The sequence below is a fragment of the Microcebus murinus genome, chromosome 10 (assembly GCF_040939455.1).
Source record: "Microcebus murinus isolate Inina chromosome 10, M.murinus_Inina_mat1.0, whole genome shotgun sequence".
NCBI classification, from domain to species: Eukaryota; Metazoa; Chordata; class Mammalia; order Primates; family Cheirogaleidae; genus Microcebus; species Microcebus murinus.
In genome coordinates, this window is record NC_134113.1 from 54,551,699 (window position 1) to 54,621,283 (window position 69,585).

General features: G+C 47.9%; 2 protein-coding genes across 4 annotated transcripts; both read right to left on the reverse strand.

The window, feature by feature from the left end:
• Positions 1–8,809: 8,809 nt before the first annotated feature.
• Positions 8,810–44,387, reverse strand: NCKAP5L (NCK associated protein 5 like). Of its 3 annotated transcripts, none has more exons than XM_012761821.3 (13): positions 44,232–44,386; positions 22,538–22,581; positions 20,003–20,131; positions 19,274–19,342; positions 19,119–19,157; positions 18,327–18,446; positions 15,354–15,470; positions 11,724–14,341; positions 10,765–10,927; positions 10,398–10,479; positions 9,793–10,101; positions 9,572–9,714; positions 8,810–9,184 (listed from the first exon to the last, which is right to left on the reverse strand). In XM_012761821.3, exons 3-13 carry the CDS (start codon positions 20,123–20,125, stop codon positions 8,972–8,974), a joined length of 3,996 nt encoding a protein of 1,331 aa, XP_012617275.1. In that variant the 5' UTR covers positions 20,126–20,131; positions 22,538–22,581; positions 44,232–44,386; the 3' UTR covers positions 8,810–8,971. The 3 variants fall into 3 exon arrangements, with proteins under 3 accessions (XP_012617275.1, XP_012617217.1, XP_012617211.1); XM_012761763.2 differs by having other exon boundaries at positions 22,520–22,581; XM_012761757.3 differs by lacking the exon at positions 22,538–22,581 and having other exon boundaries at positions 44,232–44,387.
• Positions 44,388–50,678: 6,291 nt separating this feature from the next.
• On the reverse strand, positions 50,679–58,014 carry BCDIN3D (BCDIN3 domain containing RNA methyltransferase). Its single transcript, XM_012761836.3, has 2 exons — positions 57,748–58,014; positions 50,679–53,877 (listed from the first exon to the last, which is right to left on the reverse strand). The coding sequence occupies exons 1-2, from the start codon at positions 57,982–57,984 to the stop codon at positions 53,233–53,235; spliced, it is 882 nt and encodes a 293-aa protein (XP_012617290.1). The 5' UTR covers positions 57,985–58,014; the 3' UTR covers positions 50,679–53,232.
• Between the last annotated feature and the right edge of the window lie 11,571 nt (positions 58,015–69,585).

A 69,585-nucleotide genomic window follows, 5' to 3' on the forward strand; every position in this document is an offset into this window, starting at 1 on the left:
TCTCAGGTGTACCACCCATGATGCCTCGTTCTTCCACTCTTCTCCCAACCCCTGGGCTACTTCCTCTCCCTTCTTGAGGCTATAGTTCCTACCTCACTTTCCTTCTCCCTGGTAGATTATTATCCACATAGATAAAGCCTCCCAACACCCTGGCCTCATCTCCAATGGCCTCTCATGGTCACATCCTGTTTCTTGCCGTTCCTAATAACTGCGACTCTGTGTTGGTTTCCTAGGGCTGCCATAACCAAGTCCCACAGACTGGTGGCTTAAACAACAGACATTTGTTGTCTCACAGTTCCGGAGACTGAAAGTCAGATCAAAGTGAGTCAGTGCCCGTTCCTACGGAGGGCTGTGAGGGACAACCTAGAATCTGTTCCTTGCCTCTCACCTCGCTTCTGGTGGAATTTTGCTGCAATATTTGACATTCCTTGGCTTGTGGATAAAGCACCCCAATCTCTGCCTTCATCTTCACCTGGTGTTCTCCCTGTGTGTGTGTCTGTGCCTGATTTCCTCCTTTTTATAAGGCTACCAGTCAAATAGGATTGGGGTCCACCCAAATGACCTCGTTTTAACCTGGTTACCTATGTAAAGACCCTATTTCCAGATAAGGTCACGTTCTGAGATATTGGGGGTTAGGACTTCAACATCTTTTGGGGAGACACAATTCAACCCATAACTGCCCCCCATACTCTCAGTGACACACATCCTATCCTCTGCCCACCACCTCATTTCTTCCCGACATCTTTCCAACTCATTCCAACTAATACTCTATCTCCAAAATTCCTTTGTTCCTACCAGGACCTATGATCCACTGGTCCTACCTCCTTCATGCCTCCCTTCTTTACTGTTCTCTCTTCCCTCTTTATCCAGTTTAAAGACCATAGTCAACGAATAGAATCACTCCCTTGAATGCACTTACCAACTCCCTTGCCTCTCCCTCTCCTTTGTTGCACTCGGTTGGTAAGTTGGCAGCTCTGGCTAATCCAACTCACTGCTATTCTGTGCCTAGCGTGGCTGGAGCAGAAAACCAACACATTCATGGTAGTAAGCCTCACTTTAAACTCCTAATCACCACAAGCAGACCCTTCATGTTACCTGATAAACCTACATTTCCTACTCTAGTCACTCTTTTGAGCTCCGAGATGACTACTCACACTTTCTCCTCTCCTCCCAAACCTTCAGCACCTCCTTTTCCCATGCTTCCTTTTAGCTGATGATCTTGACTATTTCCTTGAGAAAATAAGATTAATCAGAAGAGTACTTCTACAAGGAGACACCAGCACACACACCCAGCAGCCTGCTCTGTGCCTTCCTCCTTCCTGTACCTATGGATGCTATTTAAGGCCATTTGTGCACTAGAGCCTAACAATTCCCTCTTCTCTCTCCTGCATTAAATTTTCTCTATTTTATCATTCTCATGAGAACATGCTTTAATTTATTTCATGTTTATGAAACTCTCTCCTGGAGCCTGGGAGCAGCCACATTCCAGTAGCAATGAGGATAGCTAGCTTCCAGATCTTTGCATCTAAATATTCTCCACTAAAATAAACCAAGGCTCTTTGGAAAAATGCTTGATTACTGGGCTGGGATGGGGGGAAATCCAAGATGAATCTTGAGTATGTTATGCCAGAAAGTAAGTACTTCCTCAAAGAATGATGGCAGTCAGGCACTGTGGCTCACGCCTGTAATCCCAGCAATTTGGGAGGCTGAAGTGAGGCCTAGAGCTGGAGACCAGCCTGGGTAATATAGCAAGACCCTGTCTCTTTTAAAAAATATAAAAGGAATGATGGCAATTTGTCAAAAAGACACAGAAGCCACTTTGAGGGGGCTCCCACTGGCCAAAACAGGGACAATTTTAGCATCAAAGTAAATAATGGTAGAAATGGATTACAAACCAATTAATAAAATAGGAAACCATGATTCCATACTGATATAAGTATGTGAATAGAAAGTTTGATAAAAATTAAATATTTGCATAGTTTTACAGTACCTCCTTCCTTTATAATTAATGTTCTTATTAATTATAAAGGGAAAATAGTAAATGTATAAATGGAGAAATATAGCAGACACCAACTTAATCAAATAATGAAAGTGAGCATCCTTAATAATGACACAAATCAAAATCATAGCCTTCAAAAATGTCAAGGTCATGAAAGTCAAGGAAAGACTGAGAAATTGTTCTAGGTTGAAGGAGACTAAAGAAACATGACAACTAAACACAATGTGTGGTTTTGAACTGGCTATAAAGGACATAATTTGGACAATTGGTAAAAGTTGAATGTGGTCTGAGGAGATCAGTCTTGTATCAATATTAATTCCTGATTTTGACGGTGGTATTGGGGATAGATAGGAAAATGCTTTTGTTTGTAGGAAATAAACACTGACAAATTTGGGGGCAAGGATCCATCAAGTTGTCAACTTACTCTCAAACAGTTTAGGAAAAAAAAACATTCTTTGTACTGAACTTGAATTATTTGTGTATGAGGTAGTTTCAAAAATAAAACTTAAAAATGTCAGGCCAGGCTCGGTGGCTCATGCCTGTAATCCTACCACTCTGGGAACCCAAGGTGGGAGGATCACTTGAGGCCAGGAAGTTGAGGTTGCAGAGAGCTATGATTGTGCCACTGCACTCTAGCCAAGGCAACAGAGCAGAGACTCTGTCTCAAAAAAAAAAAAAAAAAGTGAAAACCTCATTTCCTGACCCCATCTCCCTCTCCTGCTCTCTTCTCCCCTACTTCTTAAGAGTTGTGCATAGTCCAACCCTTCCTTTCCCATTTGCTCTTGGCTCACTCCAAACAGCTTTCACTTCTATCATGGCTCCCAGTCAAGGTCACCTCCATACTGCTAAATCCAAAAGGCAATTTTCCATCCTCATTTTGCCAGACACATCAGCAAAATTGACAGCTGATTAATCTTTCTTAAAACATTTTCTTCACTTATATGCCAAGACCCCACATTCTTCCAGGACCACCCTTTCAGTCTCTTGCTGTTTCCTCCTCATTTCCTCTGACCTCTAAAGAATGGCGTATCCCAGGGGTCAGGGCTCAGACCTTTCCTCTTCTCACTCCTTTGGTGATCTCATCCAGCCCTCTGGCTTTAAATAACACACACATGCTGATTACTTACTCGTTTATATTTCCAGCCCAGGCCTCTTTTCTGAACTCTGGACTTCTGTAACCAACTGCTTACTACACATTTTCCCTTGGATGTTGTCCAATAGGCATCTCAAATTTAACACGACCAACGTGTAACTCCTCACCTTCCCTCTCCCATGTCTGCTCTACCCAGTTTTTCCCGTATCAGTTATGGGGAAGACTTCTACTTGCTCCAGAACCCTGGGAGCTATTCTTGACTCTCCTACTTTCTTCATATCAATTACTTAGCAAATCCTATAGTTTCCACTGCCTCCACCTGGTCCAGGTCACCAGCATCTCTCACTGGGGTTCCCGCAGAGGCCTCCTTCCTGGCCTCCTGCTTCTATACTTGTTCTCTACAGTCCATCCTCATCACTGTCCAGTGGTTTCCCATTTCACCCTGAGTGAAAGCCTAAGTCCTTATATTGGGTTGTAAGACCCTATATGATCTTTACCAAACTGGCTAAGAATAAGAAGTTTGATAATACTCAATGGTATGGAAGATATGGGAGACAGTTCCACTCATATATTATTGGTGGGAGTGTAATTTATTAATGTCTGTAAAAAATTTAAGTTAGGTATAATCTATGACCCAGCAATTCCATTTATAGGAATTTATCTTGTGGAAATAAACAGGTGACCCAAGATATATGTTCACTGCAGTGCTGTCTGTCATAGCAAACAAATAAATATGGTGTGTCACACAATGGTTTACCATGTACAACAGGGGAGATTCATGTTCTTTGGAAAGATCACCAAGATTATATTATTGAGTGCTAAAGTGAAGGAGCAGATCAGTAATTATAGGATAATCCCACTGTCTAATAAAAGGTAAAATATAAAACATGTTTGTGTGTGTGGCACTTACAGAATATCTGAAAGGATTACCAATAAACTCAGGTTGTCTGTGGAGTGAAGCTGCAAGGTCAGATAGAAGAATATTCTTCCTTTACCTTGTGTAACATTTAACCTCAATTACTTTTTTAAAAACCATGAACATATGCTTTTATAATTTGTATGTCTTCAATAATTTTAAAAAGTTGTGGGTGTTTTTTTCTTTTTTTTTTTTGATACAGAGTCTTGCTCTATTGCCCTGGCTAGAGCGCAGTGGTGTCATCATAGCTCACAGCAACCTCAAACTCCTGGGCTCAAGCAATCCTCTTGCCTCAGCTTCCAGAGTAGCTAGGACTATACGTGTGCACCACCATGCCTGGCTAATTTTTCTATTTTTATTAGAGACAGGGTCTCACTGTTGCTCAGACTGGTCTCGAACTCCTGACCTCAAGTAATCCTACTGCCTTGGCCTCCCAGAGTGCTAGGATTACAGGCATGAGCCCCCACGCCCACTCAATAATTTAAAAAAGTTTTTAAAAAATTCTTCCCCATCCTAAGATCATAGAAATGCTCATCTATATTTACTTAAAATTCACGTAGCTTTAAATAAATTATTTACATGCTTGAATTAACTCACATAAGTATTACAGAATGAGGGTATATATCTAGAGTTTCTTGCAGAGCATAATTACTTCTTTTTTGAAGAGTCTTGCTCTACTGCCCAGGCTGGAGTGCAATGGCACAATCAAAACTCACTGTAGCCTCCAACTCCTGGGCACAAGCAATCCTCCAACCTCAGCCTCCTGAGTAGCTGGGACTACAGGTCCACACCTGGCTAATTTTTATTTTTAAATTTTTTTTGTAGAGATAGGATCTTGCTATGTTGCCCAGGCTGGTCTCAAATTCCTCGCCTCAAGTGATACTCCTGCCTTGGCCTCCCAAAGTGTTCAGATCATTGGTGTGAGCCACCATGCCCAGTCCAAACTTTCTGATCAGGAAAACAAAACATATTATTTGTAGAAAATCTAGAAAAAGGTAAAGAAGGAAATAAAAAACACTAGCAACCCAGAGAAAACCTTAGTTAACATTTTTAGGACATTTTCTAAAAAAAGGCAGAGTATCCACTAAAGTGGAACCTGAATCCTTGTCATAGTCTTTTGCTAATGCCTTGATGCCATTTGGGAAGATGAGGTGAGGTGGTCTGGCAGTTTTGGCTTCTTCTGTTTGGGAAACCCAGAGGAAAGGGTCTTGCACAATGGGAAGGCAAACATTCGCTCATCGTCCTTGGAGAAAACAGTGAGGTCCCTTACTTAACTCTGTAAGCAGATATTACAAACTGACATAGGAAATGTTTTGCCCTAGTAAAGATCAAGTGGTCTGTTAGCCAAATGCCTCCTTTAAGTGCAAGAAGAAATCAGTTTCTTAGGAGTGTGTTTAAATTCACCTGCATGTCCCCCTCCACAGAATTATTTCAGATGGAATACTGGGTCTGCGTAGAGGGCACACAGAGGTAGCTGGGCTGTGGGGTGGCCAATCTGGGCCCAGCAACCCTTAGCAGCATCCTGGGGGAATTAGGAAGAAGAGCTTCCCACCTCGGAACAGTTGGTAGGGATGGGCTGCCTCCAGGCACCAGGTGTGACTAATGCTACCTGCCTTGCCCTGGTGTCCGACAATGGGACATTTCCTAAGGGCCACCTTGCATTTGCAAACACCAGAGAACAGAGACTGGCAGCAGACTGATCAGCCCCTGGTGATAAGAATGTGGATAGGCCCTTTGGTCTCAGCTAGAGGAAGGGAAGTCCAGAATCAAACTTACCATGCAAAACTTTCCCGTAAAGAAAATAGGAGAGATACCCTGCAGGCAAACAATTCCGTTCTAACTAGAAAATGAGGTAATCCATCAAGTTCAAGCAGAGAAGAGGCCTCGAAAAACCAAGAAATAAAAAGTTGGAAGGAGGTAGGCTCAAACTCAAATTCCTGGGCTCAAGGGATCCTCCCATCTCAGCCTGGTGGCACCACCATGCCTGCTTCAGTCTGGTTTTGAGCCCACCTGGCAAGAGGCAGAGATTTGCAGTTTCATATTCCCTTTAAACCCATAAAAGCAGAAGGGATAGTGGAACAGGAGCCTGGAAGTAGAAGATGGAGGTAAGAATATGAGATCCTAACTTTTAAACAAAACCAAAACATCTGACTTGACCCTCTCTAAGTCTTGTTAATTTCCTCAATGATGACATTAACCAAGGGAAACAGGAGGGAGAGAGGCAAGGTGGGGGAGGTTAGAAGAGCGGAATGCTAAGGAGAGTATCTGGCCAACATGACCAACTGGTCTGGCCTAACTTAAGTCCTTTTTTTTTTTTTTCCTGAGACAGGGTCTCATCTGTTGCCCAGGCTAGAGTGTCCTGGCATCACCATAGCTCACTGCAACTTCAAACTCCTGGGCTCAAGCGACCCTCTTCCCTTAGCCTCCAGAGTAGCTGGGACTGAGCACCACCATGTTCCCCTAATTTTTGTAGAGACAGGGTCTTGCTCTTGCTCAGGCTAGTCTCAAATTCTTGGCCTTAAGCAATCCTCCCACTTTGGCCTCCCAAATTGCTAGGATTACAGGTGTGCGCCACTGAGCCCAGCCCTAATCTTTATATGGGAAGAAAGCCAAAGTACAGAGATGGAATGAAACTTTCCTGACAAAACCAGACTGAAGCCAGGCATGGTGGTACACACCTGTATTCCCAGCTGAGGGAGCCTGAGGTGGAAGGATCACTTGAGCCCAGGAATTCGAGTTTAGCCTGAGCAACTAGTGAGATCTCTGTCTGAACACAAAACAAATTCCAGATTCGGTGGCTAAGACAAGTCTTGACTTTCAATCTAGTGTTCTCAAGCCCTGCCCATTAGGAATGATCCACAGGCCAAAAAGAAAGAAAGAGATGAAAGTGCAAGTAGAAGAAAACAAAGCTACTCAAAAAGGAACCACTCCTATCAGGCTCCATCACTTCTCCACCTTGAGCAATCGTCGATTTTTCTGAGCCTCAGAGATGCTGCTGCTTCCTAGGCAGGGTTATGGCAGGGGTTAGCGGTCTTGAGGCTGGTTAATACGATGACAAGTGTTGATTTTTTACTTATTCATTTTTTGAGGCAAGGTCTCATAGTGTTGCCCAGGCTGGAGTGCAGTGTTGTCATCATAGCTCACTTCAGCCTACAACTCCTGGCTTCAAGCTATCCTCCTGCCTTAGCCTCCCAAGGTGCTAGGATTACAGGCGTGAGCCCCCTCACCCAGCTGGTAGATGTTTATTTTAATGAGGAAGTTATTTCGCTGCTCTCAGTGCACTGGGGGCTGGAGAGACACTGCTAGAAGCCAGTATAAAGGGAGGTACTGACACCCTCCCCAGGTCCAACTCTCTTTGGTCTGGTCAGAGGAAAAACTGGTGTCCAGTGGAATAAATGAGTTTTGAGTGGACCCAGCAATAATTACTACCCAGGCATCCCTGACCCCTGGTTCAGCTAGTCTGTGGTGCCAACACAGAGGGGGACATGTTGTCCACATGTCTATTACAGAGCCTCTACCTCTCATTCATGAACTGTTCAGAGTCCCTGCCACAAGTCCAGGGGTTCCAAGCATGCGTGCTGCCTTAGGTAGCCTTCCGAGCTATATGTTGTGGGGAGGTGGCAAGCGTAGGCTGTGTCAGGTGGTGCTCTGGACAAGTCATGCTACACTTTGCAGCCTGGGCAAGAAGGAGGCCTCCCTAGGCCTGACCTGACTGGCCAATGTGAGATGGGCTGGAGGGCTGTGACCACCCCATGGCTTTCTTGTGCCATGGCAGAGAATCTGAAATAAGCCCTGGAGGCCTGGACCCTACCTTACAGCCTCATTTCTGCCCTGCCCTTCCTACACTGGGAGTTTCAGAGCCACAAGAACTTCTAGTTGAAATGTGAGGCAGAAATAGGGGCGAGAGGACTTGGGGGAAGCCTAGTGTTTGAAGAGAGGTTAGAAGGTGGCAACAGGGTGAGACCCAGTTGTGCCTTGCTTCGCTATGTGGCAACAGGAGGCCACAGTTAACTCCATCCAGCCCCAGTCCCTGAAGCTCGGAGTTTGCATGTCCCACCACTGGCCTGTGTGGGGCTTGAGTGCATGTCCACAGTAGCTGCCCTTTGCCCTGCCCAAGCCCAAATGCCACTCCAGAACTATGCAGGCCCCACTTCCCCAGCTCTGTCACCTTCTAGGGTGACTCTAGCCAGTTCCTCTGACAAGGGAGCCTGGGGTTCTTCAACCTGGCACCCATGTGATTTCTGCCCACCTGTCCACCCTTGAGTTCTCCCACACAACAGGCGGAGTCAGGGGCAGGGAGGGGCCTCCACATTTTATTAGGGGTACGGCAGAAGCAGAGGCAAGAAGCAGAGCAGCCGCGTTTTAAACGACAGATAAATTAACCGCAGTGTGGAGATTGGGGGTGGGGACTGGGCCAGGTGCTTTAATATAAAAAAAAACACAACAAAAAGGACAGACAAACAGACCCCAAAGAAATGGGGCAGGGGAGGGCAGCACCATCCAAACAGCAGGGAGGACCAGGGCAGAGAGAGAAGGCAACTTGTCCCTCGCACCCCAAACTCCACCAACACAGGGCCTCCAGGATGGCCCCCTGCGTGGGGCTTTGGGGCAGAGATGGCACAGCTGGCGGGCGGGAAGCCCAGCACCACGAGATGGCTCAGCCTGAAGTGGGAGCTGGCGGGCTGGGACACAGCAGCCTCAAGCCCCCATCAGAGAAAGAGCCTTAGTCTGGGTGAGAGAAGGGACCAAGGGTGGGGTCTCTCCCTGAGCTGAGCACGCCATCTCATCCACAGCAGCGGTGGGCAGTGGGGTGTGCCAGGGACCCCCTTTGCCTTCTTATCCACCTGCCTCCTTGGTCCCTTCAGGGAGGGGCCCCACTGGCTCCGAGGGGGTGGGGCATGAGGAGAGCCGGTCCAGTCTGTGGTCCTCAACTCCAGAGGGGGCTGTGGTATGGCGCAGCCCCTCAGCCCTGACTCCCACAGGAGGACAGCGAATCATACAGTGAGTCGCTGAGCGACTCTGAGGTCTCCAGCCCTGGAGGGCCCCCGCTGGCCACTCTGCCTTCTTCACCCATGTCCGACGTGCTGGGGGTGCGGCTACCTCCAAAAGCCGGGCCCTGGGGCGTAGGGGATGGGCGGCTGGGCTCCTGGCTCTGCTTCCGGTCCACGGGCAGGGCCTGGGGAAGGAGGGGCAGCTTGGGAGGAAGCTCCTCTCCACCTCTTAGCCCCGCTGAGGCACCCTGGGCCTGGGGGGCACTGCCCACTGACGGCGGGTGCTACGGGAGGCCTCCAGGGTAGGGCACACCTCAGAGGAAGTAGGCTGGAACAACTAAGCACAGTCCTACCATGGTCCTGGGGAGGGACAGGAACCCCTTCCCTAGGAGAGGTAGGTGTGTGAGCAGGGTGGGTGGGGGGGCTGCCTGAGGGGCGCCCAGGGGGGAGATCCCTCAGTCCCCGACTGCACAGCACTGGGCCAATGCTGTGCTCCGCTGGAGAAACTGGTCTCCCCGGACCACTCCCTCCTGTCCCCCACCCTGTTCCCTTTCCCCTTGTGCAATTCTCACCATGGGGGTCCTGGGCAGCCCCTCCAGTTGTCGGGGTGGGCATAGGAAAGGGTCCGAGGAGCTGCCAGCTGCCCTCGTGTTGGGGAAGGTCCAGTTCTTGGCCAGCTGGACAGGAGGGGTAGGGCCTGGATCTTCACAGGGATCTGTCCAGGGAACAGGGGAAGGTGGATGGAGCTGTCTAGGTCCCAGGGACGGTCCCACCCTCCCACCTGGACACTCACCATCAGGACAGGTCTGATGGCCCCGATGGCCCGGCGAGGCGGTGAGCAGCGCAGGGAAGGCCGGCATGCTGGGGTGCCGCCCGCTCACCAGCAGCTCCTCTATGCCCGGCACCTCCCGCTCCAGCGTGTGCGCGCGGCGGGGGACTTTGGTAAGGGGTGGGGGCCGAGCCGGGGGCACCCCAGGTGGGGGCTCTAGCCGTGGTGGCTTGGTTTTGGGAAGATTCTTGCTGGGGGTCCCACTGCTGCCATGGTCTGGGGGTGGGAAGGTCCCAATGCCACTGTCCAAGGTTCGAGTCAAGGAGCCGCAGGCTGGGGAGGGGAAGGCAAGTCAAGGGTGAGGCTGGGCTCAGCCCCTCCGCCCTCCTCCTGCAGCTGCCCACCCGACCAGGCTGTACCCGACTCAGGGCGCTCCTGGGCCAACAGGCCCATTCCACTAATCAGCCTAGGGGGGCGGAGCAAGCACCAAGGGATTTGTTTCTGTGCAGCTGCAGTGCCCTTGGCACCAAGATGGCACCCAGAACCTGGAACCTGCTGTAGTGACAGGAGGAGTGGAGTGGGCAGGGGGTGAGGGGCAGGCCCCATCCTCGGCTGCTGGCCCTGCTGACCTGTGAAGTGGGAGGTGGGCACTGGCTCGGCCAGGCTGTCCTCTGAGGGCATCTCTTCCCGCCTCCCCGGCTCGATGCTCGGCTGTGGGGAGTACAGGAGACCTCAGAGTCCAATCCCATCCTACCCCAACCCCTCCCCTTCCTCCGCGGAGTAGGAATATGGGTATGGGAATGTGGGGGTAGGAGCACTGGAGCCCCTGCAGTATGGGTCTGACAGTCCGCGCAGACTCCCCTCCCTAGTCCCCCCTTGGAGACCATGAATGCATCCAGCAGCTTCCAGGCCCCAGGGAAGGGGACCCCCTGGAGGATAAGAGACCTGGCAGGGCCAGAGAGCCAGACACCTCTACCCAATCCTGCAAGAACTTACCTTTCCAGGAGCTTTTCCACAGCCCTGAAGAGGGCCCACCAGGCCATTTCTGGGCCCACAGGCTGGCCAAGGGCTCTTGGGGTCAGAGGACACTGACTGGAAATCCCCATACTCAGGCTTGGGCTCCCGCCAGCTCTTGGGCGGCAGCTCCTTGCCATCCACCCTAGAGGCAATGGTGCAGATGAAGGTGAGGCAGGCCCGGGCCCGCCCGCACATCCCAGCCTTGTACCCTCCAATGGTGCTGGGCCTAGGGACACACTCACTGCCACCCTCCCCTGGGGAAGGGGATGTATTACTGCTGGTCATTACCACCAACATCACTGGTGTTTACAGGAACATCAGCAGACACGGTCATGCCCTGGTCCACATGCAACACACCCTGCTGCCCCAGCCGCACTGCTGCTGCGCATGCTCACTGTCCAAACCACACACCCGACCTGAGGCCTGATTCCTGTGGACTTCCTCTGCCTTATCTGGCCAGATAGAGCAACCCAAAGGATGGGTTCCCTTACTAAATGACAGCTCCCGTTGTGCAGGTGCCAAAGGGCAAGATGGGAAGGGGGCCCTCCTTGTCCCTTTCCTGAGAAGACCTTCATCACCTGATAGCTAGTATCTAGATTCACGTAACTATGGCTACCTCATATGACATGGAGATGACCCAGGAAGTTGTGGACTATTAACTCTTCTCAAATGAGACTGGGTCTCAGCAAGCCCGATGTCAGAGAGTAGTGAGGGGAGGAGCTGGGATGTAAATCCCTGACTTCTGATTCAAGCCCCGGCACCCTCCTCCAGGCCAGGTTACTAACCCTGAGCCACTTCAGTGGCATCCTTCCCCTTCTGACCTCTGAGAAGCCCAAGCTCCCAGGACAGGCAGGCTCAGCTGCAGACCCCGGTGTGCCCACAGAGGGAAAGGTGCCCCCACCCCAGCAAGTGCCTGCTGACTGGTCCCAGGCCCTCACCTATTGAGCAGCTGTTGCATGAAGGTGTCGGCACCCTGGTACACGCCGGCTAGCTGGCCCTGCACCTGCCCCAGCCCCGTGCTGGGCCCTGAGGCTGGGACCCCAGGCCGTGGCCGGGCCCTGCTGCTCAGGTAGGCCTTCTCCTCCTCCAGTGCCCGGCGCAGGTCCTCCGCCTTGGCCATCAGCTTGGAGATGTTCAGGCTCTCAGCCTCTAGCTTCCGGGCTTCCACCTTGACCTCCCTGCGGAGCGGGGAGCCCCCGCCAGCCCCTTCCTTGCTCTTGGTGGCCTCTGTGCGGCGGTTCAGTGCTGGCAGCTTGCTCTTCTTAAGGCCAAACCAGCTGGCGATGCTGCTGGTGTTGCGGTGCTTGGTCTCAGTGCCTGGGGCCCGTTCCTGGCCCTGAAGCCGCAGCACATTCTCCTCAATGCCCTTCATCACCTTCTCCTCGATGGCCGAGTGTGGGGCCAGCCCCTCGGGGCCGTGGCTTGGGTCTGCGGGGCCAGGTACTGGGGGTGTGGGCTGGGCAGTGGTGCCGCCACAGTCTGCCCATGGTGGGCCCCTCCCCTTGTCAGGCTTAGAGGGCTCCTTGGTGACTGGGGGGGCCCCAGGTCGGGGCACCACCTTGGTGGGTGACTTGGAAGGTAGCTTTGTAGGGCTGCTGTGAGGGCTCTTATTGTGCTTGCCCAGGCTGGGGGCTGAGGTTGGCACTTTGGCAGGGGTACGGGGTGCCTGAGGGCACAAGGCCCCTGCCAGCCGGCTCTTGGCCAGCTCTACTTTGGTGAGGCAGCTCCTTGGTGAGACAGGCTCCAGGTCCACCCGGGCCCCCATGGAGTGGGAAGAGTAGATTCGACCCCCAGGATCCCCGCTGAGTCCAGGTTCCTGCTGCTTCAGGCTGTTTGTGCCTAAGGCCACTGCCCCCCGTAGGGCCCCCTTAGTTTCTGGCTGCTCAGGGGGCCTGGGGGGCACCATGTCTCCAGCATTCTCCCCTGACCTCCCAGGTGCCCGGGCCTTCTCAGAGCCAGGCTTAGCTGGCACTCCGTTCTTCTCTGGGCCCAGGGGCCCCTCGGGACCTGTCTTCAGCTTCCCCAGGGCTACCAGTCTGTCCCGCAGAGGCGTGTTGCCAGGATCCCCAGGCCGTCGCCCTGACCCCTGGCTGGGCTTCTTGGATGAGTTGCCTGGGGTCCTGCGGCCAGGATGGGGAGACTCCGAGCCTGCCTTGTCCAAACTCTTCTCCTGGGGGTAGGAGTAGGACTCTGGGAGGCAGGGGCTGGGGGGGACTCCAGGGCTTCTGAGGGCCTCGGGGGCCTGTGGTACCTCCAGAGTCAGCTGTGGGTAGGTGGGCACCTGCAGTGGGGATGGAGGTGGCTCTGGGGAAGGGCCCCGAAAGGTGCTCCGGGAAAGGTCCAGGATGTTCTCATAGCAGGGAGATACCACCGGGCCTGGGGATAGCGTGGTAGACAAGGCTGGCGGGGGAGGTTTGAGCTGTGCAGAGTCCGGGGTTGCGGCGCAGGGTGACGGGCTGGGAGGCAGGCCCTGTGCGGCCTCTGGGGACAGCTCTCCTCCACCCAGACCCCTGCGGGCCAGGAGTGGGGAGGGGCTACCGTCTGAGCCACTGTTCCGACAGGGGATTCGGGAGTTCCGGGGCAGCTGGGGACTGAGCTGGGGGCCTCCTGGGCTGGGGACCTTCTCTGAGGCCGGAGGCAGCTTTAGGAACTTGAGACCTCTGGCTGGAGAGGGCAGAAGAGGTCCCTGGGCTTCCCCAGGAGAAGGGGGGCCAATTTGGAGCTTGCTTTTCACCTGAGATGAGGAGTGGGGGTGGCCAGGCCGCGGGCCCAGTGGGGCATCCCCTGTACCCATGAACATGCTGAGGAACGGGAGGGGCCCCTGGCCCTCTGAGGTAGCACCAAAGCCCGGCCTCTGGGCCTCTGGGGTACCCCCACCCCAAGCTGACTTGGGGAGGCCTTTGGACTTGGACAGCTGTGGGGGCCCCTGGTCTGGGGAGGATGGCTGCCTGGGACCCGGGTGGTCCCCGTTGAGTGGGCCTGCAGCCCCGGCCAGGAAGGCCTGTAGGTAAGACTCTGTGTCCTCAAGGAGCTGGCCCAGGTTCAACTGCTTGCGGGCCAGGGCACCAAGCAGGGTGTCAGGGCTGGGTGCCTCATTGGGGTCACCTGCCTCATCAGAAGAGGAGGAGGAGCTGCTGCCTGGGACACACTGTGGGCCAGAGCTGGTACCCTGGGCCTGGGGGGGTGCCCTGTTAGGGCCCCAAGGCTGCCCAGTACCCTCTTCCCCACCTGGGCCCCCCAGGAGGCGCTCCCAGTGCAGCAGGCCGCCCAGGCTACCAGGGCCCAGCAGCAAGTAGGGGGCCCAGGGTGAGGGCTCAGGCTGGGGTGGGCCACACAGCTCGCCGTTGATGGGCTCTGGGGAGCCAGGACCTTGGCCTGGAGGCCGCCAGGGGGTGGCAGGTGAGCACAGAAGCAAGGGGTCAGTCTCTTCCAGGGCTCTCAGCACCTCCAGAATCTGGGCTTTCTTCCGAAGGAACGGGGACAGGGCATCCAGCGCTGAGGGTGGGGCGGCTGGGGGACCTGGGCCTCCTGGCCTCAGCTGCTGCTCCCAACACACCTTGGGGGAGAGATGGCATGAGAAGGAGACCATGTGCAGCTGGGATCCTGTTCCAGGGCTAGGCTGGGCATAACTGGGTAAGCCAGGAACAGAGCTGGCCTGGTTGTATCTGTGTCCCCAAAACGAATTCACTGCAACTCAGATATGAAAGCTCAGCTTCCTCAAGGGTTGCTGAGCCCTGGTTACCCCAACTCTTCTTCCTGGCACACTTGTGGTCAGGTAAGCATTCCATATCCCTTTCTTGACTATCCCAGCCCCCTACTCCCCACAGCTGTTTGGATCAGCAGGGTTGACGGCCTGTAACTCTCACCGCTATGCTTGTCCCAGGGGAGGAAGGCCTGTCTTCCTATTTCTCAGGCTCCAGAAAGAACACGTAAGGAGAGGGTATGATGTGGCCAAGTCCTAAGTCAGTCACTGTGGGCAAGCCCAGTCCCTCTCAGGTCAGACAGCTGGCCCTGCTGACCGGATCCCCAGCAGGAGAGGGGATTGGGGGTGACTCCATGCAAATCCTTTCCTGCTGTTGCCTAACCCCTTCTTGTGTGTACTTAGTCTGGTACAGTGGTTAACTACATAGGCTCTGGGGTCAGACTGTGTAAGTTCAAGTCCCAGTTCTATCTAGCTACATGACCCTCTGCAAGTTATCTGACCTGTAAGTTACTTCATTGTGTCATCTGTAAAATGGGATAGTAATTACATTTAACTTCTTAAAATAAGACAACATCCAAGGTGTTCCACACAGTGCCTGGCATGGAGCAAGAGCTCATTAAGTGTTAACTATGACTCTCCGTGCATTACTAATGCATTTGTTCATAGTGCCAGTGGGTGGTGGTGGGGATCTGTTTTTCTTGGCATGAGGCCGACAGCTGGGGGCTCACACTTCCAGCCTGGACAAGACTGTGTACACTGGGAAATACCCCTTCCCTAGGGGCCCGTTAGGAAACAGCAGCGGCCGGCAGTGCTGACGAGGCCTCTAGCTGGTGAGGCCACAGACCACTGTGCCCAGCTCTCCTACCTCTCTCTGTCCGACGCAGTGCCCCAGAGGCAGTGAGGCGGCTGGTCCCTCAGTGGAACTTATTAAGGAGGGGGAGGCTGGTGGCTCTGATGGCGGCTGCAGCGGGGTGAGTGGGATCTGAAGACAGAGAGGCACAGTGAGCAAAGTAGCTATCTGGCCCTGGGTCCCTGCGCCCTCAGGAAGCCAGGTCTTCCCAGTCAAGTGTTCTTCAGGGTCTCTCCTGGCCAAGGTGCAGCTCTTGCTGCTGTCCCCACCCACTGGTAAGACGAGCCTCAGAACACAGCACAGGTAGATTTGAAGATGGTGCAAGCCGAGGTGCCAGGGAGTAGGACTGGTCAGAGGACTTTGGAGAAACAGGAATAACCCAGGCCCAGAAGGCAGTGGCAGGTTTAACCCAGGGCACCCACGCCAGCTCCAGGTCTGCTCTACTTTTCTGTGGGGCTCCTCCCCTATTACAAAGAGGGCTACTGCAAAGGTCCCTTCCAGCTCTGACTACCTGTCATCCAAGGATCGCAAGGATGGCTGAGACTAATGGTCTTAGATGTTCTTAGAAAAGAGATGGCAGGGAGCTATCATTTATGTCTTCCCCTACCTGGTCTCATGTGAACCATCTACTCTGAGGATTGCAAAAGTAAGATTTATTTATTTATTTATTTTTCTTTTCTTTCTTTCTTTTTATTTTAGTGTATTATGGGGTACAAGTGTTAAGGTTACGTATATTGCCCATGCCCCCCCTTCCCCCCCAAAATAAGATTTAATCATGGGCCCTTCTCTCTCAGTCCCTGAGAATGTGATTTCCTTCTCCCAGGCATCACAATTAGATATAAGTCAGATTTAACTTTTCCCTCTCCCTCGTTCTCTGCAGCCTTTAAACCCCGTCTCTACCTCCCCTCTGGCCAGCTGCAGCTGGCTCCTTTAGCCCAGATTTTTCCTCCCTGGCCTGGATGCCCTCAGCAATAATCAGTCTCCTTGACCTACTTTGATGGCCTTTCAATCTTCCATGTACAAGGCAGCCTAAAGCATCTTTTTCTTTTCTAAAGCATCTTTGTGCTCAAAAGCCTCCTGTGCCTGCCCCTTGCCCATGGAAACAAGTGTGAACTCCCCTGCAGGCATTCCGGGCCTGGCCTGCCAACTCCTCCCCGGTCACTGGTTCTTGCCCTGACGTTTTCTCCAGCTTTCTCTCCCTTGCTGTCCCTTCACATGTCCTCTGCTCCATCCAAGTTGAACAGCTTGCCACTCCCTAGGCCTCCCTGCCTGTGGATCTTTGCTTCTGCTGCTCTTTCCACAGGGAATCCCCTCTCCCCAGCCCCTATGCTACTCTTTTTAAATCTTCCACTCGTCAAGGCCTTGGTCTAATGTTATCTCCTTAAAGGAACCTTTCTCAGCCATTGTCTGAAGGCCTCTCCCTGCTGCCCCCTGGACTCCTGGACATTCTTTGTAGCTGCATCAGCTCCCAGCCGTCCCAGCCTTCCAAGGTCATGTTTGCCCTGTATAGGCCACAGCCCTTAGGTGGAGCCTGGTGATTCAGTCCAATTCCATACATGTTGGCAAAGGCCCCGCTCACAATAAGATCTTAATTTGCATTTGTGCAAAGGGGCTTTCATCCTAGCAAAGCACAACCTGGGAATCACATTAATGATAAATAGCTGCCACTTACTATCTACTACAGGCCAAGCACTACATAGTATCTCATTTAATCATCACAACTAACCTGCAACATGGGTATTTTTATGCCTGTTTACAAGGGAAAAACTGTAGTCTGTAAAGTTAAACAATTTGCCCAAGGTCATACAATTATTAAGAAAGTAGCTAAGTTAGGGATCCAACCCAAGTTCATCTGAGGCCAAGGATCACGCTCTTTCCATCATGTCACGTTACCTCTGGGAAAGATAAATCTATTGCCTAAAACTCCCAGAGTTCATTTAGGTAAAAAGTAAATGACTGAAGGGCTCTACTCTCTGTTATCAGCAATCACTGGCAAGTGTGTGGCGGGGGGCTTGGCTTGGCTGGTGTGGTTAGCCTCTGGGGATTCCAGGGTGAGCCCTGCGGCAGGGAGAACTGCAGTCACCACTGCTGAGTCAGTCTCTGCTCTGCACCTGCCTCGTGAGAAGGGGGCTCCAGAAAGGGCATGGTGACAAGGGGCTTCCTCTGCAAGGGGTCAGGCTTCCTAGTGAGTGGAAGGACTCCCTGCTCAAGCCTGGGGCCCACAGCTGCGTGGTTTGCATCAGAAAGACAGACACACACGTACACATAGAGAGTACTTTTCTTCTTGTCAAAGTGAGGGGAAGGGGCTGGTGACCTCAGAAACAACTGACTGTCCACCTCAGGCATCTGGAGCTGCTCCTGACCTTCTACCCCATGTCTTACCCCCTCTGTGGGGGATCCTGACAGAGTAACCTCAGGTGACACCTTCATTCAGCCCAGGACTCATTCCCAATAGCCTCCCGCTTCCCCTGGGGAAGGCAGGTGGCAGTGCTGGTAGCAGAAACCAGCGTCTGTGAACACGCGCCGTGTCAGTGTATGCAACTATCCCTGCACAAGTTATCAGGACTCAAGTGCCTTTCCTGACCTCTCTGTGACACTCAGCCCCACCCCTGCCCTTGGCCAAGAATGGGCCGTATCAGTGGCCAAGAGGCCTCTTGGAAGCTTGAAAGAACTGCGTTTGCAGCCTCCACCCATCCCCTCACACGGGGCAAGCGCAAGTGCAAACCTTCTCTGTCAACAAGAAGGGAAGCCATCCAGCTGGGAGAGGAGCACCTGGAGGTGGGGGACGGCCAAGCTTGAGGGGACTCAGGTAGTTTTCACCCCATCTAAGGTGCAAACCCATCAGGCCAGCAGGCCTTCCCCAGATGGCCACAGACCCCAGAACGGAGGGGGCTGGCTGATGGCCTGCTTCTCTAGTCGGATGTGGGAAGGAACAGTGATGCTGAAGATGGAGGCAGGGCTATGACAGGGAGAAGCCCATGTGCCCACCTGAGGGAGAGAGCCTGTTGTGAGCTGGAGTTTTTGCTGAAACAGGGCGCTCAGCATCTGGTTCTGCCGTTCCAGGTCAAACACCCTCTTCTTCAGCTTGATGCACTCCTCTCTCAGGTCCTGCCGCCGTCGGGGACCAGGCAGAGGAAGAGAAGGGGAGGGTGGTGGGGAGAGGGAGAGCGGTGTGAACACAGTTCTCTTCATCAGGGCAGTGGCACAGATCCTGCCTGGAGGCCCCAGGACACCTGCTGGGCAGGCCTTTCTCCTGCAGCCTCATTCTAAGAGGGATCAGAACCTGCCAATGTCTGTAGCTCTAGCATCTTCTGGGGATGCTAAATTCTCTAAAGTCTACCACCCATGGTGAGGGATAAGTCCCATTCTCTTTGTCACCTTTCCTGTGGCTGGAGCCAACCCCCTGCCTTTTAGAAACCACACATCAAAGAAGGGCCCATATAAGACAGAGGAAGACCTTGGGGTCAAAGTGGCCCATATGTGGAGAAGTTATCCACAGTGCATAAGTAAATATTTAGAAACCACTTATGCTCATATCATTGACTGCTGTAAGGGCCATCACAGAAACCAGCTGGGGCCAGGGTAAGGGAAAGATTTGAGCCCAAATCAGTTACCACAGCTCAGAGACTTGGCCTTACCTAGTCTCACCCCTGCCTCCAGAGCAGTATGGACCTGCCCCTAGTAAAAGCTTAGCTGAGCAGGCTTGGGGTCCCAGAAGGGCGTCTCCCGCTGTACCCAGGGTGTCTGGGTTCAAAGAGAACGTCTTCTGCCACTACTCACCTTCTGGTTCAGCAGTGCCTGCACCACGTGGTTGGCAACCTGGGGACAGAAAGTCCCAAGGCAATGCTGTCAGCTGACCCACCTTCTGCCTGAAGCAGACTAGCCATGCCCCCATTCTCCACCCCAGCGCCAGTCCCACGGCAGGCCCCACAGACCTCATCCAGACAGCGCTCATACGTCTCCCGCTGGTTTTCATTGGCCTGGGCAAGTGCTGAGTTCTCCGCCTGCAGGAGGGAGGGAGGAAGAGGCAAAAAGGAGGCTTTGGGGACTATTCTTGCCCCAGGGCACATTCCTTCTTGGGGAGGCCCCAAGGAGTCTGCTAGCTCCAGCTCTAGGCTGTGATCAGGTTCTCACAGGACGATCAGGTTTTCATAGGACAAGGCTGACACAGAGAAGCAAGAGCAGCAAAAGGGCAGAGTTGAGTGGGCTGAGGAGACCTTGAGCTGGGAGGTGGGCAGAGGAGGCTTCGGGTGCGGGCAGGTTAAGGTTGTGGCCAGGGGCCTGATTTGAGGATCTGCATTCTTGTCCCTTAACTCTTGAGCCTGGGTCAGCCAACTCCTTCCTCCTGTGGCTTGTGACCACTCCTTTTCCCCCAGAGCTAGCAGGGGATTAAAGTTGGGGAGAAGAGAGGTGAAGAAAAGAAGGGAGACGTTTGAGAGTTAGGACAGCACACCCTGCATGCTTCCTGTCCTTGAGCTGCCACCTGGGCTGGAGACCTAAGAGCAGGGAATGGGATTCTCAGAGGAGCTCTGTGAAAGAAAGGTCCAGCTCTCCTCCAGCCTGGTGAAACAGCTGGAGAAGAAGGCCCACCCACACCCAAAAGACATGTACTAAGCTAAGAGGAAGGGGCAGCTCTGCCACCCCCACCCTGCCCTGTGCCGCACCTCCAATTCCCGTAGTCGGTGCAGAAGCTCCTGGCAGGCACCCTGTTCCATGCTGCCATCACCACCCTCTCCTGGCCTCGGGTTTCCAGGACCCCCAGCTGGCTGGTCCATGGCCTCCGACATCACACCCTGGGAACAAGTGAGAGAAGCTCCAGCAGGCTACTCCAGGGCATGGGGGAGGAGAGTGGAGGAGGAGGACAAAGATGAAATTCTTCAGTATTCATGGAGTTTAGATCGGTGTGACCTATGTGCATGACAGTGTAACAACTCAGGATCAGGCTGGGAGGCTTCCAGTCATGGGGCAGACACATAGATACTCTTCCCGTCTTACAAACAGAGACCATTGTTTTAGAAACCCCTTTACTCCCACACACCCTATCATACACACACTGAGCAGGGAGCTGGGAAACCTGATTTCTCTGCTGGGATTAGCCTCAAACTGGAGAGTCATTCAGCCTCCCTGTGCCTCAATCTCCCCATTTATAAGTAACACCAACATCACCTAATCTCACTCAGTATTTACAAACAAGGGTTAGGTCTGCAAAAGAAATTTGAAGAAGTTAAAAAAAACCCTATTTAACCCTTATTCATAACTGTAACAATATTATTCATTCACTCATTCATTCACAGACATAGTCTCTTTCTGTAGCATGGGCTAGAGTGCCATGGCGTCAGCCTAGCTCACAGCAACCTCAAACTCCTGGGCTCAAGTGATCCTCCATCTTCAGCTTCCCAAATAGCTAGGACTACAGGCATGCATCACCATTCCTGGTTAATTTTTTCTATTTTTAGTAGAGACGGGTCTCGCTCTTTCTCAGCCTGGTCTCGAACTCCTGAGCTCAATCGACTCTCCCACCTCAGCCTCCCAGAATGCTAGGATTATGGGCCACTGTGCCTGGCAAATAATAATAATTTAAACTAATTTATTTATTTGTTTTGAGACAGAGTCTCACTCTGTTACCCCAGCTAGAGTGCCATGGCGTCAGCCTAGCTCACAGCAACCTCCAACTCCTGGGCTCAAGCAATCCTCCTGCCTCAGCCTCCCGAGTAGCTGGGACTACAGACATGCGCCACCATGCCCAGCTAATTTTTTCTATATATTTTTAGTTGGCCAATTAATTTGTTTCTATTTTTAGTAGAGACAGGGTCTCACTCTTGCTCAGGCTGGTTTTGAACTCCTGACCTCAAGCAATCTGCACGCCTCAGCCTCCCAGAGTGCTAGGATTACAGGTGTGTGAGCCACCACGCCCGGCCTAAACTAATTTAACAAGACAAAACAATTAAGATTTTGTCCTGATGATCAGTAGTCTCCTGCTTGGGACAGGGACATACTCTAGGTAGTGGAGACAATGGACAAAACCCTGGCTTTGTACCAAAAGGCTCAATCTGACTCTGCCCATTATAAGCTGGGCAAACACATGAAAACTTGCTTAGCTCATTCATTCACTTGGTCCACCAATTGGTCTTCCGTTTCTTAATTCTGAGAAATGGGCAGAAGAATTCTTCCTTTCTTATATGGTCATTGTGAGGATCAAATGTGACCACCTAGGGAAAGCACCCTGAGACCAGCTTACAAAGGTGCTGTCAACATGACTTGTACATTATTGGAGAACAGAGCTAGGCCCAGAGCCCTGAGTTCCAGTCCAGGCTACAGTGCTCACGTGCTGGGTTACCCAGGGTGAGGCCCCTCTCCCTGGGCCTCGGGCTGTTCTTGGACACAGTGGGAGGCACCCTGCATGCCTCCAAGGTTCTCCTTTCTAGCGCCAGCAGCACTGGCACTCACCGCCCTGGAGGAGCTAGGCCCTGGAGGACCTGCCTCTTTGTGCATGCTGGTCTCTCTCCTGGGGTCTCTGGATGTCACCTCCTCCTTTCCACTTGGCTAACTCCTTCCCAGACATTCTTCAGGGCTCCCACACCAAGCCTGGGTTAGGTGCTGCTCCTGCAAGGTTCTATACTGGGCTCCCCCACTAGGCGGTCCACTCCACGAGGGCAAAGACATTGCATTCACTTCCCTGTTTAAACTCGCACACCTCCTGGTGGCACACCCCTGGCATGTAGGAGACAGACTCATGACTACACAGAATACTGCAATGACCACACATGGCAGAGCCAGGGCTCTGAACTGCCACCATGTGATCCTCTCACCCCACCAAACATTGCCATTGTTACTAGGTTTAACTGACTGGTCTTCATCTTCCATTTGAGCTCCAATTTCTCTGCTAGAGGAAAGTGCTTGTTTTCTTCTTCTGCACACATATTGTGGAGGTTTCCAGTGGGAACCTTTCTTATTAGAAAAGAGTGAAAGCCCCCAGTCTACCACTGACTATTCCATTGCCCCTGCCTTGTCCCACTGGAGCCCCCATGAAAGAGGTGCAGAGCTTTTGGACCACAAGAGAGAGGGCAGCAACTCAGCAGCTCACCACCCAGGCATCTGAGCGCCTGCTCCTCCATCCTCTACAGTGGGGACCAGGGGTGCCTCTCCCACCCCCACCATGCACAGGCCCCAACGTCCCTCACCTGTCTCTGCAACCTCACCTAGGTGGGCACACTCACTCTAGCAGCCGGAACGGTCACCTTGCCTGTGGAGAAACAGGGAGAGGATGTCAGCCATGCATTCCACAAGCATTTATCAGGCTCCTGCCACGTGCCAGGCACGGGGACATGGCAGGGAACATGCCAGAGATAGCCCTGCCTTTATGAAGCTTCCACTCTACTGGGTGAGGCAGACAATATACCACGCTGGGTTGTGATAGGCACTGGAGATGACAATAAAGCAGAGACCTGAGTGAAGTGCAGATGAAACCCTGGAGTGGGAAAAGCATTTGGGGCAGAGGAAAGAGCCAGTGCAAAGGTCCCCAGTTCTCAGCCAGGAACCAGTTGGGTAGCAGATGGGAATGAACAGTCACACGCGGTACTTTACGACCCTCGTACAACATACATTGTCTTCTTTAGTCCTCTTAACCACAGAGGGAGTTTATATATTTTAGATGAGGAAACTGAGGAACAGGAAGTCCACGTGCATATACATGGAGTGCAACCTGTGTGACGAGCAGCCCATCGCATCAGGTTCTCCCAAGCTCGGAAGCAGGGGACCAGCCTGGAGGAGGAAGCAGGCTCCGCAGGCAAAGGACATTGCCCAAACCACATGACTGGTGCACAAAGCACCTGGGTAGGCCTGGGTTCCCCTACTCTGTGGCCCTTCTGCACATGTCCAAGGGGTACTGTGAGCCCCACAGGACAACTTACATTTAAGCTCTGTGCAGTCCCAGGGCTCCTCACAGGCAGAGCCCTAGAGCTCTGCAGTAGGACAGATCTAGGTTAGAATCCTGACTCTAAAGAATCTCTTTCCTTACCTAAAAAATGCAGATATGAACACTTAGCCAAAGGGTTGTTGGAGGATGAAATGAGGTAATGTATGTAGAGTGTCTGGCATGAACTCAATACATGGAGCTTGTCATATTATCCCATGCTGACACAGGCACAGTACAAAGCCTGGAGTTGCTGCAGAGCCTGCTGCTTCCTTGTCTGTTCACACAGAGCTAAACCCCAAGTCCCAGGCCCGTCACCCCGGGGTCTCAGCTGCAGGGACACCCGAAGATCTCAGAGTGCCGTCCACCTGCTCTGCCCCTGGAGGCTTCCTCCCAGCCAGCTCTCCGGCCCCAGGGCCAGTCCGGCCTTCACCTTCCTCTCCTGAAACCCAAAGAAGAGAAGCAACTGGATGCTTTGAGGGCACAGGTTACAGTAAAAGGGGAGAATGCTTCTTTCTGAGTGTGTGCGCGTACACGCATGACAGGGGGCAGCAGACTTCTGAAACACTTAGAGGAAAAGGAAAAACTAGGCCGGGCGCGGTGGCTCACGCCTGTAATCCTAGCATTCTGGGAGGCCGAAGTGGGCAGATTGCTTGAGGTCAGGAGTTCGAGACCAGCCTGAGCAAGAGTGAGACCCCATCTCTACTATAAATAGAAAGAAATTAATTGGCCAACTAATATATATAGAAAAAAATTAGCCGGGTATGGTGGCGCATACCTGAGGCTGAGGCAACAGGATTGCTTGAACCCAGGAGTTTGAGGTTGCTGTGAGCTAAGCTGACGCCACAGCACTCACTCTAGCCTGGGAAACAAAACGAGACTCTGTCTCAAAAAAAAAAGGAAAAACTATGTAATACTCATTTTTAACACTCCACAATAATCCTTTTGTTATTTTAACATCATAAAAATGTATCGTTTAGCTTGGTTTGCTTGTAACATTTCATGTTTGATATACTTAGAAATATGTACGCCTGGAAAAAAATGAACAAAATTCAAGAAATATCCTCCTTCCCAAACAAATAGGGGTTAAAACCAAAAAAAGCCACAGGCCACCCCACCCCACAACTCTGGTCTCTCTCATCGTCCTCTCGCTCTAGTTGGAGGCCACGATGCCCAGGAGAGGCCTACGCGATCACTAGCGTTTCCCTTTATCCCTCTCCATTCATTTCCCCACGGAGCCTTTAGGGGAGAGAGGAGTTGGGGGTGTGTGTGCTGTGGAGGGTGAGACAAAGTTAAGGTGAGGGAGGGGACCTGGATGAACAGGGCAGTGCCCAGAGGCACGAAAAAGCTAAAGCTAAAGCTAGGGAGAGCCCAAGGTTTTGTGTTCTTCATACAAAACAAAAACCAAACAAAGGGTGAGAGTAGTTAGTAGAATGCCTTTTCCTAAAAACACAAAAAGGCATGCAGGTTAGGAGCGAGGCCCAGACTGAGCACTGGCTGTGGCTTGTGTATGTGTGTGCCCAGTGTTTTTCTAGGTCCAGGAGGGTGGAGACCCCACACTTCACAAAGCCAACTGCTGCCACCTGCCAAAGCCGAGCCCCTGTGGATCCCGGCATGGGGAGGCCTGAGTGCCACTGGGGGTTGGAGTAGATCCCCCAATTCATAAGCCACCCCAGTGGCTTCCACTCCAGTGGTCCTTCCACGCACGTCTCTGTAGGCTCCAGCTGGAGCCTGAGGAGAGGCTCAGGAAACGCTGGCTGAAGGAAGGCTGTGACTCAGCCCATTCTGGGAGAAAAGCCTTCTGCCCTCACGCCGCGGTGGTCTGAGCCAACTCAGGATGGAGGGGCCTTCTCTGCCTCTGCAGGGCTGCCACAAGCAAGGGCAGGAGGCTGTCAGCTGAAACTGCTCAGAGCCACAGGGAAGAGACACCCGCATGTAAGCTTGGCGGGGAAGAGCACATGCCGTATGAATTGGACAGTAGTCCAAGTATGAGATTTCTAAAAGAAAACTTCCTGTGTCTTTACCCTCCTCTAGGGAATATAGAGATCCAGAGAGATCCCACTACTTCCAGCTCCAAATCGAAGCCTGAGCAGGAATTTGGCCCTTCAGAGTCTGGGTTTTCGGCTTCAATCTCACGGGAAAAAGCCAACCAGTCAATTTCCTGGTGACCATCCCTGCTGGGTGTGAGCAGCCCCTGGGCCTCCACAGACACCGAGCACCCCCCTCCTCCCTCAGGACCCACAACTCCCTCTACTCACAGCCTCTGTGCTCAGCCAGACCCCAGACCCGGAAAACCCCAGGCCTGGGTTTTTCACGATGGCCCTGGTTTCAAACATTCCTCCGGTGGTCCCACAATACATCCCGGATGTTGGGTCTGGAACACATGATGCCGGCCAGGCTGGGTAGGGACAGAACTACCCTGGGGTTGGGAACTCTAACTTGAATTGGAGGCTTCTCCCGCCAGAACTGCCAATGGAGGCACCTTCCCGCCCCCACAAAGGCCTGATTCAGAGGGAGGTGACCTCAGTGCCAAGGGGCGGGGGAGGAGGGAGGAAGAGCAGGCCCTCTCTGGCTTGTCCTTCAGAGTGGGTGTGGGGGGCAGTTTTGGGGCAGCTAGGGATAGGGAAGGTGGAGGCTCTTGCTCAGGGGTCTCTGGATGAGCTGGGGATACAGCTGAATGACTCTGAGCAACCGCTATCTTTTCAGCCTAGTCAGTCATGGGGGGGGCCCCAGTCCCCACCCCTTTAAAGCCAGGAGGGGACAGGGGGATTGAGGGCTTCAGAAGAGATCTGACTGTCCTGGCCTTTCAGTCAGCCAGACCAAAGGAGTGGGGTCTGTAGCTTCTACCTCTTCTCCAGCAGGGCACAGGCAAGACCCCTGCCTGGGCTCTGAGTCCAGGCCTGGGAGGAAGGAGCCAGAGAAGTGGCAGCAAGCCCGTCCTCCAATCCCCCAGCCCCCCTCTCCAGGCCCTCAGCCAAGGCCTCTGGCCCCTCATGAGCCCCTCACTCACCAGCTGTTCCCCCCAGAGTCCTCTAGGGAGAGAAGCCAGGGACCAGGAGGAGGGGGAGGGGTGGGCAGCTGTGGGAAGGCAGAGATGGAGAAGCTCACTTTAATAACAGAATCATCCATAACACCAACCGTTTCCCCTCCGTTCTCCTCCCCAGCTGTTTTCTGGAATCCCTTTCACCAGTCCCAGCCCTTTTTACCAGTCACACCCAAGAGTACACTTGTAAACAGCAATTTCTGCACCCAGGCAAACACCCTTTTCAGCCAAGAACAGCCCTGGGCTGCTGTGGGGCATGGGGCAGTGGAAGGACGGAGGCCTGGCTCACACGGCACTCCTGGCCTTAAAGTGGCCACTTAATCCCTGGCCCAAGGCATGTCTCAGCCCTAAGAATTCCAACCGGTGTCCTCCCTCCTCTGGGAAAGAGGGCAGACAAGAATTTCCTTCCCTCCTTCTGACAACTGGCACAGGAGACACAATGGCCCTTCTGAGAGGCATCTGTCCTTGGGGAAGGGGCCCACTGCACTGACCCTCCCCCCAACTTCCTCTTCACAGGCACCCCAGGAACCTCAACCTCCATGTGTGGGTTCTTGGGACCCGACAGCAGGATCAGTTCCAGCCCTTCCAGGCAGGGTAACATGTCCTCTCCTCTCCCTCGGAGCCCTCCTGTTCCCTGTCCACAGCATAACCAACAGCAAAAACAGCAGCTGCTGGGAATGGGGAGAGGGACGGGGTTCTGACACAATGGGTTTATTTATAGGACCACACACCAGGGGCTCTGCAGCCAAGCCTCCCAGGCCCCGCTCCCAACAGCGAGCTCAGCCCACTCTAGCCCGCCATGGGTACTGGGAAAAGCCTCAGACCAGAAGGCAGAAGTCTAGGCTAATTCTAACTTTGCATTTTGCTTACTTGCTGTGTGACTAGGCAAATCATTCAGTCTCTTTGAGACAAGTTTCTTTGCACCAAGTAGAGGTTCTAGAATAGTGTTTCTCAAAGTGTGGCCCAGGGACCCTGAGGCCCTCTCAAGGGGTCCATAAAAGGTCAAAACTATTTTCATAACACTACCAAGACATCATTTGCCTTTATTACTCTCATTCTGTCATGAGCATACAATGGCATTTTCCACAGACTATGTGGTGCGATATCACAGATTGAATATAGAAGCAGATAGGAGACTCCAGCTGCCTTCTGTTAAGTCAGATATGAAAGATTTGCAAAAATGAAGAACAGTGACACTCTTGATATTTTTGAAAATGTATAATTATATTTGATAAAAATGTTAATGGTTTATTATTTTTATATTTAAATGAATTAAATACATGAATAAAACTCTCAGTTCTAACTTATATGACAGTAAATGTCAATAACTATAATGCATATAAACAGAAGCTCTTTGAGGTCCTCAGACCAAAAAGTTTGAGAATCACTTTTCTAAAACACTGCTGTCCAGAACTTTCTGTGATGATGAAAATGTTTAGTTTGTGCTGTCCAATATGGTAGCCACTAGCTACATATGGCTACTGAGCACTTGAAATAGGTCTAATCCAGCTGAAGAACTGAACTTTAAAGTTAATCTTGGATAGTCACATGCAGCTAGTGGCTACTATACTGGAAGGGGGAAGTTTGAGAAGATCCCTGGGATTCCCTGACTTAAGCGCTCTAGGGCAAATGCTTCTTTCCACAGAGGCTGGGGGTGGAGGAGGGCCAGGACTCCACACGCTCTGGTCCCCAGGCTCGCACCTACACTACTTATCACTCCCCACCAGAGGAAGCCCTCCAGCCTCATGGTCAGTCCTGCCTGGCAAGCCTACCAGGCTTACTGCTGGAGTTGCCCTCTCGTTCTCTGCCATGACTACTTGACGCCTCTCCACTGTCCTCAAATTCTGGCCTACCATCTCCCCTCCTGTTCCCCCAGGAGATTAAAGCCAGTAAAGGGAAACTCCTTTAAACACATGCCACCATACTCCCAGCCCAGTGGGACTCCTCCCTACCTGCTCACTTCCTATTACAGCAGCCAAGGCCAGTCCCTCCTGCCCCAGACCACCCTCTTCTAGGCCTTCAGTGTCTACCTCCTGAAGAGATCTTTCCCATCTACCCTTCAAAGCTTCTCAGGTATCTTTCATCTTAAAAACAATCTTCTCTTGACATTTCTCCTGATATTGCCCTCTTCTGCCTTTCAAAGGCAAACTTCTTGGGAAAAAAAAAAGCGCCACCTTGTCATTCCTTCCTCAACCTGGTCCGATTTCAGCAGTAACTACAACGCTCAATCCAAACACTATCAGTCCTGATTCCCTTCTCAGGTATAAGTGACTACCTCCTCCTCGACATTTTATTATTATTTTTATTTTTTTTAGTTTTTACTATTTATTTTTTGTTTTTTCTTTTACAGACTCACTTCATGGCAGACATTTTATTATTTTTTAGAGACAGAGTCTCACTCTGTCACTTTGGCTAGAGTACAGTGATGTCATCTTAGCTCACTGCAACCTCAAACTCTTGGGCTCAAGCGATTCTCTTGGCTCAGCCTGCCCAGTAGCTGGGACTACAGGTGCATACCATGACACCTGGCTAATTTTTCTATTTTTTGTAGAGACGGGGTCTCTACAGACCAGCTCAGCTCAAACTCCTGAGCTGAAGCAATCTTCCTGCCTCAGCCTTTCAGAGTGCTAGGACCTCCTGGATTTTTTGTTAAGCTTTGAAATATAGTTCACATCTACAGAATTCACCCATTTAAAGTGTATACTTCAGTGTTTTTTTTTTGTATATTCAGAAATATGTATGATTATCACCACAGTCAATTTTAGAACATTTTTATTACCCCTTAATGCCCACTCCTAAACACTGGTCCCCCACCCCAGCCACTCGTCTATTTTCTATCACTATAGATTTCCCTGTTTTTGACATTTCATGTGAATGGAATCATATAACAGGTATTTTTTTTTTAATCAAACACAAATTTATATAACAGGTGTTTTTTGTGACTGCCTTCTTTGACTTTGCATGTTTCCGAGGTTTATCCATGTTGTGGCATCTATCAATATTTCATTTCTTTTTATGGCTTAATAATGTTCTACTGTATGGATGTACCATAATTTATCCATCCATTCTGTTGATGGATATTTGGATTGCTTCCACTCTTTAGCTACTGTGAATAATGTTGCTATGAGCATATATGTACTGTCGTTCCTCGGTATCCCCAAAGGATTGGATCTAGGACCTCCGAAGATACCAAAATCTGTGAACGTTCAATTCCCTAATGTAAAATGGTGCACTATTTGCATATAACCTATACACACCTCTTGGTATACTTTAAGTCATCTCTAGGTTACTTACAATACCTAATATAATGTAAATGCTCTGCAAATAGTTGTTATACTGTGTTGTTTTATAATTTGTATTACTTTTATTTTATTTTTTTATTTTTTGAGACAGAGTCTCACTTTGTTGCTCAGGTTAGAGTGAGTGCTGTGGCGTCAGCCTGGCTCACAGCAACCTCAAACTCCTGGGCTCGAGCAATCCTGCTGCCTCAGCCTCCCAAGTAGCTGGGACTACAGGCATGTGCCACCATGCCCGGCTAATTTTTTCTAAATATATATTTTAGTTGGTCAATTAGTTTCTATTTTTAGTAGAGGCAGGGTCTTGCTCAGGCTGGTTTTGAACTCCTGACCTTGAGCGATCCGCACGCCTTGGCCTCCCAGAGTGCTAGTATTACAGGCATGAGCCCGGCCTATAATTTGTATTACTTTTGATTGTCATATTGTTATTGTTCCCAGCCCCCGAATATTACTGATTCGAGATTGGTCGAATCTGCAATGTAGAACCTGTGGATACAGAGGGCCAACTGTACAACTTTTTGTATACATGTTATGTTTTCATTTCTTTTGAGTATATACTTAGTAGTGGAATTGCTGGGTTATATAATAACACTAGGTTTAACCGTTTGAAGAACTGCCAGATTGTTTTCTAGAGCAGCTGTACCATTTTACAATCCCACCGGCATGTATGGAGGGTTCCAATTTCTCTGCGTCTTCCACATCGTACTTGTTATTATCGGACTTTCTGACTCTGGCCACCCTAGTAAGTGTGAAGTGGTATTTCATTGTGGTTTGGATCTGTATTTCCCTGATGACTAATGATATTGAGTATCTTTTCATGTGCTTATTGGCCATTTGTACATCATCCTTGGAGAAATGTCTATGCAAATTCTTTGCTCATTTTAAATTGGGTTGTCTTTTTTTTTTTTGAGACAGAGTCTTGCTTTGTTGCCCAGGCTAGAGTGAGTGCCATGGCGTCCTGGGCTCAAGCGATCCTGCTGCCTCAGCCTCCCGAGTAGCTAGGACTACAGGCATGCGCCACCATGCCCGGCCAATTTTTTTTTTATATATATATTAGTTGGCCAATTAATTTGTTTCTATTTTTAGTAAAGACAGGGTCTCGCTCTTGCTCAGGCTGGTTTCAAATTCCTGACCTCGAGCAACTCACCTGCCTTGGCTTCCCAGAGTGCTAGGATTATAGGTGTGAGCCATCTCACGCCCGGCTGGGTTATTTGTCTTTTATTATCCAGCTGTGAGAATTCTTTACCTATTCTGATATAAGTCTCTATTGTATATATGATTTGCAAATATTTTTTCCCAGTCTCTGGGTGGTCTTTTCACTTTCTTGAGGGTGACCATTTCCTCCTGGACTTTTCCTTTGCCTAGTACACTTCCCCACTCTTCCCACCTCTTCTTCTCTGTGCATATGTGTTACTTTATGTATATATAATACTTAGGGGAAAAAAAGACATAGTAGCACATTCTTCTCACTGTTCTACATCTTTCTTTAGCAGAACAATTTTTAGAAAATGAAACCACAAACTATTTGGATCTTACCAGTTTTTCTACCAATATTCTATTCCAAGATCCAATCCAGGATCCCACATTGTAATTAGTCATCAGGTCTCCTTAGTATCCTACAATTCATGACAGTCCCTCAATCTTTCCTTGTCTTTCACAATCTCGACCCTTTTGAAGGGAACTGATCAGCATTTTGGAGAATGTCCTCCAGTTTGGGTTTGACGTTTTCACTGATTAGACTGAGGTTATTATAATTTTGAGGATGAATACCACACAAGTGATGTGCCTTTCTCAGTGCATTACATCCAGGGATATACATGGTGCCAAGAAGTCTGATAGGTGGGGCATAGTAGCTGACACCTGTAATCCCAGCACTTTGGGAGGCTGAGGTGGGAGGACTGCTTAAGGCCAAGAGCTTGAGACTAATCTGAGCAACACAGCAAGACTCTGATGTTACAAAAAACAGAAAAAATAAGCCAGGCATGGTGGCATGTGCCTGTAAGTCCAGTTACCTGCGAGGCTGAGGAGGGAGGATCACCTGAGCCCAAGAGTTCAAAGCTACAGTGAACTATGACTGCCACTGCATTCCAACCTGGGGTGACAGAGTGAGACCCTGTCTCAGAAAAAAGAAAGAAAGAAATCTTATAACTGGTGATGCTTTAACTTTGATCACTTGGTAAATTTCTCCACCATAAAGTTACTATTTTTTCCTTTAGTAATTAATAAATGTTTGGGGGAGCAATACTTTGATACTATGTAAATATTCTGTTTCTCCTTAAAATTTTAGCCACCATCAGTGGATCTTGTTTACAGCAGTCACTATGGTGTTCTCATTATAAGTTCCAATTTTTCTTTCCCTCTACATTTATTTATTTATTTATTTATTGAGACAGAGTCTCACTTTGTTGCCCAGGCTAGAGTGAGCGCCATGGCATCAGCCTAGCTCATGGCAACCTCAAACTCCTGGGCTCAAGCAATCTTGTTCTCAAATAGTCCTCTTTGAGGAGGAGGGGACCTCTTATGCTCTGTTAGAAGGGGAGATCCATGAGGAGGGCCATGCCTGTATTTCTGTACTGCCCACACCTTCTGCCAGTGCAGTGGACCACTCCTGCCAACTAGGTCCTGAAACACTCCAGCCCCAGCAGGGATTGGTGATCTCCTTTCATTCTAGCCAGAAAAGACTAGAAAGGAGAGACAAGTAAGAACATACAATGGACTCATTAGGTTCCCTAAATAACCCTAACTATTCCCTACCCAAATGGCTCAAAGGGCCCATATGATAAAATAATACAGAGAGGTGAGGAAGGGACATTTTCAGATTTGTCCCTGATGCTGATATGACCTTTTTGAAGCTCTCAACCCACTCCCAGGCCTCAGGGACTCTCTATGGCAAACAGAACTAACCTATTCATTCCACAGACATTTCTGGATAGATAAAACTCAGTATGAGGTAAAATTCTGGGTATTGGGGAGGGGGCGCAATTCAGAGATAGGTCAGCTCTTCTTGGGTTTCTTGGAGCTTTTAGTCTAGGAGGGGACATAAGATATGTAAGTATAAAAATCGGTAGTGTTTCTATACCTTAACACCGAACTATCCAAAAAAGAAATTAAGAAAATGATCTCATTTATGATAGCTACAAAACAATAAAATACTCAGGAATAAATTTAACCAAAGAGGTGAAGGATCTCTGTACTGAAAACTATAAAATAGTGATGAAAGAAATTGAAGAAGACACAAACAAATGGAAAGATATTCTACATTTATGGATTGGAAGAATATGGTTAAAATGTTCATACTAACCAAAGCAATCTACAGATTCAATGCAATCCCTATCAAAATACCAATGACATTTTTCACAGAATTAGGAAAAAAATCCTAAAATTCATGTGGAACTGTAAAAGATTCTGAATAGCCAAAGTAATCCTGAGCAAAGAGAACAAACCTAGAGGTATCATGCTACCTGATTTGAAAAATCTACTACACAGCTATAGTAGTCAAAATACTGGCATAAAAAAGACATTAGACCAATGGAGCAGAATAGAGAGCCCAGAAATAAATCCACACATTTACAGCTAATTGATCTCAGGCAAAGATGCCAAGAACACATAATAGGGAAAGGATAGTCTCTTTAATAATCAGTGTTAGGAAAACTAGATATTCACATGTAGAAGCATGAGATTAGATACTCAGCTCATACCAACTACAAAAATCAACTCAAAATAGATTAAAAACTTAAACTTGACCTGTAAAAATACTAGACGAAAATACAGGGAAAAGGCTCCATGACATTGGTGTGGGCAATAATTTTTTTGGATATGACCCTAAAAGCATGGGCAACAAAACCAAAAATAGACAAATGGGATTACATCAAACTAAAAAGCTTCTACACAGCTGAGGGGACAGAGTACAGAGAATCTACAGAATGGGAGAAAATAATTTTCAAACCACACATCTGATAGGGGTTAATATCCAAAATGTATAAGGAACTCAAACAACCCAACAGCAAGAAAACAACCTGATTTTTAAAAAAGGACAAAGAGGTCAGGCGTGGTGGCTCACACCTGTAATCCTAGCTCTCTGGGAGGCCAAGGCGGGAGGATCACTTGAGCTCAGGAGTTCCGGACCAGCCTGAGCTAGAGCAAGACCCTGTCTCTACTAAAAACAGAAAAAGTTAACTGGGTGGGGTGGCATGCGCCAGTTGTCCTAGCTACTCAGGAGGCTTAGGTCACTTGAGCCCAGGAGTTTGAGGTTGCAATGAGCTAGGCTGACACCACTGCACTCTACCCTGGGCAACAGAGCAAGACTCTGTCTCAAAAAAAAAGTAAGATTTAAAAAAAAAAAGGACAAAGAACTTGAATAGACATTTCTTAAAAGAAGACATACAAATGGCCAATAGGTACATTAAAAATGTATCACTAAGTATCAGGGAAATGCAAATTTAAACCACAATTGGATATCACCTCACATCTGTCAGAATGGCTCTTATCGAAAGAGACAAAAGATGCAAAACACTGGCAAGGATGTAGAAAAAGGGAACCTTTGTATACTGTTGGTGGGAATGTAAATTTATAGTCATTATGGAAAATAGTATAGAGGTTCCACAAAAAATTAAAAATAGAACTACCATATGATCTAGCAATCTCGATACTGGGTATATATCCAAAGGAAATGAAATCAGTATGTTAAAGAGATCTGCACTCCCATGTTCATTACAGCATTATTCACAATAACCAAGATATAGAATCAACCTCAGCATCCATTAACAGATGAGTGGATAAAGAAAATGTGCTATATATGCATAATGGAATACTATTTTCCCTTAAGAAGAAGAAAATCCTATCATTTGGGACACAGATGAACCTGGAGGATATTATGTTAAGTGAAATAAGCTGGGCACAGATTACATGATCTCACATGTGGAATCTAAAAAGAGTCAAACTCATAGAAGCTGAGAGTAGAATGGTGGTCACCATAGGCTACAGTTGGGGTGAGGGACGTTAGTCAAAGAATACAAAATTCCAGCTGGACAGCAGGAATAAATTCGAGATCTATTGCACATCATGGTGACTACATTAACAAAGTTGTACTTGCATACTTGGCAAGGGAATAGATTTTTTTTTTTTTTTTTTTTTTTTTTTTTTTTGAGACAGAGTCTCGCTTTGTTGCCCAGGCTAGAGTGAGTGCCGTGGCGTCAGCCTAGCTCACAGCAACCTCAAACTCCTGGGCTCAAGCAATCCTGCTGCCTCAGCCTCCCGAGTAGCTGGGACTACAGGCATGCGCCACCATGCTCGGCTAATTTTATATATATATTAGTTGGCCAATTAATTTCTTTCTATTTATAGTAGAGACGGGGTCTCGCTCTTGCTCAGGCTGGTTTCGAACTCCTGACCTCGAGCAATCCGCCCGCCTCAGCCTCCCAGAGTGCTAGGATTACAGGCGTGAGCCACCGCGCCCGGCTAAGGGAATAGATTTTAAGTGTTTTCTTTTTTTTTTTTTTTGAGACAGAGTCTCGCTTTGTTGCCCAGGCTAGAGTGAGTGCCGTGGCGTCAGCCTAGCTCACAGCAACCTCAAACTCCTGGGCTCAAGTGATCCTTCTGCCTCAGCCTCCCGGGTAGCTGGGACTACAGGCATGCGCCACCATGCCCGGCTAATTTTTTATATATATATATCAGTTGGCCAATTAATTTCTTTCTATTTATAGTTAGAGACGGGGTCTCGCTCTTGCTCAGGCTGGTTTTGAACTCCTGACCTTGAGCAATCCGCCCACCTCGGCCTCCCAAGAGCTAGGATTACAGGCGTGAGCCACAGCGCCCGGCCTGATTTTAAGTGTTTTCAATTGGCAAGGGAATAGATTTTAAGTGTTTTCAATACAAAAAAAAAAAAAAAGATACGTATATGAGGTAATGCATGTAAATTAGCTTGATTTAGCCATCCCACAATATATGTATGTATCAAAACATATTTTACACCATAAATATATACAATTTTTATCTGTCAATTTAAAAAAAGGCATGCAGATAAATAGCTGTACTGTAAAGGTAGTTTTATAAAGAAGTCTTTTGGAAAACTTTAAAAATCAGGAGAAAAATATTAAGCTGGAACTGGAATAGTTTTTCAGAATTTGAGGCATCAAGTAAACTGAGCCCTTAAAGACAAGTAGAGTTTAGATACAACACAAAGGGAAGGGGGGGGTCATTTTAGGCAGAAGGAAGGGGCATAAACAGAGGTAAGGAGGCAGAAGCCTCTGGGCGTGTATGGAAACAGAATGACTCACTGCAGCTAGATCTGAGGGCATTTGAAGGTGAGTGTTTCCTGCTCCCCTGGCCCATGCCAGTAACTAACTCCTCTCCTATCCCCTGGCTGAATAAGGGAGTCAGCATCTTTTCAACAACCTGGGCGTAACCAGAGACATATGCTGGGTCCCTTAGGAGGCACCGAGGCAGAGAGGCTCCCGGAGAATGGTGGAGGAATAGCAGAGCCGACCACTGGAACATCAGCTACCTGCTCTCAGGTCTAAGATAAAGAGGGCCCAGGAGGCTGCGCCTACAGGCCCAGGAGAGCGGGGCAGATATGCTCTCAGTCCCCAGTGCTCTCTCCCAAACTTCACATCCTGGCTTCTTTCCATGAAAGGAACAGGCTTTGGCTAGCCAGATGCCCTATGCACCCAGGCAGACCCCGAGCTGACCAAGTGGGCGCCGTCCAGTTGGACTCAGAGCTTCCAGCTCTGCTCTTAGAGGAGAAAGCAGCTCTGGTTCACCTACAAGCGCCCACTGGACTCTACTCTTATTTGTGCCCACAAATGGGAGTCGGGCTTTCTGGATTCTGGTCAAACTGCCTGACCCTAGGTAAAGCCTAGAAACCCCCTGAGCCTCAGTTTTCTCATCTGTAAAATGAAGATGAGCCCTCTGACTCCTCTCTCCCTGCAGGACATAGACGAGAAGGACGCTATCATGTCTAGAGAAGGACTGCAGCTGAGGAGACAGGTCCCGTTGTGAGGGTAGGGGTTGGGGAAGGAGCTCAGCAGGGCCTTGAGGGATAAACTGCTGGCTTTGATGCTGCCTTTCTCCAACAAGGCCTGCAGTCTTCCCAGGAAAGCAGTGGGGGAGGAGAGAGGAAGGGACAGCAAAGCCAAGAGTTTTAGCCTTCTTCTAGCCCAGGGGACAGGAAGTGATGTGCTGTCTACAGAGGAAGTGAGAAGCAGACACCCCCCCAACTTCCCCTCAGCCTATAGTGGAAAGAAAGGCTCCAGCTTCAGGAGCCTGCAGGCCCAGAGCAGGGAAATAGAAGGCAATATGGTGGGGGTGTGGAAGGAGGCCTTATCAGCACCATCTGGCAGAGAAGGGGGTCTCTCATCTTGGACACAATAAAACCCAAGGGGCCCAGGACATCCCACAGACTAGGGGGGTGGGGGAGAAGAGAAGTCACCAAAGCCAATATGAGAAAGCCAGCATTCCAGGTCTCGTGGTACCACACCGCAGTTCTGGCCTGACTCCTGCTCCCAGCACGAGTGCCATGCCGTGCGCCTCTACACGGGCCTCCCTGCAACACATGCACACACAAGGTGGGGCAGGTCCTCTGAGCACTAGCTCTTATAGCACGTGTCCTTCCTATGTAGCCCTTATCACAGCTATAAATCTGTAACTGTTTAATTACTCAATTAATGTGGACTTTTTTGATCACCACTGTATTCCTAGAGACTAGCACAGCACCTGGCACATGGTAAACTCTAAATAATCTCCTGGAGGAATGAACAGGTTGGTCATAGCTTGAGAACTCCTCAGAGGCTCCTTTGGCCTAAATCCTGGCATCTGAATGAAGTTCAGGATATAAAAGTAAACAAACCCTGATCATGGTTTGGGATTAACTGGGGGATCCTGGGATGGGTAGTAAAGGCCAGTGTTATGTTCTAAATGTTCGTGTCCTTCCAAAATACATATATTGGAATTCTAACCCCCAAGGTGATGGTATGAGGAGGTGGGGCCTTTGGGAGGTAAATAAGTCTCGGGAGTGGACCCTCATGAATCGGATTAGTGCCCTTACAAAAGAGGCCCAAGAGAGACCCCTCACCCCTCCCACCATGTGAGGACACAGTGAGAAGTCTCTGTCAATGAGCCAGAAAGTAGGCCCTCTCCAGACACCCAATCTGCCGACACTTTAATCTTGGACTTCCCAATCTCTAGAACTACGAGACATACATTTCTGTTGTTTATAAGCTGCTCGGTCTATGGTATTTTGTTATAGTCCAAACAGACTTAGGACAACCAGAGAGGAACTGTGACAGAGGTGGCAGGAGGAATCCATGTACACCAGATATTGCCAACAGGAGATAAATAAAGACAGTATATGCTACACACTATCTTTTGGGTAAGAAGAAAAAAAAGAATATATATTTGTATTTGTTTGATTTTGTGTAAAGAAACTCTTGAGGGATACAACTAATAAATGATTATCTATGGGGGGAGAAGGAGATGGAGGTGGGAGTGAGGTTTCTCAATGTATGCCTTTTTATATCATCTCGATTTTTGAACCACATAAAAACATCTAGTGAAAAAATAAAACTTTGAAAAATGTTAGAAGGAAATGAACCACTCAAACAGGTGATTTCTAAAGCTCCTCCCAGCTATGGCCATCCACCTTCTTCCTGTATCAGGAGGTAGGGACCAGGCCACTGGGACAAGGGAGCAGGTTAGGCAGTCTGGCCAGAGGAATGTGGGGACTCTAAGCAAGATATATCAATGCCTTCACTCCCTTTCTTTTCTTTTCTTTTCTTTTTTCTTTCTTTTTTTTTTGAGACACGGTCTCACTCTGTTGCCAGGGCTAGAGTGCTGTGGCATCAGCCTAGCTCACAGCAACTTCAAACTCCTGGGCTCAAGCGATCCTCCTGCCTCAGCCTCCCAAGAAGCTGGGACTACAGGCATGCACCACCATGCCTGGCTAATTTTTTCTATACATTTTTAGTTGTCCAGCTAATTTCTTGCTATTTTTAGTAGAGATGGGGTCTCGCTCTTGCTCAGGCTGGTCTCAAACTCCTGAGCTCAAACAATCCGCCCACCTCAGCCTCCCGTAGTGCTACGATTATAGGCGTGAGCCACCGCGCCTGGTCTTCACTCCCTTTCTTCACCAGAAAGTTTACCAGAAAGGGCTAGGAGAGAGACCTTCTTAGTGATTAGAGATGGTAGCACCACTATGCAGAAGTTGGTTAGGACCACTTACATCTGGGTAAGAGCTGGTTCATTCTAGATCCCTAGGAAGGCAGGCAAAGTCTAGTCAAGAACAGAGGCAGAGGCCGGATGCAGTGGCTCACGCCTGTAATCCTAGCACTCTGGGAGGCCAAAGCAGGAAGATCGCTCAAGATCAGGAGTTCGAAACCAGTCTGAGCAAGAGGGAGACCCCATCTCTACTAAAAATAGAAAGAAATTAATTGGCCAACTAAAAATATATAGAAAAAATTAGCCGGGCATGGTGGCGCATGCCTGTAGTCCCAGCTTCTTGGGAGGCTGAGGCAGGAGGATTGCTTGAGCCCAGGAGTTTGAGGTTGCTGTGAGCTAGGCTGATGCCACAGCACTCTAGCCCTGGCAAAAGTGAGACTCTGTTAAAAAAAAAAAAAAAAAAAAAAAGAACAGAGGCAGAGGCAAAAGGTTGGGCAAGGGGAGAGTTTGGAGGAGGTGGGAATAAGGTGGGGTAAAGGACTCATAAGATGCCTGGGGCTGCTGCAGGCAGGTTCTGGGGGTGTCTCAACAGATCCTTGCACAGAGGGCCAATTATAGGCCCCACATCAAGCCAGCTGGGGGTGAGGTGAATCAGGCCCTGGGAACCGCAACTGCTAAGAGCCCCAAGGCCGCACCCCAGGAGTTCCATGGCCCCTCACAGCCCTGCCTAGGAAAACCTTTATCATTCCCCTACCCAAAGTGTCTAGGGGCAGGAGCTGAACTACATTAGTGTTAACTGCAAGCAGGTACTTCCAGCAGCACCTACCACTCAAGCCCTGCAGGCGACAGCAGGAGCAGCAGAATGGGGTCTTTTCTTCTTTTAAAATATTTATACATTTTTTTAAAAAGCTTAGTGAGTATTGGAGAACTACCAGAGCTAAAGGACCAGCATAAATTTCAGGGTGCTGTGCCTGACTGAGTTCTTTTCAGCAGCTGCTGGGTTTTTTAGAAATCAGTAATAACAGCAATGATAATTCACCTTAATAACAGCCTGGCTTCCTCAGGCCTCTTTCATGTGCGTAAGTCCCAGAGCTGGGAAAACGGTAATTATCGAGCAGGTGCCACACCCCAACGATGATGTATTACTAATCCACGAACACTGGCTGGGAAACTGAGGCCCAGGGAGAAGAACTTCCCCTCACACAGAGCTCAGGATATAGGTGCTGAGGGCCACTAGGCAGTGGGGGACTAGAGGAGCCTCTCCACACCTGCTGTGTTTTGGGAAGATGCTGAAGAGAGGGGCACTCATTCCAGAGTCATCCAGACCTGGGTTTGGGGAGAAGATGAAGAAAGCCTCCATATATGTGTCCCCAGCCCCCTCCCAGGCTGCAGCAGAGTCTAGTGAATAGCCCTGGCTGGGAGTCAGGGCCTCTGTTCCTAAGCCCACGCACCACCCTCCCAGAGTATCGCAGGGCAGGCTGACAGCTGCCTTAAGCATCTCTGCCATCACTACCACAGGGTAAGCGAGGGCTTGGCCCTCTGGACAGTCACATGCCACTGGAGCAGTCCACAAAGTGGGAATGGGGGGCACCTTGCAGCCAGGTGGGTGGATCAGATCAAGAACAGGTCAAAGTAGTAAGGAGACTAGACTGCTCCTTGGGGACTCAAGCCCATCTCTGTAGCCCCCTTCCATCCTTGGCACTGATCCTAAAATAATGAGAGCAAGGCCTGTCTGGTCAGTGCTATAGAAACCTTCAGAGGAGGCCAAACTGGCCTATACCCTCCAAGAGGGTAAGGGAGGGTGGGCAAAGTGTCACAGGAGACCAACCGCAGCTCCACTGTGGCCATGGAGGGAAGGGTAAAGATGAACCCACTGCATACACCACATCCATGCACAGCCTACCACATGCCTGCTACTGTAACAGATGCTGGAAACAGACAAAATCTTAGCTCCAGGGAAACCATTAGGGCCAAACCAGGCAGCAACCAATGACCTGTCCTCCAAGGCTCCACATAGTGTCTGGGGGAAAATATTAAGGGTCTTGTTCTAAAGGATTTGAAGTTGTTTTTCTTCAGCATGTTAGAAAGCTGACCAGAGCCCCTGGAGGGCCCTGGGATAACACTTTAACCCTCCAGGGCCCAGCTCTCTGCAATCTCAAATTTAAGAACTAGCCCTCTCTGCTTTTAAATTCAGCCAGGCTCCCTCATGCATAAAAAACTAAAGCAGAATGGTACCATGTAAAACTCCAGACCCGAGTCAGGAGTCCTGCCTCTGACACTCACCACTGTATGAATCACTTCCCCCTCTGGACTTTAGTTTCCCCATTTTTAACACAAGGGCGTTAGACTAGACTGTCTCCAGGATTCCCTTCCAGCCTATGGCACTGTGTTGTTTTGATGTGGTGGCAGATCCCAGATTGATTTACATAAATTTGCATGTTCAATCAGAAACCCCAAACTCCAAGTATAGAAAATCCAATCAGTCCATTAATGCAGTCAGACTGGGGCTGGAGGAGCCTGCCAGGTCCGGGTGAGGGTTGTCAGAGGAGAAGGTAGAAGTGGTGGGGAACTGGTGGAGGGGCTGAGGGAAGTGGGAGCAAGAAAGGGCATTTGTTCTGAGATGCAGCTCTGGTGACCCAGTACTGAGGGGGCCAGGGACCCCACTTCAGCTGTCAGGCAAGGGTCCTTTCTCTTCCTGCTTCTATCAGGGCCTCTGGCTGGCCAGCCTCAGAGCCACACCCCAAGAGGGAGCAGCAGCCTCTGCCTAGTAACAGCTGCATCCTTCACTCTTACAGGGACTCCACCATTAACCACTTTCTGGAAAACTGACCTCCCCAGGAGCTTCCATTATCCATTCCAAGGGCTCACAGCAGTGAGAAAGATTTCCTTGGGTCTAACCTATATACTTCCTGCTGCAGCTTCACTCTCATAGGCAGCAGGGTCCAGGGCAGAGGGCTTCCAGGCCCAGGAGAGCCAGCAGAAGGGAAAAAAAGCAATGCTGGAGAATGTGCCCCATATCCAACCAAACCCAAGGCCTCTTTAACTACCACCTCTCCTTCCACATTCCCCTTCACCTGGGAGACCAAGGATGAAAACAAACAAAAACGTGAAGGCCTTTGGCTCTTGGGCTAGAGAGCAAGTCCCAACCTGGAGAGCCAGACTCCTGAGAAAGCTCTACCCTCAGGAGGAAAGGGGGCTGGGAAAGGTGGGGTGTGGGCAGTTTTTCTTTGCTGCTGCTGCTGCTGCTGTCTCCGAGCCTAGGAACCTGGCTGGGCTGGGTGAGGGCAGCAGGGAAGATTCCTCAGCCCCTTGCTTGGGAGCTAGGGGTGTGACAGCAGAGGTGAGGTAGGTAGGGCCAAGGGGTGGGATGGGCAACAGCACTGGGGCCTTCCTTGCCTTCTTCCCATAAGAGGGCGGCTGAGTGTGCTTGCTGTGTTCCCTGGCCCAGATCCTAAAACAAGTCCTAACAGCTGAGACGTAAACTGTCTCCTGGGAATCTGCTTAACCCGTTGGCCCTTGGCTGCCTCCTCCTCTCTCAGCCCCTCCCCAAAGGACCTACTCAAAGACTAGTGGGGCTGGGATGTCTCATCAGAGGCCTTGATGGGTGGGCCAAACCCAAGCCAGCAGGAGTTCATATCCCAAGGCCCCAGGGGTGTGAAGGACAGTGACTACTCAGGCAGAATAAGGGAATCTGCTTTCTGCACCCAAAGCTCTAATCCCAAGTAACCGTGATGTAGAACCACATCACCCAACACTCTAGCTCTCTAAATTGAGCTATCCTGCCAGAAGACCTTTCTTCCCTCTAGATTCACACATCAGTGGAACCATTCAATGTCAAAAAGTAGGAGAGAATGTTAGAGCTTTTTAGTCCAACTGCTGAGTTTTCATGATGGGGGAAACTGAACCCAGAGAGGCAAACTTGGCCAAGGTCTCACAGCAAGATAGGAATAGCGGGGTCCATAGCAGCTTGGTCCCCATACACATAGGGTTTTGCCTGCCTATCATGAAGAGCTTTCTTCCCTGCAGCCCAGGATGCCTGCCTCTCCAGGTTCTCACTCTCTCTGAAGGCCAGAGCTGGAGTAATATGCTGGTGAGCTGAAGCCACCGCGTGCAAAGACCACAGATTTTGAAAACAAACTTGAACTATGTGGGAATATCTCCACAGACAAGAATACGCATGGTTTCCCTGGGGTGGGAAACCCACTAAGCCCAGGTTATTCTAAGAAGGTGGAGGACCAATTTGCAAAGTGCATTTTGTACGGCTCCCTTCCTGCCAGACAAGGGGTTTCAGAAAGCCAGCTGACATAATGTCTGCAAGAGAGGGTCTACAACAAGGCAATGGGCTAGATTCATTTTCCCCAAAAGTACTGACCACAAAATGGGTAGACACTGACCTCCTCTCTGCTGCCACCCAGGACCAACCACTCCTGTCCCAGGCCTCTGCCTCCAACCACTTCCTCTGGCTGACAAATGTACTTACGCAGGAGGGGGAGAAGTGGTAGGGAGGGATTGCCTCTACAGCCAGGGAGCCCCTCAGCCTAAGACCCCAGCAGGCCTTTAAGAAGCAGCAGCTGGACAGGCTGGGTGGGCTCGGCTGATCCAGCCCTGGGATGCCTGGAAAACCAGGCCTGCAGGAGGTGAGGGCCCTCTGTGCCCTTGGGGCAGTGCCAGGTCTGGAGACACCGCGGGGCCTTGGGCCAAGGATAAAGGAGAGGGGAGCTGGGGTCCGGACAGCCGCTTTCTTAGTCAGGCACAGATAAATTCTCTGCATTCTTTTGGCACCGCAGCCAGGACCCAAAGAGCCTTTTCTGCAGGCGCTGCCCAGTCCCTACTCCCTGCCCAACCCTTCTCCCACCATCAGCTTCTCTTTAGCGTGCAGCCCGCCAGGCGCCCTCCTCCTTTCCCGCAGCCCCTCAAAGCCTCAAAGGGTTGTTCTCGGAGACCCGGTCTTTCCGCCTCTCCCCGCCTCCCCCACGCCCTATCGCCCCAGGCCACGGGGACTGGACGGAGTGCAAAGAGGAGACCCAGGCTCGTCTCCGCGCCTGCGCTTTGGGGAGAGCTCCCCCCACTCCGCCCCGCTCAACAACCTGGCACCGCTAAGCGGCACCCGGACGGTGGGATGCGGGCGGGGTGGGGTGCGCAGGTGGGGCAAGGTCAGTGCTTTCAAAAAGGGAGGGTGAACGGCCCCCGGAACATCCCCCACTCCCGAAAGTTTCCCTTCCGGGGCCATGGAGTGTGCGCGAGGATGGCGCGGGGTGCGGGAGGGGGTGGGGTAGGGGTGGACAGAGTCGCAGCCGGACCCCCGGGGGAGACTGGGGAGGGAGGGAGGGGCAGGCAGCGAGGTCTGGGCTGGAAGCTGTGACGCCCCCTCCGACCCAAAGCTGCCACGAGAGCCTTGCCCTCCACACCTCGCACCCCCTGGCCTGGAGCTTACGGATTCCTCCCCACCCCCCCACGCCGCCCTTTAAATCCCAAGTAGGCCCAGAACTCACCGAAATCAGGTGTTGAGCTGGGCCAGGGCAGGCCGAATCCGCCGGGTCCATGGCCGCGACTCGGGGGCGGGGGGCAGAGAAAGGGGGGTGCCGGAGCCGCCTCTTGATGTCAAGGCTTTAAAAGGGCCAGTGAGCCCCGCCCCTCAGCTAGACCCCGCCTGCCTCCTCCCGCGCAGCCAATCCACGTCCACCCTGGGTGGGCGCCCCGCCCAGCCCGCTCCAGATGTTCCCAGGACGAGAGCTAAGTCTGCCTGGTCGGCGCGCGGCGCTTCCGCCCGGGTGGGAAGGACCTCCCCTCCCCCTTACAGAGAAACACTTTCCTCCAGTGGGGCTGGGCCTGGTAAACCTCCCCAGAGCCCGGGTAGGGACGCTGGGCTGGGCCGAGCGGGGGGTGGAATGGGGGCGTCTAGGGCAGAGAAAACTAAGTAGGTGCGCGCGGGCCCACGGACATGCGCATTTGCTTCTGTGAAGCTGGGCGTGCACGTGTATATGTGGCTGTGAGCGTCGGTGTTTGTAATTTACCTTCCTGCATGCGTGTTGGGTGTAAATACATGGGAAAGCCTTGAGTGTCTGCTTGGCCTTAAATGCTCCCGCCTCCCTCTTCCTCCTCCAGGATCGGGTCCTCCCAACAATCTGGAAAACGACGGTAGGAACAGGCTCCGCTCGTCAGAGAGCAGGGCTGGTAGCTTCCTCACGAGTTTTAGAGAAGGGAATGGTGGGCAGAAAAAGGATACAGCCTTGTTCTCTGCCACTAGCTATCTCAGTAGGGAGAGTTTGAACCACCTGCGTAAAGAAAAGCAAACAGCCCACCCAGGCACCCGCAGAGCCTCAGAGTCTTCAATACCATTACCATTGGCCCTTAATTAAACATCTATTTGTCTTTGCTTGGATACCGACCGTATAATCCTCACAGCCTGATTTGTACTGACTGGCTCCGAAATGCAAGTTCTAAACTGGGTTCTGCAGGGAAAAACAAAGAAATCCCTAGGCACAGTCTCTGCCCATTTTATTAAAATTGCTTTTGTTGTGGGTATACACAGGATGTAACTTAAAGCATCATATTAGTCCAATAAAGGAACATAAAAAGTGAGGTAACTTAGGGTGCTCAGATTGGCTACGATTAATTAAGAATTCTCTGAAAAAGGCTTATTTAAAATCGGATTTGAAGGGCATAGAGAACTTGAATAGGATCCAGGTAGGGTAAGGACCAGGAGACTCAGGTAGGAGAGAGCAAATTAATCTGCATGGGACAGTGAGCAGTTCACCTTGTTAGGTTGGGAAGTGGGAGAAGTTAACGGAGGAGGTTTTGTATGGAGGAGATCAGAATGAGGATATGGATTTGACAAGACATGATAGAGAAGTCATTTTGGGTTCTTGAGCATAGGGGTTGCTTGATGAAAAGAGTGCCTGAGGACAGTTATTATTGGAACCTAAAAGATGTCAAGATGGTTACTTCCACTAGCTTCCTCATCTTTTTCCTTATAAGTTTTTTAAATTGATTTATCCTTAACATACAACAAAATGCACAGATCTGTCTGGTGAATTTCAACAAAAATATACACCTGTGTAACCAATGCTCAAAACAAGATACTGAACCATCACCCCAGTACATTTCCTCGTGCCCCTTTATAGTTGACTACACTGCACCTACCACCACTCTCCCCTGCAACTTCCTGAATTGTCACCATATAGTTTTGTCTGCTCTTGTATTTCACATAAGTGAAATCTTACAGTATGTACTCTTTTGTATTTGTATTCTTTAGTGAGATCCATCTATGTGTTATCAGTAGTCTGTTTTTATTGCTAATATTCCATTGTATGAATATATCCCAATTTATCCATTCTTCAACTGATGGATATTTGAGTGTTTCCAGTTTGGGGCAATTATGAATAACGCTGCTATTAACGTTCTTCTGCAAATCTTTTTATGAACATGTTTACATTTCTCTTTTTTACCTTTTTTCTTAATGATAGGGGGATCTTTGGAAGCCTACAGCATTTACTCTTACTCATTCAATCATCTAACATTCATTGAATAGGGATCAGTGGCCTAGTCCTGAGATTACGACAAAAATTAGACATGGGCCTTTCCTTGAGGGGCTTAAAAGTCCAATAGAACTTCATGTATCTCTTGCATTCCTAAGCCTTAGGGTGGAAAACCTTAAAAGTCTGTCAGGCATTTCTAACTACTTTTGGATATTTCCAAATAACTGAATTTTAGATGTAAGCAGAAGATCTAGATGATTTACTTTTCATTCAGATGTTTACCCTTGTTTAATAAACACAGCCAGAACAAGGGTAGAGCAAGTACCTGCCCTCCTTACTTAAAGGTTTTTTTATTTTTATTTTTTTTACCCTGTCCCCTTAAAGGTTCTTACATACTTTATAGGTTAGGCGTTTAGATTTTGGCAAATTCTCTATGCTTCACAAACTTTCATCCCCACTGATAGGAGGTGAAAGAAGTGTAACTACGATTGCTCCACGATCCCTTTGTCTTTTGATGAGGCTCAAGACATTTTCGCTCCTCAGTGCTATTTAATCAGATATTATTCCTTACTTGAGTCGTCTGTGTTATAGAACAAGCTAAGCCTCTTAGGTCTTTGGTAGCTGCAAGCTGTTGGTAACAAAGCAGTTTGGTGGTATGGTCTAACTATGCATAGTGCTGATCCATATGCATAGCTGAGATGGGAAGCTTGCTTGAGCTCAGGAGTTTGAGGTTAAGGTGAGCTAGGATTGTGCTACTGTGTGCTAGCTGGCAACAGAGCAAGACTCTGTCTCTTAGAAAGAAAAAAACAAGTTTGCACTCAGAGTCAGTCCAATCTGGAGAATAGCTAGATTATTAAATGTTTTGAGAGGCTAGCTACCAACCTGACCATCTTCTGATATCAGGAGTTCTAAACTGGGGTCAGTTTATCAATCAATGTAGTCCAGTGGCTAAATGGCTACAATGTCAACCTCTGAGGAATGAAGATGCCCAACACTGAATCAATGACCACATAGTTGAAGCAGGAAACACCATACAAAGTACTGATGTTAGCAGTCACCAGTAACTGATTTTTCCAGTAACAGAGGAGAAAAATGAGAAATGATGTGGTTTGGACTACCAAAGTGATTGTGGTGATAGAGAGGACATTGAAATGCCCCAGGGGTGGGAGGCATCATGTAGAAATGTCTCTCCAAGAGGTCAGAGCTTCCCAACAGCTGTGCTGCATATTGGTCTTCTCAATTCTCAGGGCAGCACAAGCTCTGAGACAGAGGGCAGTCTTGGTTATGCTGGATTGCATCATCCTGCATAGAAATCACCATCACTTTCTATGTGTGCTATGACATGGCAAAGGTTGGGAAGCATTAATATAGGCTGTTGGATAAATAATTCTGAAATTCAAGAGAGGAATCTTGGACTATGGATAAGAGATTTGTAAGTCATCAGAACACTGGTGGTAAGTGAAGCCATGGAGTACAGGCGATCACGCAAGGAGAGGAGAAGGGCTGGAACAGAACCCCAAGGAACACCAACATTAGAGAGGGGTCTCCAGAGAAGGAGAAAAAAAACTGGATGAATGCTAACACCAGAGCCCGAGAAAGAAACTTCCAAAAAAGACCAACAGTTGGCCCTGGGTATTGGTGAGTTCCACATCCTTGGATTCAACCAACTGCAGATCAGAGAAAAATAAATAAAAAGTCACTACAATAATAAAAATACAAATTTTTTAAAGTACAGTATAACAACTATTTACATAGCATTTACATTGTATTGGGTATCATAAGTAATCTAGAGATGATTTTAAGTATACAGGAGAAAGTGCATAGATTATATGTGAGTACTACACCATTTTACACCAGGGACTTCAGCATCCAAGGATTTTGGTATCCTTAGGGGTCCTGGAACCAATTCCCCATGAATACCAAGGGATGAGTATAGTTCCTAATGTTGCTGAGATTAATTTTTTTTAATTAAAAAAAATTTTTTTCCTTGAAGAAGCTGCCTTGCTGCATTGCCCAGGCAGACTCAAATGCTCAAGTGATCCTCCTGCTTCAGCCTCCCAAGTAGCTGAGATGACAGGTGCGCACCACTGCCCCCACCTTACCTTGTTCTTTTTAACAATTGCATAGTAATCTATTTATGGTTGTACCACATTATTTATTTCCTACTGACAAGCAGTTAGGTTATTTCCATCTTTTCACTTTTGTCAACTAATTCTAATGGATAACACTGCATTTGGAGATACTAGATTATATAAAATATATTTTTTTAAATGTTCCAGTATATCCAGGAACATTCTCTATTTCTTATCCCTCAATATCCTTGCATTTTTTTTTTTTTTTTTTTTTTGAGACAGAGTCTTGCTTTGTTGCCCGGCTAGAATGAGTGCCATGGCGTCAGCCTAGCTCATAGCAACCTCAAACTCCTTGGCTCAAGTGATCCTCCTGCCTCAGCCTCCTGAGTAGCTGGGACTACAGTCTTGAGCCACCATGCCTGGCTAATTTTTTGTTTCTATTTTTAGTTGACTAATTTTTTTTTTTTTTTTTTTTTTTTTTTTTAGTAGAGACGAGGTCTTGCTCTTCCTCAGGCTGGTCTTAAACTCCTGACCTCAAGGGATCCTCTTGCCTCAGCCTCCCAGAGTGCTAGGATTATAGGCATGAGCCACTGAGCTCGGCCTCCTTGCATATTTTAGTATATCCACAGCATAAATTCCTAGCAATGGAATTCCTAGGTATGTGCAGTATATATTTTGATAAATATTGACAAATTGCCTTCCAAAATAGTCATGCTAATTTTTATTCCCACTAACAGGGCATAAGAATATCTATTTTCCTACATTCTCACCATCTCTGTTTTAAAACTTTGTGAATATTATACTAATCTAAGTGATGAAATGTTCTTTTCAGTTTTACTTGCATGTAATTAACAAGATTAAATAAGTTTTGGGGTGTTTATCTGCCATTATTTTCTGTGAAAGCCTTTTAAAATAGATTTATGAGTTATTTATATTATAATGAAATTAGCCCTTTGTATTTCACAAGCGTTGCGTAGCTTTCCTAGTTGGTAGTTTGTCATGCAACTTTATTGGATTTTGGTTTTTTTCTTTTTTGCCTTATGTGGTCAAATTTATCAATCTTTTCCTTTATGGCTTTTGAGGGGTTTTTTTGTTATTTGGAGAGTATGCCAATTTTTTTCCCCTCCCCCCCGAGTATGCCAATTTTTAAAATGAGCTGTATTCTCTAGTATGTTTATAGTTTTCTTTTTACTTACAGATATTCCATCTAAAATCTAGTTAATGGCAAAGATCACTGTTATTTCCCACCACTGCCCAGAATAACATATCCATTTCTAGACCAGTCTTGTCTGTTCTACATGTACAAAACACCCTTGCCAAGAGGTTCCTTTCTCCAGGTTCACAGGGAATGGTCTTTTCCACTTGTCTACTGTTCCAAAAGCTGTATTCCTTTCAGGGATAGCTCAAGTCCCACAGAAAAGGCTTCCATGCCCATTGCTGCCCACAAAGATTTTCCTTTTCTAAAGCTCACAAGATTGCTTATTACCTTATATGAGCCTCTCCTTTTCTCAACTTTAACATATTTACTGAATGAATCAAATCTTACTTTTGGAAGTCTGGGGTGGTTTAATCTACTTTTCCCCTACTCCCCATAGCAGCTAAGACCATACTAGATATGTGGAAGGAATTTGATAAAATATTTCCTGATTTTCCATGAAAGTGCATGCATTAGCCACATGTGGCTGGTTAATGAGCATCTGAAGTATGGCTGGTCCAAATTGAGATGAATTTTAAGTATAATATGCACAACAGATTTTGAATATTTAGTATAAAAATGATGTATTTTATTTTTATAGACTACATGTTGAAATGTAGTATTTTGGAGATAATAGATTACATAAAATATATATTTTTAAATGTTCAAGTATATCCAGGACCAGTCTCTATTGATTGTCCCTCAAGAAGTTTCATCACACTTGGTGTTGGTTCCTAAATTAGGCTGGTGTGAAGATAAATAAGATATTCTTTTCTTGGAGCCAAAGATTCTCACTGTCTCCAAGGGCTCTCACAGACTATTATGTAGCTATTACCTACTTGGTACCAGGGCCTCATCTTTATGAGCACTAATGACATATCTTCTTTGAAACTGACTGCACAGACTTGAAATAAAACGGTTCCTCCCAACAGGTCAGGTAACTGCTCAGCCAATAGAATGTTACTAGAGAAGAGATCAAGTTCAGATGCTAAAGCATCTCCCAAAGCTTTTAGTTGTTGAAGATTTTTAAGTTAACCATGTAAATGAAGCCTCTGGGTATCCTTTTGGTTGCTGGGGCCATTTTCTGCCACTAAGTTGTTTGGGACAGGTGCCACTTGACACGTAAGCCAGTCTCACTGTAGTCAGAGTCCCTATGTTAGCTTCCTGTTACTGCTGAAACAAATCATCACAAACTTAGTGGTTTAAAACAACACAAATTTATTTCCTTATAGTTCTGAAAGTCAGAAATCTAAAATCAAGGTGCTGGTAGGGCTGTGTTCCTTCTGGAGGCTCCCAAGGAGAACATATTTCCTTGCCTTTTTTTGACTTCCCGAAGCTACCTGCATTCCTTGGCTTGCAGCCCTTCCTCAGATCACTCTAACTTCTTGCTTCTATTATTACATCTCTACTGTGGGTCAAATCTCCCTCTGCCTGTTTCTTATAAGGATACTTATGATTATATTTAGGGTCCATTCTGATCACCTAAGTTAATTTCACCATCTCAAGATCCTTAATCATATCTGCAAAGTCCCTTTTGCTATCTATGGTAACATTCACAGGTTTCAGGGATTACAATGTGGACATCTTGGGGACTATTATTCAGCCTACCACAGCTCCATATACATTTCTTTGCACTGCATTGGTGAAAGGTGGTAGGAGACAGAACCCAGCAAGGTCACAAGGTTTCAAAGTGTTCCTAAATTAAGATCTAGAGAAATGTGGGTAAATTCAGCTCTGTAACCACTGTGATCACTCTGAGACCATCATAAACTGGCCTCATTTCTGTTGGCTCTGTATCCCTCCCTCTCAAAATTGTTTCCTTTAAAATGATTTGTAGCACTGAAGCTAAACTCCTTTTTACTAACTCATCCTAAAAATTATTAGAGATAGTAAGATGTATGTTTTCTTCTACAAGATGAAATATTTTTCTCATAAGCCTTTCGTCTAACAAGCACAGTTGTGGTCTATGGTATGCTTACAGAGTATATAATAACACCTTATTTTTGTCTAACACTCTAATACATTCACATCCTTTAGCTCATTTGGGCACAGGAAAAGGAAGGTGGTGTTATTTCAGTTGTACAGATGAGTAAACTGTGGCTGCAAGGCAGAGAATGGACTGGAGGGCAGATGACTTAACATAGAATTCCCTGATAGGCACTAGCCACATGGATGGAATAAATGGGATTTATGTAATTGATAGAATTTGCTGGACTTTTTTTTTTTTTGAGACAGAGTCTTGCTCTGTTGCCCAGGCTAGAGTGAGTGCCGTGGCCTCAGCTAGCTCACAGCAACCTCAAACTCCTGGGCTCAAGCAATCCTACTGCCTCAGCCTCCCGAGTGGCTGGGACTACAGGCATGCGCCACCATGCCCAGCCAATTTTTTCTATATATGTTAGTTGGCCAATTAATTTCTTTCTATTTTTGGTAGAGACGGGGTCTCACTCTTGCTCAGGCTGGTTTTGAACTCCTGACCTTGAACAATCCTCCCATCTCACCTTCCCAGAGTGCTAGGATTACAGGCGAGAGCCACCACGCCTGGCCTGGACTTTTTGACTATTTCAATGTGGGGAGTATAAGTGAGGAAAGCAGCAGCTCAAGTTTCTAGCTTGAGCAATAAGTGAATGCTATCAATGAGATATGATTAGGTTTGGCATGAGGGAATGAGTTTGCTTTTAGGATATGTTGACTTTGAGGTGCCAAAGAACTATTAATATCTAGGGGATATAATTACAAAACAGGAAAAATATTAGTCTGGAACCATGGATGTGAGGCTACCAATATATTTGGTATTTGGGGCTCATTTAGGTTGTAGGTAGCTGTTAAAACCATGGGGGCATCTAGAAGTCTTTCTTAAAAATAATTAATTTTAAAAAATCATGGGGAAGAACTCACCCCAGGAAAATTATACAGAGGTGGGCTGGAGGGAATCCTAAGTACTCAAAGTGTGGTCTACCCCTGCTTGCATCAGAATCATCTGGGGTGCCTGTTAAAAACAGATTCCTCACTGTGAATGTACTTAATGTCACAGAATTATACACTTAAAAATGGTTAAAATTTACCATAAAATGGTAAATAAAAGAATGCAATACCACAAAAGAAAACAGATTCCTAAGCCCCATTCCAGAGCTGAATCACTATCTCTGGGTTCATAATTTAAATCTTTTAAACATCTTTTAAATGGTAGTTAATGCATCTTGCCTAGTATCTGTAACTGCTGTGCCAAGCCTGGGCATGTTGGAGACTTGACCTGCTTTAGAGAGATAACATGCTTTTCCTATTAACCCCTTCCTTTAGCCAGGCCAGTGACTCTTCACATTCCAGACTGTACCGTGAGTTTGCCCAAACATAGGCCTAGTAAGTACAGAAGCCTGAAGAAACTAGATCAGATTTAAGGAGCCATGGGAACTGATACATACTAAGGCTAGCCTGGTCTAATCTTTATAAATAAACCCCCAAAGCAGCTCCTCCCATGTCCAACAACCAGGATCACTTACTTTTCTAGGCCATCTCAATCCAGACAGCTTACTGCCTAGCTTAGTACTCCACAGATTCACTTTCCTCAGGAATTGTTCTAAACAATGGGGAACGGATACTGATTATTTCAATTACAGGCCTTGGACATTTTGTCAAGAGCTTCTGCCAGGTTTTGAGGATGCTTGATTGTTAAAGAGTTAAGGAGAGTAAACATCATTCTCAATGTAAGACCCTTTTGATAATTCTTTCCTGGTCTTCCTGCCCTCCCATCTCACTGCCTCCAGAATCTTAATCTGTTCTTTTCTTTCCCCTCTTCCATCAGTGATTCAGGGATTGGATGAGTCTCTGTGGTTTGTTTTGCCCTAAAGAGCAGAAGGCTTCGGTCCCAACTGGTGTTGCCAAAGCAACATACTAATTCCATGCCATGGTCCTGGGTTAAGATCTGCACAATCTGACTGGCCATATCACCTCGGATGGCAAGAGAGTGGAAGTGGTCAAAATCATGGAGTCCCAGCTTTCGGAGACGCCTTGCAGCTGCCCTATAACACTTCCAGGGCTGCGGCTCCACAAGGAGATAGCGGCAGAGGGAGGAAAGATGGGCCAGGAACTCCCATAGGCCATGGTCCCCATGGTTTAGATGAATCCACATGGTTATTGACATGCAGAAACCAATGTCAAAAACTGAACGTCCAAACTGGCTTAAGAAAGAGTTCAAGAGAACCTTCCGGGTCCTTTGATTCATGAAGTCCAGGGTGATAAAGGTCAAGGCATCTGGAAAAGGACATTCTTTTTCAGCTCGTTCCACCAAGACTGGATCTATGTCGCAGCAGAGGAGACGGAGTTCTCTTGAGGCATCTGAGCAGGTCTCCCCATCATGTAGGGAAAGGAAGTGTTTGTATAGAGCCACACTCAGATCCTAGAGGAATCCAAAAGAGCTTTGTCATTGCAACTCTCAACCAGTGAATGGAAGAGAAAACTATATCTCTCATCCTCCCACTCAGAATGCCAGTTACCTCTGGCTTTATAGGATGTGGGGCCCTTAAACCATAATCTAAGGAGGTTGTATAAAAAGTTTTCCACAGAGCAGGCTCTCAGTGCCCTCCAGGGGTTACAGGCTGTAATGCATCATCTCTGTATCTTCCCTGACACTGACAGTAGATGTATAGTTGAAAGTTACAGCCAAATGGGTATAGCAAAGTAGCCTAGAGCAGTATTTTCCAGTAAGTAATATGCTGGTAAACTATCTTTTTCTGGGTATCTCAGACCTTAGGGGAAGAAGAAAGGAGTCCAGAGTGATAACAGGCGTCATTTACCAGGAAGGCGAGGAACAGAGCAAGCCCCATCTTATTGAGACCTGCTTGTCAGACCTGTGGTTGGAAAGTCTGGATTCCAAAAAGTCCTCATTTGGCTCTCACTCTCCAGCTTCAATTTTAACTACTTGTCTTATGCTTTGCCACCTTCTTCTGAGACTTATTCTGTATCTGTAGCCATCACTCCTAAAAGTCAGTGTTGACCTCCTTCCAGCCAAATCCATTGATTTGTGATTTTTACCACTTAGCACCTTTTTGACTTTTAAACAAGTCAGTCTCCTTTCTCTAACTTTGACTTCTATAACCACTATAACTAACTCAAATTTGTGTTGTTATATATAGTATTTTTCAAGGCATTTTCCTATTTAGTATCTGATTTGCTTAACAATTGTGTGAGGAAAATATTTATGCCATTTGTACAGGAGAAGAAAACACACAATGGAAAGCACTCAGATGTCCAAAAATAATAGCATGGACAAATCAATATGGTATAATCATTAAGACAGAATACTAAATAGCTTAAGATAGAATACTAAATAGCAGTTAAAGACAAAAGAACTCAGCTCAGTGCAACAACATGTGTGATTCTCACAAATATATAATGCTGAGTTAAAAAGCAAGCCACAAGGTTGGGCGCAGTGGCTCATGACTATAATCCTAGCACTCTGGGAGGCCAAGGCAGGAGGATTATTTGAGCTCAGGAGTTCAAGTCCAGCCTGAGCAAAAAGCAAGACCCTGTCTCTACAAAAATAGAAAAAACTAGCTGGGTGTGGTGGTGCACACCTATAGTCCCAGCTACTGGGGAAGCTGAGGCAGGAAGATCACTTGAGCCCACAAGTTTGAGGTTGCATGAGCTAGGATGACGCCTCAGCACTCTATCCGAGGCAATAGAGCAAGACTCTGTCTCAAAAAAAAAAAAAGGCAAGCCACAAAAGGAAATATATGATGAGCTTCCACCTATAAGAAGTTCAAAAATGGGTAAAATTAAACTGCATTGTTTAGGGAAGATAAACAGTATACTTTAAAGAAAAGCAAGGAAATGATAATAATAGTCAGGCCTGTTGTTACCTCTGGGTGGATATAGGATATATTTATGAACAGGAAAAGGCATATGGAGGACTGCTGGGGTGCTGATGTTTTAGTCTTGACCTGAACAGTGGTCATAAAGGTTTTTGCTTTATTATAATTCATAAATTATAGGTTTGTGTTTTATGTATTTTTCTGTATGTGTGGCATAGTTCACAATGACTTACTTGTCTAATGTCACATAGTACATGGCAAGGTCTTAGGCTATATTAGGTTCTTTCCTCTACTCAGGCTTCTCAAACTTTAATGGTCATACCAATCACTTAGGGATCTTGTTAAAATAAAGATGCTGATTTAGTCGATCTGGGGTGATGGCTGAAATTCAATATTTCTAATAAGCTGCCAAATCATGCCAGTGCTGTAGTTGAAGGGTCACACTTTTGAGTAGCAAGGCCCTTGACCATGCTGCTTAATTATCTCTCCGCCTGCCTATTTACTTCTTCTCTATCTTGTTCCTCCTATTTGATCATGGGTGTGGCCCCATGTTTGATCACTTCCGCACATCAGTGCCTTCTCCGCCACATCTCTTCATTCCCCTCCACCCTCAATTCCCCAATCCTATAGTCTACAGAAGATTAAAGGAGAAAATACAACTTGAGGGCCCAATTCTCTGAGAAACTGATTCAGTAGGTCTAAAGTGGGCCCTGAAAGTTTTTAAAGTTGGAAAAAAGCACACATAAATTATGGCACATCTATACAGTGAAATATGAAGCTGTTAAAAAAACAATGCACTGACATGAATAATCTGAGTTATTAAATGAAAAGCAGTTGCAAAACAGTGTACTACTACTGTAAAACTAAAAGAAGGATGATATTTATATATACATAATTACTGGTAAACACACAGGACAAATATACAAGAAATTATTATACAAACAGTAATGCCACTGTGTGGGGGAAAAGGAGGATTTAGGGTTGGGAGTAGAGTTACTTTTTACTATATACCCTTTTGTATTTTGAATTTTTTTGTTTTATCAACTACAAGCATTTTTTACAAAGTACAAAATAGAAAGCTCCCTCAACATACAGCCAGGTTTGGGAACTACTGCCAACTATGTCTTTGCCTCTAATGTATATACATGCTACTCTCATCTTTAAAATCTCTAGTTTCCTAATGCCTTTCATGAAATCCCAAGCCTTAAGCCCAGTCTCTCTTTTTTCAATGCTTTTACCCTCTGATTTTCTATATCATTACAGTGGAGAATGTTTGCAGAGGACACCCAGACACCCACCCATCTGCTCATTCTAGTGTTTAAGACAGTATCCAAATGTCCCCCTCCCACTGTCAGCTGTGTCCTTCAAGGTCTTCAGTTGTCCACTAGAGACTCTTCTACCAAAGTAAAATTCACCACACCTCCTCCAGCTTCTAGAAGGGCTGGGGTGATGAAGGGAGTGGACTGAGGGTACTAACTTTGGAAGCATTTGTAACCTAGGGTCAGACTGCCTGCTCCGCTAGCCTATCCCAGTGGCAACAAATAGGTGTGAGGGAGACATTTCGTTATTTTCTATGTGGTTTGACTATAATATGTATAATAATACTTTGTGGTAAGAAGAGTGGTAGTGCCTCCCTCCTCCACTCCTGTGGCAGAATGCTGTCCTCTCCATTATACTGCATCAACTCACTGCTTTTTAAAAAAATATGCATCTGGCTCCAGGTCCATCCAGCACTGTACAGCACACACGAGTCTTAATTCTGACACTTATGAGTCTTAATACTGACACTGACAGTAGATGTATAGTTGAAAGTTACAGCCAAAAAGGTATAGCAAAGTAGCCTAGCGCAGTATTTTCCAGTAAGTAATATGCTGGTAAACTCACTATCTTTTTCTGGATATCTCAGACCTTAGAGGAAGAAGAAAGGAGTCCAGGGCGATAACAGGTGTCATTTACCAGGAAGGCGAGGAACAGAGCAAGCCCCATCTTATCGAAACCTGCTTGTCAGACCTGTGGTGAGGTTTGACTCACCACACGATTCTGTCAACCCTGGCTCCTCTCTCAGTAAACCAATTCCAATCCCAAGCTCCCAAACGTGGGTCTCTGAAAGTCCCCTCTCCCCAGCAAGGTCGCCAGGTCCGCCGCACAGGGGCTACTCCTGATACAGTGATCCTCCCCACCTGGGGTCTGGCCCTGACGGCAGCGAAGGCTGAGATGGGGACGCAAGAATTCGGAACGTAGCTGAGAAAGATTCCTCCCCAAGATTCCTAAGAGAGACGGTAGTGGGGCCCTGGCGGACAGGTAGCAGCAGCCCTGGATTGGTCCACGCTACGATTTATACTCATTTTGGGAAAGTTTTGGTGGGTGCGATGCTGCGCCCCGGCCAGAACCACAGCGAACGTGGAGGCAGCCAACCGCTTGGCTCCCAGTGCTCCGATCCCTCCCCCCTCACTCACCCCGGAGTTACACCCCACGTCGAGCCCCAGGATCGGCCTCGTCTCGGGACTCTGAGGAGGGAAGAGCCGTCGAAGCAGCTCCGGGGGCAGAAGGCGGAGCCGTTGCTCCGGAGGGTGGAAGCGGGAATAATGAGGGAAATTTCCGAAGGGGGCAGCCCCAGGTTCCAGAACTCGCGGGTTCTCTTCCGCAGCGGCCTCCTTAACTACCCCCTCAGCCAGTTTCACGGACGCCGCCATTAGCCTCAGCCCCACCTCTGAGCCCCGGCGGAACCGGAAGCCGGAAACCTGCGGCTGGCGAGGGCGAGGGCGGGGGCGGTGCCAGCCCTCCGAATGGCGTAGGCGGGCGGGTCGGAATGTGCGGTGGAGCGGGAGGGCTGGCTTGCTCTGAGCGTTCCAGGTGTGCCAGGCAGCCGGGGCTTGCGTTATTTTATTGAAACTCTCCTCACAATCCTGGGGGGGGGGAGGGATTAGTAATATCATCGACTTTTTTTTACAGGGAGGAAGCAAGCACTGAGAGGTTAAGCGTCTTGCCCAAGCTGACATAGTTTGAAACTTGGGCCACTTGACACGGAACAAGTAGTTTGTCGGGATCTCGGAAATCAATTTTGGTCTAACTTTCTTTCTTTACAAATGCAGAAAATGAGACCCAGAGAGGAGAAATTACTTGTCGGGGATCACACAGTGAAACTGTGGCGCAAAAACTTGCACCCGGTGAGGAGCTCCTGGTCACTTGAGATGCCGGAAGACTCAGACAGCCCTCCCTGCCGGGAGCGACAGGCAGACAGGGTAACGGTAGACCGTGAGCTCCTTGAAAGGCAAGGACTATGCCTTAAGAGTCTGCACTTAAAGAATGCTTACCAGGCACCAGGCACCCTTCTAAGCCTTTTATATGTATTAGCAAGGACACTGGTGCACAACGAAGTTAGTAATTTGACCAAGGTCTGGCAGTGATAAATGATCGTACTAAGCTTCAAACCCAGGCAGTTTGGCTCCAGAGGGTGTGCTTGAAACACTGTTATTATTCTCAACTTTGAGTCCCCTGTGCTTACCATGATGCCTTCCACAAAGATGCTCAACAAATATTTGTTGAATGAAAATTCAATAGAGGATGCAAGTAGGCAACTAAAGCTAGGTCTGTTTGGGGGAAATTAAGATGGAAGGGAGCTGAAATGAAACAGACGTGGTGGAATGGAGCTAGGCGAAGTGCGAGCTGAGCCAGAGACTGGGAAAAAAGAAGAGTTGAGCCAGGGACAGTGGTGCAAGTCTGTAGTCCCAGCTACTCAGGATGCTGGGGAGAGAGAATCGCTTGAGGTCACCAGTTGGGGGCTGCAGTGTGCTGTGATGGCTCCTATGAATAGCCACTGATTTCAGCCTGGGCAACAAAGCAAGACCCTGTCTCTTGAAAGAAAGAAAAAAAGAAAGAGCTGGAGCTGGTCGCGGTGGCTCAGGCCTGTAATCCTAGCACTCTGGGAGGTCGAGGCGGGCGGATTGCTGTAGCTCAGGAGTTCGAAACCAGCCTGAGCAAGAGTGAGACCCTGTCTCTACTATAAATAGAAAGAAAATTGGCCAACTAATATATATACAAAAAATTAGCCAGGCATGGTGGCACATGCCTGTAGTCCCAGCTACTCGGGAGGCTGAGGCAGAAGGATCGCTTGAGCCCAGGAGTTTGAGGTTGCTGTGAGTTAGGCTGATGCCACGGCACTCACTCTAACCTGGGCAACAAAGCGAGACTCTGTCTCAAAAAAAAGAAGAAAGAAAGAGCTGGTGATAAGAGAAATTGAGGCGTCAGCCTAGGTAGCAGGTTCAAACCAGAAGCCAGGATGGCCCAGAATATTCAACAGAGTCAGCAAGGGTCAGCAGAATTATTCATTCTTTCATCTCTGTCTGACTTGCGCTATCACTATTTTCTTATAAGATTTGGGGACATAAGTTAATAACTGAAAGTCTCAATGGAATTGAATAAACCACAGTACTCAGCACAGCTTCCAGAAAAGGGAGGGAGGGGGAAGCATCTCCATTTCTCTTCCCAGTTTTTAAATGATTTTGGTGAGCCGAACTTACCCATTTTTTGTCACTAGGTGATGCTAACACAATTGACAATCCTTAATTTTCAAGGACCCAGAATCGCCTTGCTTTTGTAAAGACTTTTTTGTTTGTTTAAACCAGTGTATACATTTTTGTCAGTAAAAGGGTTTAATTTTATTGGGGACATGGCACCTTTTGAGTTCTTGAAACACTGTTAACTAGAAGAAAAATAGGCAACAGCCCCAGAGGGTGAATGGCAGAATGAATGGCAGGTTTCTCCTGATGCTAGGGTTTCTGCAGAAGCAAAGATAGGTGTGGGCCTGGTAACATTACTGGTGACCTAAAGTGCCTCAGAGGTAACCCCATAAAGAGGCAGTTTAATTTTACTCACTTTGGTGACTTTTCTAACCTGTCCATTTTTCAGAGCCTTATTAGCCTAGGTGACTTTGGCAGTGCTCAGCTCCTGGGCCTGTGGCCTGAATAGCCAGCCCCAACCCCTCAAATAACTGTAGCAGCTCCTAAGAGCTTGTGCTGTGCTCTGGTCAACCAGATTTTGTGGAGCCTGATTGTTTACATAATTCTGGGGGCAGAGAGATAGGGGCAGAAGTACCTTTTTAAGAAAAAAACCCCACCATATTACAAATATAAATATACGTATGAAAGAGAATATTTATTTATAATGAGAAATCACAATAAATTACAAAATTTGAAAAACTGACTACCACAAATATCACAAAAATTCCCATAATAATTTGATTAATTAAACACCAGTCACACTTAAATATTACTTTTTTCTTACATTTTTGGCTGCATGCTCTTTGATTGGTTCTTCACATGGCAATAATTTGATAATACCATTTTAGAGAGAGAGAGAGACAAGAAAGATAATTCAATCTTAGCACAGTAGATCAAATTTGTCTTTCATTATTTGATAGTTAAAAAAATTTATTTTAGATGCAAGTTGTTATTGCCAATGTCATGTAAATTTTTAGCTGTGTTATCAAATTGGGGGAAAATCTTGATCAAATTTCTTTCATCCATGAGCTGCAAGATTTCAGAGCATTTTAGATTTTCTTGTGCAAAAGATAATGTTAGATATACTCTCCAAATTGACTGTTTCTTAGCCCATTTGTCTTAGAAAACCTCATTATGAATGGTACATTGTAAGTTTTTTATTATCTGCATTGATATCAGTAATTTGTGTCAAGTCATCAAAAAATTTAAACATAGGAATTCTGATAAAAGAATGCATGATGCATTTATAATTATATATGCTGTATTATTGAATATATTGCTGACAGGACAAAACTCATTTTCACTGGTGTCAGTAAGATACAGAATCTTCTTATATTTTTACATGGCTGATGATGGGAATAATTGTCTTCAGACTAGCTTGTGGCCTCATTTGTTTTCAAACCTTGATTCTCCTCCATTCCCACATATTTCCTTGCTAGGTGCTGTAGGACACATTTATATCTTGATTTGATCTCTGGCTCTGTACTTACTGGTCACAACACCAAGTGAGTCAGCGTGGTAGGTGGATAAAAGTATTTCTAGAAGGCAGGTGATAACTATGCATGGATGTGACTGTAAGCCATGTGAATAGATCTGAAATGGAGTGGATTCCCAACTAAACTTCTCCTCAGCTGAATCCCCCAAATGCCTGTGGCCCCTCTAGTGCCATCTAACACAAGGAGAGATGTGAAGGAAGGGAAGTCAATGTGAAAATAAAAGACTTTGAGACCGGCCTGAGCAAGAGTGAGACCCCATCTCTACTAAAAACAGAAATTTGTTTTTGTTTTGTTTTGAGATAGTCTCACTCTGTTGCCCAGGCTAGAGTACCATGGCGTCACCCTAGCTCACAGCAACCTCCAACTCCTGGGCTCAAGTGATCCTTCTGCCTCAGCCTCCCTAGTAGCTGGAACTACAGGCATGTGCCACCATGCCCAGCTTTTATATATATATTTTTAGCTGTCCAGCTAATTTCTTTCTTTCTTTCTTTCTTTTTTTTTTTTTTTTTTTTTTTTAGTAGAGACGGGGTCTTGCTCTTGCTCTTGCTCAGGTTGGTCTTGAACTCCTGAGCTCAAATGATCCACCCGCCTTGGCCCCCCAGAGTGCTTGGATTACAGGCATGAGCCATCACACCTGGCCTAAAAACAGAAAAATTAGCTGGACTTCAAGGTGCACACCTGTTGTCCCAGCTACTTGAGAGGCTGAGGCAGGAGGATCACCTGAGCCCAGGAGTTTGAGATTGCAGTGAGTTGTGATGATGTCACTGCACTCCATCCTGGGTGACAGAGCAAGACTCTGTCTCAAAAAAACAAATAAGGCCGGGCGCGGTGGCTCACACCTATAATCCTAGCTCTGAGAGGCTGAGGCGGGTGGATGGCTCAAGGTCAGGAGTTTGAAACCAGCCTGAATAAGAGCGAGACCCCGTCTCTACCAAAAAAAATAGAAAGAAATTAATTGGCCAACATTTTAAAAAAACAAATAAATACAAAGTGGAAATAAACAGTATCGTACTTTTTCAAATTTTACAAAACAAATGATCTCATGAACACATTGCGAGGATCTTGGAAAGGTCTTCAGTGGGAATGAGGACCCTAAAGCTTGACTTTCATTAGCTTCATGGTAAATCCATCTCTGACCTGCATGGAACATGTACCTAAGCATAGTTAAAATGAAGAAGTAGGCCAGGTGCAGTGGCACACACGTATAATCCTAACACTTTGAGAGACTAAGGCAGGAGGATTGCTTAAGCCCAGGAGTTTGAAGTTACAGTGAGCTGTAATCACCCCACTGCACTCTAGCCTGAGCAACAGTGCAAGAATCTGTCCCCAGACAGGGGGGGAAAAGGTAGATATAGGATTGGAAATTGGAAATATCTAATTTGGAATGACTCACACATATAATGGTTTCTACTTCCTCTCAAGAGAACCTTGCACAGCTAGCATCTGGCCCATGGTACAGCCCATCCTACCCTCTCGTTCTGTCCCTCTCCAGGCACACCCAGAGCCTCTGCTCCCACTCACTGCCTCCAGTGTAGAGCTCAGGGGGCCACAGAACTGAAGATTAAGCAGGAATGTCTGTATATTTTTTAAAATTAAATCTATGTTGTCATAGAAACAATGTCCAACCAGGGACTCATACCTGAACTTCTAGAACACAACTCATCTATGAAGTAGAGATTTAGTCTTTATTATAGTTGAGATATTCTACAATTAGTCCTTGTAGAGTTTTTAACCACTTGGAAATAATAACCAACAATTTATAAATGGAATGTTATAGCAGAATGGCAACCAGGAGACTACCCACTCTAAACCCCTCATTTTCAGATGGAGAAACTGAGACCCAGGAGGGAAAGGCAATTTCTCCAAAGACAAAGCAGGATTATTTAGGGTAGCCTAAGTGCTGTAACTAACAATCCCCAAATGTCAGTGGATTACCATGATAAAAGCTTATTTCACCTCGTATCATAGTCCGTGTGGGTCAGAGAGGGAGGCAGGAACTCTGTTTCTCAGAGACTTCATGCATTCATCTAGAAGCTCTGCCTTTCCTTGGAGACTTGGAGTTCTTAGTGAATCCTCTGAATCTGGCTGCAGATGAGGGAGGAGAGAACCTGGAGAATCTCAAGGGGAGATTTAGGGGCCAGATCCAGAGGAGGTGTTCGTAACTCCCACACACATTCCATTGGTCAGAACTCAGTCCCATGGATCCATCTGGTTGCAAGAGGTGTGGGGAATATAGTCTAGCAATGTGTCCAGGAAGAAGAAAATATGAATTTGGGAGTAAACTAAATAGTCTCTGTCTGGGAAGAATGGGAGAGGAGGAAAGGAGTGAACATTTGTGGAATATTGACCAGAAGATTGGTACTGGGCATTTATACATTATTACATTTAATCTGTTCCAGACTTTAAATTCTGCTTGTTCCCACATTGCGTTTTTATTATTATTATTATGTCAGAAGGTTACAGGGTTAAAAACATTTTGGTTACATAGTTTGCTTTTGTACAGTTTGAGTCAAAGTTGTAAATGTGCCCATGACCCAGATAGTGTGCATTGTAGCTGTTAGGTGTGAATTTACGCCATTGATACTTTTTAAACCTCAGTCCCATGTGGAAGGTAAAATGGAAACAAGTATATTTGGTATCCTCCATTTCTCTCCCCAGACACATTTTAGACCTCAAGGGGCTCATTAAGCCAACAATCTGACTTCACTAATTACTAAGAATTTGGAGAATGAATATGAGGATCTTTTGCACAGGCATTCTCTAGCCTACCCTCCACAATTTAAACCATTTTTGTCCCTTCTGAAATCCTACAGGCCCCGCAGGTGATTAACAGCTAATCTTGTCAGCTATTTTCAGAATCTCTCCTTTTTCCCACCTGAAGTAAATCATTTTCATTGTATCTGAGTTCTTGGTTGTAAGGAACAGAAACAGGCTCTGTCTGATAAACAAAAAAGGAATTTATTGAAAGGATATACAAAAATTCATAAATTGTAAAAGTAAAACAGGAGAGCCAGGCTTGAAAAGGGCTTAAGAGACTTCCAATAAAAGGGGTGGTTTGAAAACACACTCTCTCTCTCTCTCTCTCTGTCTCATACACTCACTCACTTTTACTCTTTTCTGAAACTCCAATAATAGAAAAAGCCACAAACCTTCAAGGACAAAGAAAATAGGAGAAAGGACAGCAGCCACAAAGTGTGGGACACTGGAAAGCAGATGGAAGTGGTAACTGACTTCGCTGACTAGGAGCACTGACTCCTAAACCATAGGAGGGGAAAATCAAAAGCCACACAGTTAATACTATTGAATCCCCTAAAATTTCAGAAATTGGTGGCAACAGACACTTTTGGTATATGGGGTGTAGATGTGTCTCAAAAACAGAGGAATTATTCCTTTCAGTAAATGGTGATTGAACAATTAGATGTTGATAGACAAAAAGAAAATAATAGAAAAAAAGAACCTTACTTAAACTTCACACTGTATACAAAAATTAACACAACATGGATCATAGATTTAAATTTAATATGTAAAACCATAAAATGTTCAGAAGAAAACATAGGAGAACATCTTTAGGACCTAGAATTTGATGAAGAGTTCTTAGCTATGACAGCATATGATTCATAAAAGAAAAAAAATCAATGAATTGGACTTCATAAAAACTAAACACTTTTATTTTGTGAAAGATCCTGTTAAGAGGACAAAAAGAGCCGGGCGCGGTGGCTCACGCCTGTAATCCTAGCACTCTGGGAGGCCGAGGCGGGCGGATTGCTCAAGGTCAGGAGTTCAAAACCAGCCTGAGCGAGACCCCGTCTCTACCATAAAAATAGAAAGAAATTAATTGGCCAACTAATATATATAATATAAAAATCAGCCGGGCATGGTGGCTCGTGCCTGTAGTCCCAGCTACTCGGGAGGCTGAGGCAGCAGGATCGCTTGAGCCCAGGAGTTTGAGGTTGCTGTGAGCTAGGCTGACGCCACGGCACTCACTCTAGCCTGGGCAAGAAAGCGAGACTCTGTCTCAAAAAAAAAAAAAAAAAAAAGAGGACAAAAAGACAAGCTATAGATAGGAAAAATATATTTGCAAATCACATATCTATTACAGGATTTGTATCTAAAATATGTAAAGAACTCTTAAAACTCTATGGCGACCAGGCATGGTAGCTCATGCTACCATGCTCATCTCAGCACTTTGGGAAGCTAAGGTGGAAGGACTGCTTGAGCCCAGGAGTTCGAGACCAGCCTGAACAACATAGCAAGACCCTGTCTCTACAAGAAAGTTTAAAAATTAGCCAGGTGTGATGGTGCACGCCTGTGGTCCTACCTCCTCCGGAGGGCTGAGGTGAGAGGATTGCTTGAGCCCAGGAGTTTGAACTGCAGTAAGCTATGATCGTGCCACTACACTCTGGCCAGGGCAAAGGAGCTGGACTCTGCCTCAGGAAAAAAAAAAAGAAAGAAAAACTCAAAAAGCTACTACCAACAAAACCAAAACTCTATAGTAAAACAAACAAATAAACAAAAAACTAATCTAATTAGAAAATATGCAAAAGATTTGGAGACATTTCATTGAATAGGATATACCAATGGCAAATAAACACATGAAAATATGTTAAACATCATTATTTCCATCATTAGGGAAATGCAAACTAAGACCACCATGAGATATCCCTATACACCTATTAGAACAGTAAAAATAAAGAACACATCGGCAACACAAAATTCTTGAATGCTTGGATGTGGAGAAACTGGGCCTCTCATATATTGTTTGTGAGAATGTCAAATGGCACAGGTACTCTGATAAACAGTTTGACAAATTCTTAAAAAATAGAAAAGAACAACTAAATATACATTAATTAGAATGGCTAAAATAAAAAAGACAGACAGTAACAAGTGTTAGCGAGGATGTGGAGGAATTAGAAACCTCTTACATTGCTGGTAGAAATGTAAAATGATACAGCCCAGATGGAAAACAGTTTGGTGGCAGGAGGAAGCAGGGAGCCAAGTGTCTCTGCAACTTAGACTGCTCATCCCTTCCTCCCACCAGTCCCTGCCCCTTGGCCTGTCACATGCTTCAAGCCCTGATTCGGAGGCCTGCCCTTCCCACGTGCCAGTCTGAGCGAGGCTTCCCCACTGGGCTGCACTAAAGAGTGTTGACTTGGGACTCTTTGCCGTGTGGTCCGGAGCTGTTGTGTACGTTTTCCCTCCTGCGCCATGGTTGGTTTCTTCTCCCTCTCCTACCTCTTGATGTCCGTGGAGGTGCTTTGTACACAGGGGAGATTAATAAAAGCTGCTTATTCTCTTCTCAGAGTCCCCTAGCTCTTTCCCCTGCTCCTTTCCCTGTTTCACCTGAATTTGTGCCGAAACCTTGTCAGAGATGAGGATAATGTCACTGCTCTGGTGTGATTGTGACCCCTCCCGCATGCCACCCCCAGCCCCAGGTTCCCTACAGGAAAGTGGTGATTGATTGTTAACCCACGTGCCTTTTAATGCTTCTCCTAGTCACTAATTTGTGCAAAAACTTGAAGAAGTCCCTGCACCTTCTGCTCCTTAATTTCCTCTCTGGGAAAATAAAATGGTGGGAGGGGGTTCGTTCATTCATCAATTCATTCCTCCTGGCACAGGAAAGAATTAATATTTAATAATTCCCGATGCTGGGAATCACCCAGCGTTCAAGTGGGTCCTGGGCTTCATGTAAAAAAGACTTCAAGAACTAGCAGGCAGAATAAAGTGAAAGCAAGTTTTATTTAGGAAATAAAGATCTACTCCACAGAGTAGAAGCTAGTTCACCCTGCTGACAGCAGCACCTTTTGGTATTTTTTTTTTTTTAATTTAAGCTATGGCTTAATCATATGCCAAGCAAGGGGGAGTATTTATGTTATTTCTTGGAAAGGGGCAATGATTTCCTAAAACTGAGAACCCTCCCCCTTTTTTTACTTTATAAGGTCCCTCCTGGAACTGTCATGGTGTCCGTCGAGTTTCTTTCAGCATGCTAATATATTACAAAGAGGGTATCACTAGCAGCAGTTCCTTGCCATCTTGGTTTTGACCTATCTTAACCTGTTCTGTGTCCACATCCTGTCTTTGATCTGGGTGGTTAGGGGCATTTGACTCTGTGTTAAGGAGTGCCTACCGGTTCCCCATCCCACTCCAATCACACAAAAGCTGTTTACTGAGACTGTGTGCCATATATCCTGTGAATTCCAAGGTGAAGGAAACAGCTCTAGTTTTACCGCTTCTGCTCTTGGGGATCTGTCCAGGTACACTCAGGCTTTCCCTCTAGGGAAACAGATTTTGCCTGGAAATAGGAAGAATCTTCCAACCAGTGCTGCCCACAAAAGAGCAGGTTTCCATGGAGGGGGGTGAGTCCCCCGTCCGTCCGGGATTTCTTCCAACTCTGGGATCCTAAGAGCCGCCTTAAAGGTTGCATTGAGCAGGAGGACCAGTAGCACTGTTTCCACATGAAAACAGGCGTGGAGATTTAATTCAAACGTAGCTACACCGGGAGCAGCAGCTCTGGCGTGAACGCGCTCACGCTGGTCGGAGTTAGACCTTGCACACGCGCACCCCGTGCACCATCTGAGGCTACAAGCACAGGGCGAGCAAGGACACAGCTCAGTGGCAGAATTGCTTTTTTTTAATCTCCAGGCAGTCCCAGCCCCCAGGAGGGTGGGGCCAGGGAAGGGAAGAGGACACTGGGGACTTGGAGGAGCTGAGGCCAGAGGACTGCAGCCGTGTGGGGGTGAGGCAGACGAGCCGCCCCGGTGCTGTGTCTGCCCCAGACACTCAGGACAGCTCCGGGGAGGGCGTCGCACAGGGGCGACTTTGAGCAGACAGGTGGTAGACAGTGTCTGAGAGACGTGACAGTCGTTGGACAAAAGGGAGCGGGCGGCGGGACAGGTCTGGGAGGTCTGAGGAGAGCCGGTAGCCAGATCATGCCCCCAACCCTCCCCGCCCCCGCCAAATGGCCCCCCAGGTTTCTCTCCTGCAAACCAGGCCCTGCTCTTCCTCGAGAGGCCACAGGGGGGCAGCAAAGCGCCTGTGTAAAATCCCACCAGACCAGCCGAGCAAACAGGTCACCTGGGATTTGTCCCCAGGAGGGACAGGGACAGAGGCATAGAGCCTTTTTAGAGACTAATGATGTCAGTCTCATTCCAACTCCTTAGGGAGGAAGAGCAGAGAATGGAAGAATTAAGATTCTTGGGGTCTCCCCAGGTGAAACAGAAGGAGCTAAGCGTGTCCCAGAACTGGTGTGGGCGTCCTAGACCTGTGTGTGCCTCTCTGGCCCATTGCAGCAGGATCTCCTCCTCTGTCTCCCCTCAGGAGGAGACCTCTGACCTTGCATCACAGATGGTCAGATTCCTGGCTGCTTCTAGCTTTATAAAATCCAATCTACCCTGGGTCAGAAATGTGAGGGGCCAGCAGGCTCCCCGCCTCCTCTATGGCTGTGGCACCTGCTCAGCTTTGGTTTCCATAATCCTGCATTCCTGTGCCCCACCCTTCCTCCTTCCAACCCCCATCCAGGTGTTCCTGGGGCTCCTCAGACCTGGATTGGAGGCGGAACGCATGGACTGCAGCCCCGGCCCTGCTGCCAGTGCAGTGGGCCCTGGACCCCACTCAGGACCCAGGATAGGAGACAGTGGCATCTTCTGCTGGGCCTCCCTGCCTCAGCAAAGGAGCGGTCTTTGTGATGCTGTGATTCGTGCCAGTAACGTTGTTTATGGCTGAGGGCTTGCCCTTCCCCCAAGCTTTTGGCGCTCAGCCTTGGATAAGCTTTTCAGTCCCCAGTTTCCGTGTAAATTATCCCAGGAAGAGGAGGACTCGGACTAGTAGATTTAGGAAGCATGACCAAGGCCCAGTCTGACAGTGGCAGGACGATGGGGTAGGGGAGTAAAACCCTCTAGAACTGAGATCAGGACAGGAACCCAAGAGGCCTTGGAGGATAGGTGGCAACTGGGTGGGGAAGTCAGTGGCAAGAAGTGTTTCTGTGCCTGTCCCTGCCCCATCCTGCCATGGACTTCTATCTTGCAGGTGGGAAAACTGAATCACAGACAACAAGAAACATGCACCTAATGCCATGAGCCCGTTGGCAGTGAGGCTAGGAACCAGAAACCAGAAATCCTGCCTCCCAGCTTGTGTCCAGAAGGTGGAAACTTCAGGGTGCAAAATCTGGTGGTCGGGGGAGATAGATGGAAGGCCCAGGTGGCGCTGAGGACAAGAAATCCCCAGAGACTTCAGGGCCTGCCTACCGCCTTGCTGGGCACCCATGCAGTCTCATTCTAGTCCTCACCCAAACTGCGGGACAGAA

Excerpts from the sequence above, each read along its gene's own strand:
- BCDIN3D (XM_012761836.3), bottom strand. The coding sequence starts at position 57,984 with ATGGCGGCGTCCGTGAAACTGGCTGAGGGGGTAGTTAAGGAGGCCGCT. Across the intron at positions 53,878-57,747 it reads ACGTGGGGTGTAACTCCGGG|GATCTGAGTGTGGCTCTATA; the intron begins GTGAGTGAGGGG and ends GGATTCCTCTAG.
- NCKAP5L (XM_012761757.3), bottom strand. The coding sequence starts at position 44,282 with ATGGACCCGGCGGATTCGGCCTGCCCTGGCCCAGCTCAACACCTGATT. Across the intron at positions 10,928-11,723 it reads ATGCAACAGCTGCTCAATAG|GGTGGATGGCAAGGAGCTGC; the intron begins GTGAGGGCCTGG and ends CATTGCCTCTAG. Across the intron at positions 10,480-10,764 it reads GTGGAAAAGCTCCTGGAAAG|CCGAGCATCGAGCCGGGGAG; the intron begins GTAAGTTCTTGC and ends TACTCCCCACAG.